This window comes from Aedes albopictus, chromosome 3 (genome assembly GCF_035046485.1).
Source record: "Aedes albopictus strain Foshan chromosome 3, AalbF5, whole genome shotgun sequence".
Taxonomy (NCBI): Eukaryota; Metazoa; Arthropoda; class Insecta; order Diptera; family Culicidae; genus Aedes; species Aedes albopictus.
In genome coordinates this window covers 106,887,994-106,960,082 of record NC_085138.1, presented here as the reverse complement: position 1 = coordinate 106,960,082, position 72,089 = coordinate 106,887,994, and the positions used below count along the sequence as shown (strand labels likewise).

The 72,089-nt window shown below is 42.8% G+C and overlaps 3 protein-coding genes across 3 annotated transcripts in view; 1 reads left to right on the top strand and 2 right to left on the bottom strand.

The window, feature by feature from the left end:
* LOC134290105 (CLIP domain-containing serine protease B4-like) overlaps positions 1-6 on the bottom strand; it is a 1,170-nt gene extending 1,164 nt beyond the window's left edge. The window contains exon 1 of the mRNA XM_062857141.1: positions 1-6. This exon is cut by the window's left edge and continues 477 nt beyond it. The gene's annotated coding sequence lies outside the window, so the exon portion shown is untranslated.
* Positions 7-17,153: 17,147 nt separating this feature from the next.
* LOC109416030 (serine protease easter) lies at positions 17,154-54,472 on the bottom strand. Its single transcript, XM_029875400.2, has 5 exons — positions 53,700-54,472; positions 38,886-39,293; positions 38,724-38,820; positions 38,353-38,651; positions 17,154-17,482 (listed from the first exon to the last, which is right to left on the bottom strand). The coding sequence occupies exons 1-5, from the start codon at positions 53,785-53,787 to the stop codon at positions 17,169-17,171; spliced, it is 1,206 nt and encodes a 401-aa protein (XP_029731260.2). The 5' UTR covers positions 53,788-54,472; the 3' UTR covers positions 17,154-17,168.
* Positions 54,473-67,662: 13,190 nt separating this feature from the next.
* LOC109415107 (gustatory receptor for sugar taste 64f-like) lies at positions 67,663-70,075 on the top strand. Its single transcript, XM_062860878.1, is given in 3 exon segments — positions 67,663-68,573; positions 68,630-69,416; positions 69,470-70,075. Coding segments are annotated over 3 exon segments (1,458 nt in total). The 5' UTR covers positions 67,663-68,466; the 3' UTR covers positions 70,034-70,075.
* Positions 70,076-72,089: the final 2,014 nt, after the last annotated feature.

Sequence of the window (72,089 nt, the reverse complement as noted above, 5' to 3'; positions counted from 1 at the left end):
GTGCTTCCACTGTTTACCTATAGGTATACCGACTTGCACTTTGCTTACGGTTTCTCATTAAAATTTGCGGTAAATGTGGGGAATATCTGGTAAAGAAATGGGGAAATTTCTACCGATAAATTGATGTGGTTTTGCACATTCATTGGTTAATTTGTAGAAGGGACAAATCATTATTTATTGTTTTAGTCTCATACAGACGTTACTGCAGTGATCGATTTACCATAATCGTTTTTTTGTTAGTGGGTTATTTCGAGGCAAATAAAACGATTTCGTATGAATACTCTATTTATGCAATCCGGTGGATGGCGATTAGATCTAACATCTAAATTTCCAAAACCCAAGCGTCGAACATTTTTTTTGCAAGCATCATGCTGATTTACTTACATACTTGGGTACTTACTTACATTCAGTCCGGAGCACCCACGGTGGTGCAAAGGGTCGAATTGGAATACTTCCATCCTGGGCGATTGCTAGCCATCGCCTTGACCTGTAACCAGGTCAAATTTTTGACGACTTGCTTGATTTCGTTGTTTAGACTGCTCCGCCATTAGCCTCTGTGTCTGCCTCTGCTGCGATGTCCTGATGGGTTCCAACCTAACGCTTCAATGTGGCCGAAGCTTTTCTCAGGGACATCCATCCACTTGAGGGCTCCCCACATGTTTTCGGGATTGAGACGGTCGAAAGCTTTTTCGTAATCAATCCCGGGTAGAGGCTAATGGCAAACAAAGGACAAAATAATAACTGGTTTTGCCATCACATCTCGTTTTGCCATTCTTCTGTTATTATGAAAAACTTAAAATGGCAAATCAATAGCAAAATATACAATCATAGCAAATTTTGTCATTGATATGTTATTCATGAATAATGCTAAATAACACATCAATAACAAAAATTACTATCATGGTAAAACTTGCAATTTAGCACCTTTTATAATGAATTGTATAAAATATCAAAACAATAACATAATTTACATTCCTAGCTAAATTTGCCATTATTTTGATATTGTTAGAAATTATTTATTAGCATTAGGCCCCATAACATATTTTACTCTTAATATACCATTAACTATTATATTGTTTATTTCAAGCATAACTTTTCAATTCGACGTATCTCGCAAAAGTAAACAAATCCGGATTCTCAGCTGTGTGTTTAATTCGAAATGGATTCTATTTGATGCACATCAATTTATGTTAATTTAGAACTCAAACAATTAAAGAGTATAATTTGTAAAACGACGTATCTATCTACTCTAACAACCCTACGCTGTGCAAACGTTCCTAAATAGGAGAAGCCAGAGTAGATCGCGGGGCAACGGTGACTATGTTCATCAAAGTGAATTTGATTTTTAAGTTCGTTTCGTTTTGAGTTTTTAATTTCCACAAAATAAAACTGTTTTTACATTGATAGATGAACTTAAATTTTATTGAAGAAAAAAAAAGAAATAGCTCATTTTACCTTCCTTCTGCTACTTTGAAATAATAACTCAATCTACCATTATTTTAAAATTGAATTTGAACAACTAAACCTACCATTATTTTGATCGCCACATAAACAGCTAAATTTGTTCTTATTCTGTTATCAATAACTCAAGAATGTCATATTTTGTTATTTACCGATAACAGTTAATTTGGGTCTTATTTTGTTATCAATATCTCAATAATAACTTATTTTGTTCTTCAATTTTATCCGCATGCTTTACCATTACTTTGTTATTACAATGGCAAAATAAGTTATTTTTAAGTTTTTCTGCTACCAAAATTTTGTTATTATTTTTGTTATTTTAACTCTTATTTCAAACAAACAAATAACAGATTTTGCCATTCAAACATTCTGTTTTAATGGTAAAATTTGCCATTCTGTTGCCATTAAGCTCTACCCGGGATGAGCACCAGACTCTTGAAATTCACTGATTTGCTCCAAGACAATACGGAGCGTGTCAATTTGGTCTACACAGGATCGTTTAGCATGGAATCCTGCTTACAGCCACCGGAGAGTTGCGTCAATATTCTCCTGTATCCGATTAAGGATCACTTTGCAGAAGTCTCTGAGAACGATGTACAGCAACATGATACAATTAGGTCGCCCGTTTTGGGTACCTTCACTAAGACGCCTGGCACCCAGTCGGAAATGTCGCGGTTTCCAAAACCTATGTTACACAATTGATGCAGCAGTTGTGCAGATACTACATGGTCAGTTTTGAGCATTTCGGCAGATATGCGATCGACCCCGGGGACCCTATTCGAGTTCATGCTACGGATGGCTGTTCTGCAATGATGGAACTTCGGTGTTGGCACGCGTAATGCGTCGAACCCTTGGCGAATCATGCTGAGGTGTTGGAGGCGTGGCCGATACTTGAAAAAGATTTCCAAAGTGCTTTAACCAGTGTTTCAGCTGGTCAGGCGGGTTGATCAATAGCTGTCCAGATCTGTCTTTCACGGGCATCGTAGCATTCATCTTAGTCCCACTAAAGCGACGTGAGACATCGTAAAGGAGACAAATATCGCTGGAATTTGCGCTGGAGACAAATATCGCTGCCTTCGTCGGCTAGAGAGTCCTCCCACGCTCTTTTGCCTCGCCTAAATGAACGCTTCACGTCCATCTCGAGAGCCGAAAAGTGTTGACGGTACGGCTTTGGCTCCTCGTGTTTTCACTCCCTCTATCGCGACTTTGGCGTTCCTTCGCTCCTCTATCTTCTTTCTGGTGTCATCTGTAATTCACTGCTTTCTCTGGGTGCGTAGCTCACCCAAATTATTCTGGCCGGTGGCAATGAAGGCGTTCTCCAGCTCCTCAACGAAGGACCCTTCCACCGCAGTGTCTTTCAGTCGTCGTGTGTTGAACCGGCGTCCGATTTTCTTCTCTTGTCGATGGATCCTCGCTATGCGCAGCCGGATCTCGCCGATTAGGATGCAATGTTGGCGCTACGTTTGTTCCCCACTTCAAGAAGGCTCCGTCTCCTTTTCCGGCTGATGCAGATGTGGTCGATTTTATTTTCCGTGACCATTACCAAGAACTCATGTCACTTTATGTACTAGTCGATGGTGAAAGAGCGATCCCCTAATCACCATGTCATTGTTGCCACAAAACTCTCACACAGCACACCGTTCTTGCTCATTTCTCCGATACCATGGCGTGCCATAACCTGCTCATAGTCCGAGTTGTCGGAACCAACCTTCGCGTTGATGTCGCCCATTGCCGATTGGATCATGGTAAGGTGTTGAACCCGTGCTCTAAATCTGGCCTCAATTACCCTCTCATTGATAGGATCCCACTTCATTAGCGCAGCATGGGCGTGAGCGCTGAACAGAAAACCAACTCCATGCTGGCGAGGAGCGTGTTCATCTCGTAGGCCAGAGTATAGCAGAATTTGACCCGACGCCAACCTGTGTTCTGCAAAGTTCGGCCAACGGGACTTCGTTCAGTCCTAGGATCTCATGCTTCATACGATATGCCTTATTGGCTAGTTGTACCAGTTTACCATGCTGGGCTAGGGTTAATACATTCCAAGTTCCTATTCATATCCGTTGTTTCGCGCTAAAAGTCTTTGTCGTTGAATCAGTTCGAAATCTTTCATTTTCGGTTTCTGTAACGTTTTTTGGGTTTCGGGAACAGTAGGCAGCAATTTTATAACTCGAGTCGATTAAATCGGGTCGCCTGCTGCTATCACTGTCGAGTCGCGTAGAAAAGCTATCACAGAAATCGACTCGATTCGCGATTCTTGTAACATGCCCTGCCCACCGTAGCCGTCCAACTTCGACCACTTTCAGGATGCTTAATTCACCGTAAGGTACACCGGGGCAAGTTGAAACGGGTGGGGCAAGATGAAACGCAGAGTTTTGAAATAGATTTCAATACAATTTGGAAATTTATCCTTCGCTAGAAGATTGTTTGAATCAAAAACTATGTGTTATAGCAATCAAATTGTTTATCATAATTAGAAAACTTCACGTTAACCCGCTGTTTCATCTTGCCCCACCCGTTTCAACTTGCCCCGGTGTACCTTATAGTGCAGCGACCTCGTGATACATCCTTCACCATCACATACCAATCTTTTGCACACCGCGCCACCAAAGATCGTCCTTACAATGCGTCGCTTGAAATCTCTGAGTGCCTGCAGGTTCTTCTCGAGCATGGTACATGTCTTGTTTCCGTAGAGGACCACTGGTCCTCTTAGCGTATTGTAAATGGTACATTTGGTGCGTGCCACCAAAACTAGGCATGGGACAGCTCACTTCATGATCTTTTGTATCCATCATCTTGGTCACCGTAAAAACGTTCAATGGACTGCATGGCCAATTACTGATCAACCCGTAGCCACCGGAATGTGTCCTGGAGTCTTCTTCGAGGACGTTTTGACTATGGTGCCAAAACTAGGTATGCGAAGGCTCCTTCTTCATGATTTTTTCATATCCATCTCCTTGGAGTTTCTCCAGAAGTTACTCCAGACATTTCTTCGATAGTTCCTCCCCAAGTAACATGTTGATGACCAATTAGTCTTGTAGAGGTTTTGAAAACCGCCATAAAACCTTATACCTTTTATTTTTGTTTTATGATGGTTCTAAAACCTCATTTAGTCAATTAGACTGAACAATGTTACTTGGGCCCGGGAGTGCTTCCAGGGGTTTCTCAGAGAGATCCTCCATGTATTCCTCCGGAAATTCCTCCGAAAGTTCCTCCGGAAGTTCCTCCGGAAGTTGTTTTAGGAGTTGCTCTGGAAGTTCCTCTGGAAGTTTCTCCAGGAGTTCCTTCCGTAAGTTCCCCCAGGAATTTCTCCATGAGTTCCTCCGGAAGTTCCTCCAGGAGTACCTCCCAGAAACTATCGGAAGAACATCCTGGAAGAATCAGCGGTTTAACTCCCGGAGGTACTCCTACAGGAACTCCTTGAAGAAAGAATTCTCGGAGGAATTCCTATGGGAAATTTTGGAGAAATGCCCGAAGATTTCCTGAAGGAATTCCCGGAGAAATTTCCGTAGGAGCTCCTGGAGGAAGCTTTGGAGGAATTTACGGAGGAGCTTCTGCAGAAACATTCGGAGGAGTTCCCGGAGAAACTTCCTGGGAATATTTCTGTAGGAACTTCTAAAAGGATTCCTGGAAGAAATCCTGGAGGAACTCCCTGAGAAATTCTCGGTTGAACTCCAGCCTAGAGGAACTTACTGAGAGAATTCCTGAAGACATTTCTGAAGGAACTTCCAGCGGAATATTCGAAGGAACTCCTGGAGGAAGTTTTGCAGGATTTTCCTGGAAAAATTCCTATAGGAAGGAAGTCTCGGAAGAATTCCCGGAGAAACTCCTGCAGGAACTGTTGGAGGAACTTCAGGGGGAACTTCCTGGTAATATTCCTGGAGAAATTATTGGAGGAACTCTCGGAGGAATTCTCGGAGGATTTCACGGAGGAATTTCCGGATGAATCCATGGAGAATCTCCTGAAGGAATATCTGACGGAATTTCTGGAGAAATTCTTTTGGGGATATCTTTTTATTTTTTTTTTCGGAAAACGAATCTAGAGGAACCTCCTCTCCTTTTGGAAGTAACTTGTGTAAGAGCGCTCGGAAACATTTTACGCGGAATCACCCGAAACGAATTTCTGAGAAATTCTCTGTAATTATTTTCTGATGGTACCCCACAACATCCACGAAGCATGTTTAAAGGGAATTCTTGGAGGAATCCCCGGAAGCAAATCCCAGTAAGAAACTCCTGGAGGAATCCCTAAAAGGAATTCCTGTGAGACTTTTTGGTGTAATCTCCTAGAAGAATCCTCGGAATGAGTTTTTGGTGAACTCGCTGGATTGAATTACTGGAAGAACATCCTACAGCAGCAATCTCCTGGAAAATTTCGGAGGTGATACTTTGGAGAAGTTGCGGAATTTCTTGAGGAATCTCCGGAAGGCATTCCTGTATGCATTCTCAGAATGAATTCCCAACAGTGGCAGTTTCTGGTTCAAAGTATAAATATACGGCTGTTGATTTGAAATTCTAGTATAAATTTCCTTGTCGTTTTTCTGGAGGCATGATCCTGTCGGAATGTAATCGATTCGTTTCGACGTTATTCCTTCACAGATCGAAAAAAGAGTGTAAAATTCTGTGACAGGATGTTCATGATTGGAGCGTGGGCTATCACAGAAGTTTACATGACATATCATGCAAAAATCATGAAATATCATGTAAACATACATTATATGTCATGTAATACAGCATGACTCTGTGTGTTTACATGGCATACACTGTGGTGCATAATTGATCGGACAAACGCCGATTTTCATACAAAATGGCCAAGTTTGAGATGCTGTAACTATGGTTTGCTTTGATGGATTGAGCTCAATTTTTGACACGGAACTACAAATATGCTGAATTTTGTGTATACAAAGTATAACATGTTTTCGTTCACAGGTCTGGGCGTGGCAAGGCGTTGAAAAAATTGCAAAAGTGATCGGACAGCGGCACGCGTGTAAATCAAAGGGGTACCGCTACGGAAGCTAACGATCCCTCCGCATCTGGTGGCAGGAATGAGAACCCTATGAAAAACGTGACTCCGCCAAAATTCCCCATGGCGCAGCATAGGCAAAGTGCATTTTTTTTTTTTTCATTTTTTCGTATCGAATTTCGCATCGTAGAGAAACAAACGAGCACTTTTTGGAAAGAAAATGTAATTCTTTTTCAGATGCCCTTAGATCCGGTAGATACTTACGAATAGAGGTTCCATTTCCCGACCATTTTGGTTGTCCCGGGATTCGGGATAAAATTTGTTGCTTGTCCCGGGAAATCCCGGGATCCCGGGAAATTTTTCAATGTGCTTAAAAACGCATTTTTGCGATCAGGAATATGTTTTATTTGTCAATTTAAAAAATCAATGGTTCAAATCAAGTAACTGGTCTTATCAATTTGAATTCGTTCTTTGAAAATACGACTGCAAGAAGCAAATGTTAAATGATATCATCGGGCAGCCAGGGTTGCTTTTTAGTTAGAACAGATATTTCCGGAGTTCGATTTTCAGATTCGGACTCAACTTACCATGTAGCTCAAAAAGTAACAGCTACTTCGCAATTATTTTGAAAAAATCAATCATTGCCGAATCAGTTTAAGACGGGTTGGCATATTACTTTATAGCCGATTCCAGTTCTTCACGCATGCTCGATGGTGTTATGCGCAAAGACAAACAGACGTCTCACTCTACTCACTTCTAATCGTTACCCTTTTTAACGATTAGTTAAAATATTTTGTAGTTCGCAAATCCCTCGGTCGTGGCGCCCGCATCGTTTTCGCTCCTGCTTGACGTTTGCTCACTACCGCCACCTACTGAGTGGTTTGCGTAACACAGCCTGGTTAGCATTGGGGGTTAAGTTTTCATGACGATGATTTTTATCGCAATCTGTTAAAAGTGATACGTCTGTTTGTCTGTGTTATGCATACAGGACAGTCCAGCAATCAATTCGGCAGCATCATCATCGGTCTGTCTCTGGCAGTCTCGCAACAATCGTACTCCCAGTTCCTCGATGAACTTAATCATATGCGTTTTCGATGAACTTTCCAGTTCTGCTGGCACTTGCGTTGACGACGGAAGACCTTGAAGGAACTTTAGCGCTGTTATTATTTCATATGGCGCCGTTTGATGATTCTTTTCATGATTGCATGGAAGAGGTCGTTTCCAACTTTGAAGTTACTTTTCGAAAACTTCGAATACAAGAAACTCACGCTGCATTCCGCAGACAGTAATATAGTATCTCGTCTTGTCAATGCTTCCGAAGCGAATCTGATAGTCTGAAGAGCTTCCTAAAGGTTTTTTTTTACAACCTCAAAATCATTGTCCAACATAAGTCTAGAAAGCACTATTTCGAAAAAATTTTTTTGATGCAATCATAATCGTGAATGAAGTGCTCCAGCATCGTTTCAGCCGTGTTCCAACGAGTTTTGATGTCCACACACAGTTGAAGTTGTTTATGTAACTTTTTCGTATTTTTTTGTTGAAGGCGATTTTCGAAAAAAAAAATCACGACTCTTCGAGTACGTTTCAGAGACTCTCCAAATTCAAATCAAAGCGAAAAAAATGTGCAAGAAATGTGTGTCCCGGGAATCCCGGGATTTTCGGGACGGAGAAAAAAATTATCCTGGGATTCGGGAAATCCCGAATTTTTCAAGATCCCGGGATTTTTTGTCCCGGGATATCCCGGGTTGGAACCTCTAGTACGCAGCACAATCCGTTCGAAAACTCCAAGGGCGCTTTGGTCCTCTGCACTTAGGGTCCACGTTTCGTGCCCATAGAGGACGACCGGTCTAATCAGCGTTTTGTAGGTGGTAAACTTCGTGTTACGGCGAACTTTATTCGATCGTAGAGTTCTGCGGAGTCCAAAGTAAGAATGATTTCCTGCCACAATGCGCCTCTGAATTTCACTGCTGGTGTCGTTGTCGGCGTTCACCAGTGAGCCCAAGTACACGAATTCTTCAACCGCCTCAATTTCATCACCGTCGATATAAATTCGGGGTGGCGGGCGCGCTGATTCCTCCCTGGAGCCCTTTGCCATCATGTACTTTGTCTTCGGCACATCAATAACTAGTCTGATTCGCCTGGCTTCACTTTTAAGTCAGATGTACGTTTCCGCCATCGTCTCAAATTTACGAGCAATAATATCAATATCATCCGCGAAACCAAGCAGCTGAACGGACTTCGTGAAAATCGTTCCACTCATGTTTGTCCCCGCTCTCCTAATTACACCCTCTAAAGCAATGTTGAACAGCAAGCACGAAAGACCATCACCTTGCCGTAACCCTCTGCGAGATTCGAAGGACCTCGAGAGTGTCCCTCATACTCGAACTACGCACATCACTCGATCCATCGTCGCCCTAATCAATCGTGTCAGTTTATTCAGGAATTCCTTATTTGTGCATAATCTGCAATAGCTGTTCTCGATCGATTGTATCATACGCCGATTTAAAATCGATGAACAATTGATGTGTGAGCGGGCACGTTGTATTCGTGGCCTTTCTGTAACACCTGGTGGATGGCGAACATCTGGTCCGTTGTAGCGCGTTCACCCATGAATCCAGCCTGATATTGCCCCACGAACTGTCTTGCAATCGGTGATAGACGGTGGCATAAAATTTGAGAGAGTATCTTGTAGGCAGCGATCAGTAGTGTGATCGCGCGATAGTTTCCGCAAACCAACCTGTCGCCCATTTTGAAGATGGGACACACGATAACTTCCTTCCATTTTGGTAAACTTCCTCCTCCCAAACCTTGGTAATGACCCAGTGTAGTGCTCTCACCAGTGCTTCTTTGTTGTTTTTTAATCTCCTTCTCAATCTCTTAGAGGCTAGGGGCTGGAAATCTTTCGTACTGCGCACGTACTTCTAGATGTGTTACCACCAGTGCTGAAAAATTCATTTCGTCATATCTAAATTCAATCACCTACAGCTCATTTTGGAGGCTGAACCTGAGAATATGGTATATGAAAGACTTGTGCAGCTAGACCGGTTCTGCTAGAAAGTCACGAAAAAACGCTATTTTTCGAATATTTAACGTAAATGTCACGGGCTTCCTTTGACAAATGCCAAATGATATTCACGGTGAATATCATTTATCATTTTTCAAAGGTGGTCTGTGACATTTACCTTAAATATTCGAAAAATATCGGTTTTTCCGTGACTTTCTAGCAGAACTGGTCTAGTCGCACAAGTTTTTCATATACCATATTCTCAGGTTCAGCTTCTAAAATTAGCAGTAGGCGATTGAATTTAGATATGACGAAATGAAATTTTCAACACTGGTTACCACACCACCTTCGGTGCTTGCAACGTCGCCATTGAGGTGCTCATCGTAATGCTGCTGCCACCTCTCGGCCACCTCTCGCTCACTCGTGAGAATGTTCCCGTGATTATCTCGGCACATGTCGGCGTGGGGCACAAAGCCTCTGCGCGAGTGGTTCAGCATCTCGTAGAACTTCCGTGTGCCCTTAGCGCGGTACAGCTCTTCCATTCGCTCTCGTACGGTGTTGCAGCATTCTCGCCCATGCTGCATTCTACTCGTTTTTCAACTGTTCACATTCGCCGTCGTACCAGTCGTTTCTGTGATTCGGAGTCGCGAAGCCTAGTGCTGTAGCCGAGGTACTACCTATGGCGGATCGGATGTTCCTCTTTTTTTTTTTTTTTTTTTCCTTCTAAACCATAGGGGGATAAATCTGCTCATCAGACACCCTAACAGGAAGGTTAGGGTAGTGTGGGGATGAGGCCGTCTTCTACAATGCCGGTAGAAGCCAGGACTACTCTCTCCTCGACCCACTAAAACACATTCCTATGGTCGCCAAACCCTACGTCTCTCCGGAACCACCAAAAAGGTATTGCTTCAGAGAGGGGCTAGTGCATATCGCACCCTCAAGGTTAGCTGCCGTAGACTGACGCCACGACAGCACCGCTACCGGGACTTCCTCTCCGCGGCCACTTAATCGCTGTAAGGGTCGATCTCGACCGCAGGGCACCGGTATGACCTACGAAGCCGACTCCGAACCCCTGGACCACCTCTTGTACTGCATCTGGACTAGCCATTCTCCGAGTCCACGCGCCACCTCCTCTGTAGCTCCCAGACGATGTGGGTAATAGCCGTTGAAACGGCGTTCCAGCCAAACTCATCCCTACACATCCTCTGGACCAAGTTGTCCGGAGTTGTGTCCTCCCCGCATGTGGCAAGCATGCGGTCACGCATTGTGCGAAAACGCGGGCACACGAACAAAACGTGTTCCGCCGTTTCCTCTAAACCATTGCACACTGGGCATTCGGGAGAATCCGCATGCCCGAAACGGTGTAGATACTGTCGGAAGCAACCATGACCTGTAAGGACCTGTGTCAGGTGGAATGAAACTTCCCCATGGCGCCTATTAATCCAACTATCTACCCTCGGTATCAACCTATGGGTCCACCTTCCTTTGGTGGAACTGTCCCACGCGCGCTGCCATTTGACCATAGAGGCCATCCTGACAGTCTTGCGTATGCCTCTTGTGCCGCGCATTTCGAAGCACTCCATATCCTCACTGATAAGAATGCTGATGGGCACCATACCAGTAATGACACAGAGAGCGTCGTGTGACACGGTACGGTACGCGCTTGCAACCCTCAGACACATAAGCCTGTAAGTACTTTCCAGCTTCCGTCGGTAGCATTCAGTACTTAGCGCGGTACCCCACGCCGGGCCGCCATACCTAAGTATGGACGTAGCAACACTAGCCAGAAGCTTGCGCTTACTGGCGTACACCGCTGAGCTATTGGACATCATCCGGGACAGTGCCGCAATAGCTGTGGAGGCTCTTTTACAGGCATAATCGACGTGGCTACCGAAGGTAAGCTTATCGTCGATCATCACGCCCAAGTGCTTGACAGAGCGCTTCGACAGGATAGTGCATTCTCCTACACTGATCTCCGTCTGCTGCGCCGACTGCATGTTGTTAACAACCGTCACCTCTGTCTTGTGGTGAGCCAGTTCCAGTTTTCTGGACCGCATCCACGCCTCCACAACCTTGATCGAGTGGTCGGTAGTCAACTTCACCTCCTCGATCGTTTCACCGTAGACTTCGAGCGAAATATCGTCGGCAAATCCGACAATCACCACTCCCACTGGGTACTCTAACCTCAACACCTCGTCGTACATGACATTCCATAACACCGGACCCAGGATGGAACCTTGCGGGACTCCTGAGGTTATGTGAAAGCACTTCCGACCCACCTCTGTGTCGTATACTAGTACGCGATTCTGGAAGTAGCTTCCGAGAATCTTGTACAAGTACTCCGGTATCCCCAGACGCAAGAGCGCATCAGCAATAGCAGCCCAACTGGCGCTATTAAATGCATTCCTTACATCCAGAGTCACTACCCCGCAAAAGCGAATTCCCCTCCTCTTAGGCTCGAGTGCTTTCTCGGCGGTTTTTGTAACCGACAAGATAGCGTCTACGGTGGACCTCCCCTTCCGGAAGCCATACTGGTTGCTCGAAAGACCATTTACGCCCTCAGTGAACTTCAACATTCTATTGAGGATGATCTTTTCGAGCACCTTCCCCGCCGTGTCAATCAAGCATATTGGTCTATATGCCGACGGGTCTCCGGGTGGTTTCCCCGCCTTTGGCAATAGTACCAGGCTCTGCCTCTTCCAAGCTTCTGGGAAAATTCCCTCGTCCAGGCATTTCTGCATAGCAGACCTGAACATCTCGGGAGCTTCTGCAATAGCTACTTTTAAGGCCAGGTTCGGAACTCCGTCCGGACCTGGGGCCTTACCTACGCTAAGGGACTTAGCTATCCCCGCAAGTTCCACATCGGTGACCCTCTCCTCATCGCCAGCCCCAGTCCCCGGCTGTCCTACGAAAGGAGGCCAAGGACTAGGATCATGACGCGGAAAAAGTCCTCCAATGATCCCCTCCAACATCTCTGGAGATTGCTCTGTAGGAGCCATCACACCTCTCGTCTTGGCCATAACGATCCTGTAGGCATCACCCCACGGGTTCGTATTGGCACTCTGACAGAGACCCTCAAAGCAGGCCTTTTTGCTTGCTCTTATCTCGATCTTGAGCGCGGCTTTTGCAGCGGCGAACACCACCCGCCGTTCGTTTCGCTCTTCCTCTGATCGTGCTCGCTGCATCCGCCGCCTAGCCCGTAGGCAGGCGCGGCGCAGGTCCGCAATCGCGTCGGTCCACCAGTAAGCCGGTGGCCTCCCATTTCTAGGGTGGACTCTCCTAGGCATGGTCGCATCACACGCACGTGAGAGCACCGCTACCAGCTCGTCGCCGTCTAAACCGAGTAAGTTTCGCTCACGGCGGAGCGCTTCCCTAAATACCTCTTCGTCGAAGTATGATGTCTTCCACCTACGAGGGCTTGGCCTTGGCCTAGCCGCCTCTTCTTCTATCCGCTGTCTGCTGTTGTTGTAGTCGATACTGTAGCGAACCGCCAGGTGGTCGCTGTGAGTGTAGCCATCATCTACTCTCCAGTTCGAACTACTTGTTAGGCCAGGACTACAAAAGGTCACGTCAATAATTGACTCCGCTCCGTTTCGACTATAGGTACTCTTGGTACCGACGTTAGCCAAGTCGACATCTAAGATGGCCAGTGTTTCTAGCAGGATCTGACCCCGCTGGTTCGTGAAACGGCTTCCCCATTCCACAGCCCAGGCATTAAAGTCACCCGCTATTACCACCGGCCTTCGCCCTGTTAGCACGGTCGTTAAGCGGTCCAGCATTTGCGTGAACCGCTCGATCGGCCACCGCGGAGGCGCATAACAGCTACAGAAGAAGACCCCGTTTACTTTGGCGACCACGAAGCCCTCATAGGTAGTAGACACCAACTCCTGCGCGGGGTATTTACCCGTCGTCCATATCGCCGCCATTTTCCTGGTCCCATCCGAGGCCCAGTTGCCGTTGCCGGCGGGTACTCGGTATGGGTCCGAAATGATGGCGATATCCGTCTCCCACTCAGAAACCGCCTGACAAAGCAGTTGCTGAGCCGCATCACAGTGGTTCAGGTTCAGCTGCGTTACCTGCACTGTGATTTGTTGTTCACTGCGGCTTTCTTAAAGGCCGGGCACCCTGAAGCACCCATCGCATGTCTGTTTTTCGAGGTTTTCCCGGTACAGATCATGCAGATGGGCGGACTCGTGCAGCTTTGGGCCTTATGACCTTCAGCGCCGCATCGCCTACACAGTTTGCGCCTGTCGGGGCCTTTGCAGTCCCACGACTTGTGTCCTGGTTCCAGACACCTGAAGCAAACCTCAGGTGGCTCGTGGAATGTCAGGTGACAAACACACCAGCCCACCTTAATACTCCCTACTTTAACGGACTTTTTAACATCCGCCACAGGTAGCTGAACCAGAGCTATCTGTGTCCCTGCTGGCCCCTTCCGCAGCCTGACGGCTGTGGCGGCCACCTGAACATCGCACTGTTGCCGCAGTGCCGTGACGAGCTCTTCCGCTTCGGTGATCTCGTCTAGGTCTTTGACCTTCAGAGTCGCCTCATGCGTAAGAGCCCTCACCTCCACTCCATCTCCAAGGACCTCTTCTGCCAGCCTCTTGTAGGCGGCGCCCTTGTGATCCTTCTGGCGCTTAAGCTCCAGGATCATTTCGCCCGTACGAGTACGTCTGATACTGCGTACGTCGGCTCCAAGACCCTCGAGCTTGGCGTCGCACCTCATCGCCTTCAAGACGTCCGAGTATTTCGACTGCTCGGTCTTGATGACGATAGCGTCGCCTTTCTCACGCCTGGCACCTGCCTTCTTACGCCTTGGCTTGGCGTCCTTCACTTCTACCTGCGGATTCACCTTCTTCTTCCTCTTCCGCTCTACCTTTGTCCAAGGAGGGTCTTCTCCTTGGATCGCCCTGCTCTGTGGCTGCTGAGGGCCCACCATTGGTCGCAACCCCTTGTTCCCATCAGTCCGGGACGGGCCGGCCTTTTCAGGCCCACCCTTCCCAGCTTTCCGGGAACCCTGGCTGGGGTCCGACTTTCCAGCGTTAACACCGGCTTTCGGGGTTATTATACGCCTGGCCTTGCGGGCGCCGCCAGACAGCTCCTCACCTGACGGCTGCCTCGCCCGCTTCTGCGAATGCTTGTCGCTTTTGTCGCGAGCATTCGCTTCCACTCTCTTCGGACTACCCGCGAAGGAGAAGGCCTCCGTTTGCGTAAACTTAGACGCTTTCTCCTTTGCGGGTTCCGCCGCTGCTGCAGCCAGCAACGCAACCGCGTGCTCCTGCTTGGCATTATCGACAGACGCCCTAAGCCGAAGCAAGGCCGTTTTCAGGTCCTTGCTTATATTCGACTTGGTTGTCGCAAAGTCGATAATTTTGCCGAGCTGCTGCTCAGCCACCTCAAATGCGGGCCGTCCTTTTTCTGCAGCTTGGCTGATGGCCCTCAGCAACCATGCTCCGTCCATGACCTCCGCCGGCTGGCTTGCCGTGGAGTGGACAGAAGCTCCCACGCTTGAGCTGCGTAAGCAGCTTCCAGCACCTGACTCCTCGCTTCTCCTTGTAGGAGACCTCATCAACCCGCTTCTTGCGAAGGGGTTGATCGCACCGCTACTTCCACCTGTATTTGGATTTTTAAGATTTTTACTCATATTTGATTCCCACGAGTTGCACGAGAAATAATGTCCGCCACGCCAGAGCTCTGCATTAACGCGGTAAGGGACAGCATACTGTGGGGGGTGCCCAGGTACCCCACAGGCTCCGTTAAAGATCGAGCATCTTTTTCACCCCCTCGATCACTCATTCCTCGGCACGGGTCGCTTGACACCTTGAATTGGGGTTAGTAGTCCTATTCTTAGCCGGCAACTACGCGGCTGACTCGCAAGCGGGGGGGTGCGTCAGGCCCCAGGACATCCGTCCCTGCTGCCCCTCGGATGTTCCTCTAGCCATCTTCAAGTGTAGATGCGCCAAGCTGCTCTTTCGTTGGTAGGGCCATTGCTAACTGCTGCGCGTAGTCTTGAGCCACTTCTACGTTACGCAGATGCTCGATGTTGAGCCGCGTTAGACTTCGACGCGTGGTAATAACTGTCGAAAGTTTTGAGCGCATGCATACAGCGATTAGGTAGTGATCCAAATCTATATTCGCACTTCGATAAATGAGGACATTGGTTATATTCGAGAAGAATTTACCGTGGATTAGAACGTGATCAATTTGGTTTTATGTTTCATGGTCGGGTGATCTCCAGGTGGCTTTGTGGATATCTTTGAGGGGAAAGAAAGTGTTAAACAAAGCGGGCAGGTACGCAGCGGATAGTGCGTGGAAACGCGAAAACCCCACCGGGAAACTCGGAAAATACCGCGGGAGGAAGAACGCAAGTGTTCCGTCGTCAAGCGATAAACTTTTTTTTATTGTAAACATACATTCAATATCTTTGGTATACAACTAGGGTATGTGTGCCATCAGTAATCTTACGCTCCCATATTCATCCTATTCGGAAACAAGCGATTACGGCACCGATTGATTCCGTTCTTTGTGTTTTCATAGGTGCTCACTTCTAACAAAAAATACAAAAATAAGAAACAAAACAAACAGCGCTTCAATCCTTTGTTTTTCGTAGGATGAAAATGGGAGCCACATGCTTAATAAGGGAATCAGTACCCTATTGTCGTTGTCTTGGTAACGTGCACAAAACGAACTGTCAAAAACATACACAACAGGGGTGTCGGCAATTAGGTCGAATACCGGACTACCGTTGCATTTTCTCCAACAGAAAGTGCTTCGGACTACCATGCCAAAGTTTACGCATCGCTGGTTGTTCGATTAGGCAAGCAGGCTGTTTCGTCCGATTACGGGTCAGTACATATCTTGCCTTCCTACTGGCGCGTTCAAGTCGCCTATGTTGTTGGCTTATTGGGCCTACGCCAACACTCCTGTTTTGCGGGAGGGCCATCGTGCCAGTTCTGCTTAACGTCCCAACAAACACTGGGACGACCACGCTGATGGGGCTAGCACCTTGGATCTAGCTGGGCGTGGTGCAGCGTTTCTTACTCAGCCGCTGGATGCCAGAACAGACGCTGTTTGAGCCGCACCTCCTTGGTGAACAGATGCACGGGCCGTACCTTCTCAATCTAGCTTAAGTCAGAAGGACAACAGTGTCCGCCCAGGCTGCACTACCAGCTAAGCATACAACTCTTAGTTGGTGGTCTTTTTAATCACCTGTGGAAGCATGAAGAAGGAACTTGTGAGGACCAGAGCAATGTTGGACACTCTCCTTATCGACTCACCGTTTTGCAGGTCAAAATACCGTTGGTCCAAATGCCGCCCATAATTTATTTTGGAAATGTTACTCAACTGACGGTACCATTCCTAAATGTCCCTACACTTATGTCCACATTGCCAAAATTTTCACTAAAATTTTCATTTTCAACTTGGCGACCATCATTTTTTGTCTGTCTAGGTTGTTTTTATTAAATTTCTCTTCCTCATTAATCAATGCCCTGCCCTGCGTCGATACGCTTGAAAATGATAAAAAAGAAAAAAAATCCTGAATAATTTATCAATGATTAACGACTGACAGCTCGTGAAACGGCCAACGAAGGCGCATTCATCTTTTTATTTCCTGCTGACTCATTACTCGGCCCATTCTCTCCGCACACTACCCCCTCATTCGTTTGATGACTGTGTGTTCATTTTCTGTTGCTTGGCCCGAGAAAAAAAAAGAAGGAAAACGCCCCTTCATCTGTTCAGAAATTTTTATTCCTCCAATTTCCCCACAATCCACTCCAAGTACTGCCCAACGCTGGCAAACACCCCAACCGGTCGGCTCTCGTGGCACTCCACCATGTGGTTCAGCAATCCGGCCACCTCGTGCACGATGCCCACCCCGTCGACCTGTCGCGTCCTCGTCACGGCGCCACCCGAATCGGCATGACACTTTTCGCCGGCGTTGACCGGGGCCGTGCACAGGTACTCGTTGACACGCCGGAAGCCCGGCGGGAGGTAACCCCGGCACTGGTCCTGCTTGAGGGCGTTCAGCCGGGAACGGATTTTGTAGCGACTGTTGTAACCTGATTGGGAGGAGGAATTTATAGAATATGGATGGATATCTTTACTGGTTTTCATTTTTTTGTTTGTTCTTGATTTTGATTAATATGTTTTGAAATGTGTATGGTAATGAAATATGCCAAACTTTGGTTTAAAAAAAAAATAATGTCACGTTCAAAGCTAGAGTTTTTTTGTGTGGTCATTGCCTACATATTTATTAGAAATTAAACTAGTTATTTAGCATTCTGAAGTGGTCAGACGTCCTAGATACTGTGCATGTGTCTAAACTCACGGACAGCTCGTTCTATTCAGGGCAATCTTCCAAAATTTAAGATGGCTGCGTCCAATGACACTCATCTCAATACTGATTCTTTTTTAAAAAGCCAAATAAAATTGAATAGGGGTTCTAAATTCCAGAAATTTGACAGCGAAGAGGATTTAAAAAAAATGAAATCCAAAGAGATTTCAGGGGGCTTCAAGGTGCTTCAGCAGAAAACTTTATTTGGGGCTTTAGAAAAAAAAATGAATCAATTCTAAGGTTTTTGAAAAAAAAACAAGGAGACTCAGGAGGCCTTCAGAGAAGTTTCAGGGATGTAAAGGTACTTGGAGGAAATCTCAAGATGATACAATGAGACATACAGGAGTTCAGGAACAGTAGAGCTTATAGTTTATAGGAATTTCAGGAGGCCTCGAAATGGGTCAAGCGTAATCCGTCTAAAACGCGTTGAAGCCCATGAAACGCCTCGTATACGCATTTAAACGCCTTTGTAACTACATTGAAACCCTTCTGAAAGCCCGTACCACCTAAAACTCTGAAAGCCCATCTACGCCAAGAACATCTTAAAGCGCCTTTGAAATCCTACCTGCAGCTCACCTGAAAGCCTGCGAAGCACCCTAAAACTCCCAGGAACCCCTCTGAAACCCTCTAAAAAGCCCTCAATCATCTTGAAATGTTGAGAAACGCCTCTGTGACCCTTGTTCCCACCTGAAATGCATCAAGACGCCTCTAAAGCCTCCCTGAAACACCCTTGAAGGATACCGGAGAGCCTGTGAAGCAACAAAATTCTATCTGAAACCACCTAAAATGCCTAGGAATGCTCTGAAAGGCCCTGAGATGCCTTGAATACTCTCCTGAATATAGAAGCCACCGAAGGTGGCGTGGTAACGGATCTAGGAGTACGTGCGTAGGACGAAAGACTTCCTGTATGTCTCATTGTAACATCTTGAGATTCCCTCTAAGTACCTGTACAATGTACAATGTACAGTGTACATCACCGAAACTTCCCTGAAAGTCTCTGAAGACCTCCTGAGGATCCTTGCTACTTTTTTCAAAACACCTTAGAAATGATTCAATTATTTTCTAAAGCACCCTTAAATCCCCAAATGAAGTTCTCTGCTGTAGCGCCTTGAAACCCCCTGAAATCTCTTTGGATTTCATTTTTCCAAATCCTTTTCACTGTCAAATTTCTGGAATTGAGAGCCCCTTTTTAACTTTATTTGGTTTTTCAAGAAATTCGGTATAGAGATAAGTGTCATTGGACGCAGCTCCTGAATAGAGAGTGAGGTGGAGATTGGCAGGTTGAAAAACAACGAAACCGCTGGAACATAATGAGCAACCAAGCGAGCTTCTAAAATACAGTTGAGAATCACTGGTGAGAGCACTACATTGGGTCATTACCAAGATTTGGGAGGAGAAAGTATTACCGGACGAGTGCATGGAAGGTATCGTGTGTCCCATCTACAAAAAGGGCGACCAGCTGGATTGCGGGAAATACATATCGCGCGATCACAGTACTGAGCGTAGCCTACAAGATACTCTCTCAAATCCGAATTATTCCTTCTAGAATTTCTGCAGGGATTCCATCAGAAATTCTTCCAGGGTTCACTCGGGACTTCCATATGGGATGCTTTCAGGAACAGCTACAGGGGTTATATAACAAATGCCTCGAAGAATTCTTCCAAGCACTCTTTTTGGTATTCCTTCAGAAACTCCTCCAGATTTCATCCAGGAATTATTCAGAGATTCCCTTAGGAATTCCTCTTGGGATTACTTCTGGGATTCCTCCTGGCAATTTTCTGGAATTCCTTCGGGGATTCCTTCAGGAATTGCCACAGGTATTCCTCCAGAAGTTAACCCACGAACTCTGCTTAGAATTTCTTAAAGATTTTTCAGAAATTTCTTCGGGAACTCCTCTTGGGATTTCTTTATGATTTCCTCCGATTTTCTGTCAAGGTAAGCACTTTTTTGCGCACTGTGCCGCACATTTCAATCGAAATTACAAGAAATCGATAAGAGATAGAAGTTTGATGTCAAAAAAGGAATTGTAGAGTGGAACCGGAGCCACAACTTTGCCTAAGAAAGAATTTAAATTTATTACGCATTTTCCAAAGATAATTGGCAAAAACAAATTAAAACACACTACTTTTGAGCTATTTGCTCTAGAAAACTTAGTTATTTGACTAAACCAATCGATTCAAAGATGCCATTTGATATAAAGTTCAATAATCTTTCCAATAAGGTTAAAAAACTGCGAAAAGTTTGACCATTTTAAAGTTATTGCCAGTTAAGGCAATAATAATCAAAAACATGGCAAGTTCAATAACTACGTAACGGTTGAGATTAGACCACATGCGTAGAACAATTTTTTTCACCATTTATGGCCCTCTATCACCCTTTAAAAGGTTTGCACTCAGGAACCTAACATCCTGTATTTACATACCATTTATAAAAAAAAAAAACACTTTAAACGCTTGTTATTTTTTTAAATATTTTCAAAATATATTTCATGATTTATAAGGAAATTAGAAACAATATATACTGTTGGTTGATGAAATAAGGAAATGAAACTAAAATAGTAATAAAAAAATCCTTCAGATATTCCGCCAGGGTATAGGGATCCACCAGGAATTCTTTCAAGAAATCGTCCTGGAATTCTTCAAGAAATTCCTCCAGGATTTTTTCAGGGATACCTTCTGGAATTGCTCCAGTATTTCTTCAAGGTATTATCACAGTAATTCCTACAGGGAGTCCTTCAGGGATTCCTCCTAGAATTCCTCTAGGACGTCCTCCTGGTATTCTTCCATGCTTTCCTTCAGAGATTTCTCTTGGAATTTCTCTAGGGATTCCGTCTGGGGTTCCTCTAGGGGTTCCTACTGGAATTTCTCCAGGCATTTAATTAGGTATTCCACCAATAATTCTTCCAGGAGTTTCTCAAGGGATTTCTCCAGGGATGTCTACAGAGATTCTTCCAGGAATTTCTCGAGGCTTTCCTCCAAGAATACATCCGGGAATTCCTCTTAGATTACATCCAGGAATTCATCCAATGACTCCTTCAGGAACTCCGCCAAAAATTTCTTCAGGATTTTTTCACGGAATTTCTCCAAGGATTTCTTCTAGAATTCCACCATGGATTTTTCACGAATTCCTCCAAGAATTTCTCTATGGATTGCTGCGGAAATTCCTCTAGGAAATTCCCCAAGGATGCCTTCAGAATTTCTTTCAGGAGTACTTCCATTAATTACTCCGAGAATTCGTCCTGCAGAATTCCTGCAGACATTCCCTCAAGAATTTCTTCAGGCATTCTTCCGGTAACTTCCCCTGAAATTCTTCCAGGAATTCTTTCATCAGTTCCTGCAGGGATTCTACAGCGATTTCTTCAGATATTTCTCCAGGGATTCTCCTTGGAATTCCAACCCGGATTTATTCAGAAGTTTCTCCAGGGATTCACTCAAAAAATTTTTTTTAGAATTCTTCAAAGAATTTTATCCAGGAATTCCTCCAATCATTTCTCTAGAGTCTAGAAATTCCCCTAGACATTCCTCCAGGCATTACTCTAGGAACTTCTCCCAACATTCATCCAGGAATTCTTCCAAGAGTTCTTCTAGCAATTCCTGTGGAAATATTTTCCATAGGTTCCTTCAGGCATTTCTCAACGGTTATCTCCAGGAGTTCCTCCTAGGTTTCCTCCAAAAAAAATTCTAGAAATTCACTCCTAATACTCAAATGATTTCTTAAGAAAATTCCCCAGAGATTTTTTACCAAAATTCCTTTAGGGATTTTTTTTACGAATTCATGCAGGCATTCTTCCAGGATTTTTTCCAGGGATGCTTCCAGGATTTCCACCACGGATTGCTTCATGAATCCCTAAAGGGATTCATCCAAGAATTTCTTTTGGGATTCTTCAACAAATTCCTCTAGGGATTTATCCAGGATTTCCTCCAGGAATTCTTCCAGGGATTCCTCCAGGGATGCCCTCAGAAGTTCCTCCAGGCATTTCTCCAGGATTTTTTGCAGGAGTTTCTCCAGGGATTCCAACACGGATTTCTTCAGAAATTTCTCCAAGTGTTTGACTGTTTATTTTAGAATTCCACTAGGGATTTCTGCAGGAATACATTTCTCTAGGAATTCTTCTGGAGGTGCCTCCAAGAATTTCTCCAGGATTCAGGAATGCTTCCTGGAGTTCCTCCAGGAATTTTTCCAGGAGTTCCTCCTAGAATTCTTCCAGATTTTTTTTTCAGAGATTCATCCAGGTATTTCTCCATATATTTCTCCAGGAAATGCTCCAGAGATTCATCCAGGGAATTCCTCCACAGAATCCTCCATGATCTCCCCCCAAGGTTTTCAGCAGAAATTTCTCCAGGCATTCTTCCAAGTATTCATCCAGCAATTCCTGCAGGTATAAATCCAGGAATTCTCCAAGACATTTTTTCGGTTTTTTTTTTCAGTAATCCCTCCAGGAATTCCTTCAGGAATTCAAGGATTCCTTTATAAATACCTCCAGGTATTCCCCCAGGAATTCATCCAGACATTGCTCCAGGTATTACTCGGGAAATTTAAAAAAGAAACTACACCGTTTTCAACCAAAGGTTGTACAGACTGAACGAGCACTTACATTAGACAACGGACAACACACATAACATCCAGTGGCCCAGAGGAGAATTTTTCGTTCGACGAAAAGTTTTCCTCAACTGGAGCGGGAATTGAACCCACACTCCGAAGCTTACGAAACGCCTAGATGACTGACGCCTCTAGTCGCATGGCCACGAAGCCAAGGATTCCTCCAGGATATCCTCTAGGAATTCTTCCAGGAGTTCCTCCAGGGATTCATCCCAGAATACCTCTGAGGATTTCTACAAGAATTCTTCCAGAGATTCCTTCAAGAATTTATCCTGGAACTCCCTCCAGAAATTCCTCTTGAGATTCTACCACGGATTTCTTCAGAAATTACTTCAGGCATTCTTCCTGGAATTCAGGGATTCGTCAAGAAAATCCTCCAGGCATTCCTCCAGGAATTCGTCCAGGAATGCTTACTAGAGCTCATTCGAGAAAGGAATTCTTCAAAGAAAGCCTCCAGAAATTTTTCCAGGAATTCTTCCAGAGATTTCTCAAATAATTCTTCCAGGAACTCTTCCCAGGATTCCTTCAGGAATTTTGCCAGGCATTCTTGCAAGTATTCCTCAAAAAATTCTTGCGCGTATCCCAGGTTTTCTTCCAGGAATTCCTTAAGGCATTCCTAGCCGGTTGAAAAACAACAAAGCCACTGAAGCAGATCAACTACCAAGCGAGCTTCTAAAATACGGCGGAGAAGCACTGGTGAGAGCACTACACCGGGTTATTACCAAGATCTGGGAGGAGGAAGTATTACCGGAGGAGTGGATGGAAGGTATCGTGTGTCTCATCTACAAAAAGGGCGATAAGTTGGATTGCGGGAACTACCGCGCGATCACACTACTGAGCGCTGCCTACAAGGTGCTCTCTCAAATTTTATGCCGCCGTCTATCATCGATTGCAAGAGAGTTCGTGGGGCAATATCAGGCTGGATTCATGGGTGAACGCGCTACAACGGACCAGATGTTCGCCATCCGCCAGGTGTTGCAGAAATGCCGCGAATACAACGTGCCCACACATCACTTGTTCATCGATTTCAAATCGGCGTATGATAAAATCGATCGAGAACAGCTATGGCAGATTATGCACGAATACGGATTCCCGTATAAATTGATACTATTGATCAAGGCGACGATGGATCGAGTGATGTGCGTAGTTCGAGTATCAGGGACACTCTCGAGTCCCTTCGAATCTCGCAGAGGGTTACGGCAAGGTGATGGTCTTTCGTGCTTGCTGTTCAAAATTGCTTTAGAGAGTGTAATTAGGAGAGCGAGATAAATACGAGTGGAACTACGAATGAGTGTAATCAGTTTCGTACCTTTTAATTCCGCCCTAATTGCTTATCCTTTGACAGATACGCGTATTTCGACTACCACTTGTAATCTTCCTCAGTGTCAGTTATCCACTGAAGAAGCCATCGCATGGACGATCTGGGGACCCTACGCAGAGTGCGGAACTGGAGACAAACAGCCATGGACCGAGTGGAATGGAGACGGCTACTATGTACAGCAGAGGCCGCCCCGGCCTTAGCCTGATCGGTAAGGTAAGTCAGGCCACCCTGTAAATTCCTAAATTCACTGGGATTGTGTAACTTTCAACTGAAAAATGAGAAAAAGTTCAATGGCATCCTTAATCAAAATAAACAATTTCTTTGATATTTTTTCATAAACTTTTAGGGGCCGGCAGGCTAGTGTACAGAAGAAGTGGCAAAGGAGGTTTTGACGTAGGACTACGTCTCTGTTTTCTATACCCGGTGTCATTTCAAAATTTATGAACCCAAGAGCGTTACGTTTGAGTGAAAGATTTTAAACGCTCACTGTATCTTTCCCACTGAACGAAATGATAAACAAATCCCGTTATCCGAGAGATGAAACTCCCGCGTTCAATTTGTAATATTCGGTGAACCTAAAAACTAGGGGTGGGTAATGTCTGAGACATAACCGCATTGTTGACGTAGGACAAAGGCTGGAATGAGGTTCCGACTTTTATATATTGAAATGGGCCCTTTAATTTGAAGTCTTAAATCAGCTGATTTTTCGTGTCATTGTTGTCCGACCTTCGTAAATAAATGCATAACGAATTTATCACATAACGTCGGTTTCCTGCAATAGGGGCACAACTCAAAATATGTCATTTTTGAGATTTCGATGGCAAATGATGAAAAACTATGTAAAATTTCATCTCACAAAGACCCGTTCCAAAATTCGATGAGAAACGCGAGATTTGGGCATTTTCACCAATTTTCCGCAGTAAGAGCACAACTCAAAATCAGTCAATTTTTTCAATAGTCGTTGAAAAATAGTTGTCAAAAATTCATGAAACAGATAGTGCTTCAGCCCCTTTCAATGATACAACAATCAAAATTTGTTTACTTTTGTCAAATCATGAGAGAAATAAGTGAATTTGCAGGAGGTGCTTCATGATTGCCAATTTTTAAACGCTTATTCTGAAAATTCACATTTTTTGAGTTGTGCCCCTATTGCAGGAAACCGACGATAAAAGGCCTACACAATGTATGCTGGCAAAATTCAAATCGGCGGAGTGATGTGTTGATTAAAGTTGTTACCTATGTGATCCATTTCACTGAACGCATTCATAAGATGTTAATTAGTCAAACCTTCCGTAACTCGCGCGGTTGGCCATCACTTGAGGGTTGAGTATTATTTTATTTTGAAGATAAATGTTCAACCGTAGTTTGAAAGAATTTTCGTCGAAAGGAAAGAATGATTATAATATTGAAAGGCGTTAAGCCATAGCTTCCCAAACATCATATTGCGATCGCAACAATAATTAAAATAACTAAAATTGCCGCTATGAAATTAACAGATGGAGCCACCGTAGCCATGTGTATTTGACACAACTCAATTGCTAGATTCAACAATACGTTGTATAGTTACGCGAACAACAATTAGAGGCCGGCTATGCTGTTGCTAAGTTTTCAGTCTGTCGCTTTTAATTATCCGATTCATAACTCTGGAGGAATAATTTTCACTGGTCCTGAAAAGAACCTTTTAAATAACAGGAGATTTCGGCAAGACAATTGAAAATTATCCGCACTGAATGCTGGAAGCCATCGAAAACTGCCATCGCTTACTGCCGTGGATGAGATTCCTGGTTCTTCTTCTTCTTCTTCTTCTTGGCGTAACGTCCTCACTGGGACAAAGCCTGCTTCTCAGCTTAGTGTTCTATGAGCACTTCCAAAGTAATTAACTGAGAGCTTCCTCTGCCAATGACCATTTTGCATGTGCATATCGTGTGGCAGGCACGAAGATACTCTATGCCCAAGGAAGTCAAGGAAATTTCCTTTACGAAAAGATCCTGGACCGACCGGGAATCGAACCCGTTACCCTCAGCATGGTCATGCTGAATACCCGTGCGTTTACCGCCTCGGCTATATGGGCCCTGTTCCATATAGCCTGAGATTCCTGGTTCCAGATTCTAGAGATTCCTGGTTCTATCAGCTAAATAGCCGAGAGTCATCGCAGGATTGGTGCGCAGCTGCGGAGGTGACATCCATTCCCTTTGACTGATTCAACGAAAATGACGGAAGAAAACAGAGGTCACTGCTTTTATTCCCCTTGATTAGTAGATTAGGCTCCTCCCATTTGGCTGGCTTTCCAGTTTATTTCGTTTGCATGACCCGCCCCGAAGGCTCCAGACGCATCAAGCAACTAACCAGCCGAGAAATGAGCAAACCACCAGCGGGTAACCAAACGATCAACTTTTAAGCGCAAACCGACATTCGGTTCTTCAGATTTGTGCTCTAGAAAATTCTAGGTGTGGCTTCGTCATATATTCACCTTCGAACATTTTTGAAAAATGTTTAAACTTAATTATTATTAAACAATGTTTCACGCAAAATAGTTCGGATAGAATAATGCGTTGTTAAATTCCGGGTGGAACCATTAGGCCATTAGTGACCGGTTTCATCATTATTGCTGGGCCACCAAGTATTCAATCTTTCACTTCTCAATTGCACCACACTTTTCTCGTTCGATGGAATGAAATTAGCTGATTCACAAACTCTTAAGGAATAATTAACGGAGGTCCTGAACAAGACCGTTTGATTAATTGACGATTTTAGGAACGAAATGGCATGAATTCACCATGTCACGCAATGCGTGTTGGTTTTCTCCGTGCTGAATGATAAACGCCACCGAAAACTGGACCGCCGTGGATTACAATAATGACCAGTTTCACTATTGCTGGCAACGATGCTCTGTCTTTTGCTTTTTGGTTGCACTACATCTCGATCGATGTTGGAAATTATCCAATTAACTCTTGAGGAATCATTTTCGATGGTCCTGAAAAGGACCGGTTTGAATAATGGACGATTTTGATGCATTCAAAATGCCATGCAATGCGTGTTGGTTTTCGCTGCGGAGTGCGGAGAATGCTGGACGCCGTCGAAAATTGGCCCACCGCCGCTGCCATGGATGCGATTCCAAGTGCTATCATCAGCACGATATCCGAGAGTAGTCGCTGGGTTGTTGTGCTGCTGCCTTGCTGGAGGTGACATCCACCTCCAACCTCCTTGACTGATCCAACGAAAATGACGAAAGAAAACAGAGAACACTGCTTTTATACCCCTAGATTGGCAGATGAAGCTCCTCCCATTCGGCTGGCTTTTCAGTTAATTTCGTTTGCATGACCCGCCCCTTATGCTCCAGACGCATCAAACGATTAATCAACCGAGAAATGAGAAAATTTCCATTGAACGGATAATGTAGCCAAAATATTAGATGATTTAGATCATTTTAATTTGGAAAATGTTAGAATTGAAACATTTTTCACGCAAAATGGTCCGGATATGATAATGCGTTGCCAAAGTCCGGGTGGAACAATTAGACGTCATAATTGTTGCTGGCTGAGTTACCAAGCATTCAAAATCATTCACTTTTCGGTTGTACTACACTTTTCCCGTTCGTTGGAATGGAATTATCCGATTCACAGCTCTTGAAAAATCATTTTCGATGGTCCTTAAATTAGGAGGAAAATTAAATGAATTCACTATGCCACTATGCGTGTTTGTTTTCTCCGCACTAAATGCTGAACGCCACCGAAAACTGGCCCGCCGCTTGCTGCCGTGCATGCGATTAATGACCGGCTTTGCTTTTGCTGAGAAACGCCGCTCTGTCCTTGCTTTGCACTAGGTTCACCTTTCTCGATCGAGGGTGGAAATTCATCCAATTAACTCTTGAGAAATCTTTTTCGATGGTCCTGAAAAGAACCGTTTGAATAATGGACGATTTTGATGAATTTACAATGCCACGCAATTCGTGTTGGTTTTCTCCGCGCTCAACGCTAGACGCAATCGAAAACTGGCCCGCCGCTTGCTGTTGTGAATGAGATTCCTGGTGCTATCAGTACGATAGCCAAGTGTCGTCGCTGAGTCGATGTGCCGCTGCCCAGCTCGAGGTGTCACCTCGACGGTGGTCGAAATGGAACTGACGATCAGCTCTCGCATGATCGCATTCCTTCCTGCATCGTAGTTGCCCCCACGATGCGCACCAATCAGAGAGCGTTGGTATACTGAACGAGAAAATATGTCCGCTACCCATATTTATAGATTTCAGCGATTTCAATGTCTAACTTTAAAACAACTTTTCAACTATTTATCAATGATTTTTAGGTTCACCGAATATTACAAATTGAACGCGGGAGTTTCATCTCTCGGATAACGGGATTTGTTTATCATTTCGTTCAGTGGAAAGGTACTGTGAGCGTTTAAAATCTTTCACTCAAACGTAACGCTCTTGGTTTCATAAATTTTGAAATGACACCGGGTATAGAAAACAGAGACGTAGTCCTACGTCAAAATCATTGATAAATAGTTGAAAAGTTGTTTTAAAGTCAGACATTGGAATCGCTGAAATCTATAAATATGGGTAGCGGACAAATTTTCTCGTTCAGTCTACCAACGCTCTCTGATTGGTGCACGTCGTGCGGTGGAGCTACGACGCAGGAAGGAATGTGATCATGCGAGAGCTGATTGTCAGTTCCATTTCGACCACCGTCGAGGAGAGAGCAGTTCGCAGTTCGTTGATTTCGTTGGAACAACCAACAAAGGTGAATGTCACCTCCAGCTGAGCAGCGGCACATCAACCCAGCGACGACGCTCGACTATCGATAGCACCAGGAATCGCATCCAGGGCAACAAGCGGCGGGCCAGTTTTCGACGGCATCCAGCATTCAGCGCGGAGAATACCGTGCGTGGCATGGTGAATTCATTTCATTTCCTTCCTAAAATCGTCCATTATTCAAACGGTTCTTTTCAGGACCATCGAAAATGATTCCTAGAGAGTTAATTAGATACATTTCCTCCAGTGAAAGTGAAAGCAAATAGTGATAAATTGAATGCTTGGTGGTTGTTCAGCTACGGTGAAGCCGGTCATAAATCTCAGCTACGGCAGCAAGCGGCGGGCCTATTCGCGACGGCGTCTAGCATTCAGCGCAGATAAATCCCACAAGCATTGCGTGGCGGAGTGAAATAATGCAAATTATTTGCCCATCATACGTCCCGGTCCTTTTCAGGATTTTCGAAACTATTTCCATAAGAGTTATGATTCGGATAATTTTCCTCCATCGATCGAGAAAAGTGTGGTGCAACCAAAAAGTGAAAGATTGAATGCTTCATGGCTCAGCAACAGTTACGAAGCCGGTCACTAATGATTCCACCTGGAATTTAGCAACGCATTTTCCTATTAAGACCATTTTGAGTGAAACATTGTTTAATTCTAACATTTTTCGAATTAATATTTTGGTAACTTCATCCGTTCAAAGAAAATTTACTCATTTCTGGGTTGATTAATCGTTTGGTGCGTCTGAGTGCGTGCAGGCGGGGCATGCAAACGAAATAAACTGGAGAGCCAGCCAAATGGGAGGAGCTTCATCTGCTAATCTAGGGGTATAAAAGCTTTGCCCTCTGTTTTCTTTCGTCAGTTTCGTTGGATCAATCAAGGAGGATGGAGGTGGATGTCACTTCCACAGCTGGCAGCTGCACATCAACTGCGTCAAATCTCGGCTGTTAGTACCAGAAATCTCATCCACTGAGCACAGCAGCAAGCGGCAGACTAGTTTTCGGAGGCACCTAGCATTGAGCGCGAAGAAAACCAACACGCATTGCGTGGCATGGTGAATTCATCAAAATTGTTCATTATTCCAACGGTCCTTTTCAGGACCACAGAAAGTCTTTCCAAAAGAGTTAAGAATAATTATACCTCCATCGATCAAGAACAGTGTTGTAACCGAAAAGTGGAAGACAGCTCCGTTTGTCAGCAAGAGTGAAGTCGACTACTAATTTTATCCACGGCAGTAAGCAGTAGGTCAGTTTTCGGTGGCCCAGCATTAAGCGCGGAGAAAACCAACACGCATTGCTTGGCATGGTGAATTCATAACCAAACGATCCTTATCAGGACCACCAAAAATGATAACTCATGAGCGGATAATTTTCATCAATCGATCGAGAAACCAAATAGTAAAGATGTAGTGGAACCAAATAGTACAGATTGAATACTCGTGCCTAAGCAACAGTGAAGCCGGTTACTAAATCTTATCCACGGTAGCAAGCGATGGGGCAATTTTTGACGGTATCCGGCATTCAGAGCGGAGAAATCCAACACACATTGCGTGAAATGGTGAATTAATGTAGTTTTCTTTCTTAAATCGTCCAGATTCCTTAAACAGGTTTCATTCCATCGGTCAGGAAAACCGTGATGCAACCAAAAAGTGAAAGAATGAATGCTTGGTGCTCTTTTCGATGAAAATTTACTCGTTTCTGGGTTGATTAATCGTTTGAAGCGTCTGGGTGCATGTAGGCGGGGCATGCAAACGAAATAAACTGGAAGCCAGCCAAATGGGAGGAGCTTCATCTGCTAATCTACAGGTATAAAAGCTGTGCCCTCTGTTTTCTTACGTCATTAAGTTTAAAATGTAAATTTGCTGAAATGCTAAAAACGAAGAAGAAAAGCCAAAATGTAACAAAGATGAAAAACTGTTAAGGTTGAACCACTTGCAATGTTTATACTATGTTTGTACTAACAAGAAGATGAATAAAGAATATTTGAATGAATGAATTTCTTACGTCATTTTCGTTGGATCAATTAAGGAGGGTGGAGGTGGATGAAAATTTTCTCATTTCTTGGTTGATTAATCGTTTGAAGCGTCTGGAGCATGCGGGGCGGGTCATGCAAACGGAATAAACTGCAAAGCCAGCCAAATGGGAGGAGCTTCATCTGCTAATCTAGGGGTATAAAAGCAGTGTTCTCTGTTTTCTTTCGTCATTTTCGTTGGATCAGTCAAGGAGGTTGGAGGTGGATGTCACCTCCAGCAAGGCAGCAGCACAACAATCCAGCGACTACTCTCGGTTATCGTGCTGATGAAGGCGCCTGGAATCGCATCCGTGGCAGCGGAGCAGTGGGCAAATTTTCGACGGCGTCCAGCATTCTCCGCACGCCGCAGAGAAAACACGCATTGCATGGCATGGTGAATGCATCAAAATCGTCCATTATTCAAACCGGTCCATTTCAGGACCATCGAAAATGATTCCTCAAGAGTTAATTGGATAATTTCCAACATCGATCGAGATGTAGTGCAACCAAAAAGCAAAAGACAGAGCATCGTTGCCAGCAATAGTGAAACTGGACTTTATTCTAATCCACGGCAGCAAGCGGCGGTCCAGTTTTCGGTGGCGTTTATCATTCAGCACGGAGAAAATCAACACGCATTGCGTGACATGGTGAATTCATGCCATTTCGTTTCTAAAATCGTCAATTAATCAAACGGGCTTGTTCAGGACCACTGTAATTTATTTCTTAAGAGTTTGTAAATCAGCTAATTTAATTCCATTGAACGAGAAAAGTGTGCACTATGGGGCGGCTCCATACAAAGTGGTGGCCAAAAATATTTTTTTGGTTTTTCCGTATTTTTTTAAAGTATTCTAGTAAGATTAGCATAAAATTAGTCGACAATATGTATTTTCACCACATCTGGAAGGTGTTACTAGTATTTAACCCAGTTAGGAACTACTTATTCCTGAACATAAACTTAAACGTTTGTTTTTAATTTTTAAGGCAGTTCAAAGGCAAATCAAAACTAGAATAAGATTGCCATGCATAAGATAAAATAAGGAGGTGGAAGCACTCCCCCCCCCTCTTCGAGGTAAATCTGCCCCCCCCCCCCCCATTTTTTTAATGTTAATCAGGTATAATGGTAAAGAATTGTTTATCAACCAGAAGCCCCCCCCCCCTCTCCAATTTGCCTGCCACCCTCCCCCCCCCCCTTTTTTTTCCTCCCCTGTTGGGGAAATTAAGCCCCTGCGTCCAATAGGCAGTAATATAAGTTCAAACTCGTCGAATGGATATTTTTTAAATATGCTTCTATTATTTTACTGAACACATATCAACATCATTCACAAAGTTGATGATATGTCTCCATTTTTTATACTGCAGAAATGAATATACTGCTAAGTATTAAATAGAACATAATTTTCACTGTCTCTAGAAACTTAATCAAATTCACAAGCAATATCAATTTCACGATTTTTGAGAACATGGTCAATCAAATTCACCATATTCGAATCGTTATGTCTACATGCTATTTTTGTAAAGTGCCCACATTACCACCAAACATAACATCGTTTCCAAACTCCGAATAAGCGTCGCGCCAATCGTTATTGTATTTTTCAAAGCTTTTTTTTTGCGTGAGCCTTTTTCTATGCATTGTTAAAATATTGTGCTACGTACTTCAACTTTTGAAGTACAGTAGACGTTCGATAATTGCAACATGTTTACGTTTCACTTAACGAATAAATTCAATAACTGCAAAAACTAGTAGATGTCATAGAACTGCCAGTTGCTGCAGAATGCAGCCAATGTGCATGTTGACATTTCATTATGACGGATAGCGGTGCAATAACTGCAAAATTGTTGCACTTAGCGGACTTAAAAAGCATTGCAGTTAGAGCGTTTGCACCGAGCGATCGTCTACTGTAGTCGTTCTTCTTTAGGAAGATCAAAATTATATTTTGCCTTGATATATTCAAATGCTTTTATTGCATTGACTATTTGAGATTTTTTTTAGATCTAAAGTAACACCGCAGACAAACAGACGTCCCACTGTACTCTGATCGTTTCCCTTTTTAACGTAATAAGCATTGGGCGATTATGTTTTCGTGGCGATGATTTTTATCGCATTTTGTTCCAAGTGATACGTCTGTTTGTCTGTGGTAACACGATGTTCCTATGTTCAATATTACCACAAACAATTATTTTCAGATTTGTTTACGTTTAATTAACTACTGTGCGATGTTCAGGTTGCTAGCGTTTAAGTTCAATACAAACTTATGATTTGAAAATATTGCCCTCGTCTTTTAAATACAAGTAGGTATTTTTAGTAAAACAAATATATAAGATGTGGTTTTTCTTCCCCCGTTGGTAAATATGTATTCAAAATATAAACAAGATTTTCGTGAACAAAAGAAGCATTTCAGTCCAGATGAGTTAATACAGTTTGTGTATGGAAAGATAATTTTCGGTCAGTTTTTACCCATTTTTAACATAAAAATAATTAAGTGTATAACATTTTAAAGACTTAATTTGACAATTAACAGTTCCACCTTTGAAGCACTGTTTAATTTGTACGACTTTTTTGTATGTGCTCGCATAATCAATGATCGTAATTAACAAAAAAAAAAAAAAAAATAGAAAAAATCCATTTTTCGGGCTTGTGTCAAAATGATGCTCATCCGCAGCTGGATTCGCGTTCTGCAGATAGTATGGACCCCAAACTAAACTGTGGAAGCGGTCTCTTGAGACTGCTCGACCCTGCTTGTTAGATATTGACCAACTTAGGCAAAAAATGTTGTTTTTGTCAATAATTACCCATTTTTACTCATTTAAATTAACCGTGTAACCCCAACAACACACCCATTTTAAAGTTCAGACAATAACATTTCCAACGGTGGATTAAATTCCAAAATTAAACCGTTTTTTCTCTGAGAAAATTGTATTTGTTTAAAATGCATTTTTTCTATAATATTCACTATTTTTCTAAGTCTGATATCTGTGGCGCAATGAGTTTCCATCACAGAGGGCTAAAATTTTGGGAATCTAGGTTTGAACTATCTGGCTATCAAATGGTATATAAGACACGTCATTCAAAGCAAGTAAATTTTTCGATTTTTGGCCACCACTTTCCCCATAGTGGTGTGGTGCAACTAAAAAGTGAAAGATTGAATACTTGGTGGCCCAGCAATAATGATGTAGCCGGTCACTAATGGCCTAATGGTTCCACCCAGAATTTAACAACGCATTATTCTATCCGGACTACAAACATTTTTGGAATTAAACTGATCGAAATTATCCAATATTTTGGTTACTCTATCCGTTCAATGGCAATTTTATCATTTCTCGGTTGATTAGTTGATGGATGCATCTGTAGCATTCGGGGAGGGTCATGCAAATGAAATAACCTGGAAAGCCAGCCAAATGGGAGGAGCCTAATCTGCTAATCTTGGGGAATAAAAGCAGTGACCACTGTTTTCTTCCGTCATTTTCATTGGTTCAGTCAAACAAATGGAGTGGATGTCACCTCCACAGCTGCGCACCTATCCTGCGACGACTCTCGGCTATTTAGCTGATAGAACCAGGAATCTCATTCACGGCAGTAAGCGGTGACCGTTTTCAATGGCTTCCAGCATTCAGTGTGGATAATTTTCAATTATCTTGCCGAAATCTTCTGTTATTTAAAAGTTTCTTTCAGGATCAGTGAAAATTATTCAAATTATTGCCAAATCTAGAATATTTCACGAAATTCCAATCAAAATTATCTAAAATTTCGTTAACAGCAATTGAGTTGTGTCAAATAGACATGGCTACGGTGGCGCTATCTGTTCATTTCATAGCGGCAATTTTAGTTATTTTAATGATTGTTGCGATCGCAATATGATGTTTGGGAAGCTATGGCTTAACGCCTTTCTATATTATAATCATTTTATCCTTTCGACGAAAATTCTTTCAAACAACGGTTGAACATTTATCTTCAAAATGAAATAATGCTCAAAATGAAATAATGCTCAAGTGATGGCCGCGCGAGTCACGGAAGGTTAAACTAATTAACATCTTATGAATGCGTTCAGTGAAATGGATCACATAACAACTTTAATCAACACATCACTCCGCCGATTTGAATTTTGCCAGCATACATTGTATAGGCCTTTTATGTGATAGGTCCGTTATGCATTTATTTACGAAGGTCGGACAACAATGAACCGAAAAATCAGCTGATTTAAGACTTCAAATCGTCCCCTTAATGCTAGAACTAGGTAACTGGTTTTGCGAAATCGCAAGAAATTTGTTTATATCTGAACGTATACCACAATAAACACAAGTTTGTCAATTGAAAATCCGAAAACACATATTAATTCAACATTTTAGACCAACAGAGAGTTTGTTTTATACCAGGATGAGTTTTACCAGCCATTTTTATCCGCACTTTCCAAAACGAGTTACCTAGCTCTAGCATTAAGGGCGCGAAATGAAAAGGCACATTTAAATATATAAAAGTCGGAACCTCATTCCCGCCTTTGTCCTACGTCAACATTGCGGTTATGTCTCAGACATTACCCACCCCTAGTTTTTTTGACGTAGGACTACGTCTCTCTTTTCTATACCGGGTGTCATTCTAAATTTTCAGAAATCAGCCGCGTTACGTTTAAAGTGGAGATTTTGAGCGTTAATAGCTCAGCCATTTCTTGTTGAATTTTCAAAATTTTGGCACCAATCGATTGCAAATCTTTACACCAATTATGTCCAATAATAATATTTGCTGTTTTTCAATAACAAATTATTGAAAAATTGGGAAAAGTGAACCCATGTTTATTCCAGCCAATCACGATCGAGCACATTTTGGAGCACATTTTGGATGCTCCCGTCGAATATAAAAGCTACTGCTTCTTCGCATTTTCCCTCATTTGCCTTTGTCGTCTCGAGGTGAACGCATCGAACGAGAGCTGCCCACTTTCTTCGTTTGCGTTTTCGCTCATTATTCTTTGACGGCCGTGTTGGCTCGGCGTCGGTGGTTGTCGGCAAGGGTGCTGTTGCACATTCGCCTTCTAACCGTCTAACGCGGCAGACGAAGGAAAGAATACGTTTCATCGATTGCTCGGCGGTGGTGGCAGAGGCAGCAAAATCCACAGAAAGATCAGCGACATACGAATTTGCGAGTTGCGTCGCTGTCCTCGGGGCTCGGTCCTTTCGCCGATTGATTGGCGGTGGCGCATTGATGATAGCATCAGGAACATCCAGGGCAACAAGCGGCGGGCCAATTTTCGACGGCGTTCAGCATTCAGCACGGAGGAATCCAACACGCATTGCGTGGCATGATAAATTCATGTCATTTTTTGTCTAAAATCTTTCAATATTCAATCGGTTCTTTTCAGGACCATAGAAAATTATTCATCAAGAGTTGTGAATCAGATAATTATTTCATTCCATCATGGATCGGTAAAAGTGTGGTGCAACCGAAAAGTGAAAGATTGAATGCTTGGTGGCCCCGCAAGAATGATTATGCCGGCCACTAATGGTTCCATCCGGAATTTATCAACCCTATCCGAACAATTTTTCGTGAAACATCGATAAATTATAACGTTGTTCGAGTTAAAATGATCTTAACCTTACAATATTTTGATTACTTTATTCGTTAAATGGAAATTTTCTCATTTCTCGGTTGATTAACCGTTTCAAGCGTCTGGTGCATGCGGGGCGGGTCATGCAAATAAAATATACTGAAAAGCCAGCCGAATGGGAGGAGCTTCATCTGCTAATCTTGGGCATAAAAGCTGCTCCCTCTGATTTCTTTCGTCATTTTCGTTGGATCAGTCAAGCAGGGTGGATGTCACCTCCACACCTGAGCACTACCTATCGGCGACTCTCGGCTATCGTGCTGATAGCGTCATGAATCTTATCCACGGCAGAAAGCGGCCTACCAATTTTCGGTGGCATCCTGCAGGATTAGCACGGAGAAAACCAACACGCATTGCGTGGCAAGGCGGTTTCATGCCATTTTCTTCCTGAAATCGTTACTTTATCAAACGGTCCTTATCAGGATCATCAAAAAATGATTCTTCAAGAGTTGTAAATCAGATAATTTTACTCCATCAATCGAGAAAAGTGTGGTTCACCCGAAAAATGAATGATTGAATTCCGGCCACTAATGGTTCCACCCAGAATTCAGCAACGCATTACCCTATCAGAACTATTTTCCGTAAAACATTGTTTAACTCTACCAATTTTCGAATTAAAATGATCTAAATCATCCAATATTTTGTTTACTTTAATGCTTAATGAATTTTTTTTTCCATTTCTGGGTTGATTAATCGTTTGAAGCGTCAGAAGCAGGCGGGGCGGGCCATGCAAATGAAATATTCTGGAAAGCCAGCCGAATGGGAGGAGCTGCATCTGCTAATCTAGGGGTATAAAAGCTGTTCCCTCTAATTTCTTTCTGGATTCCGCCAGACTGAAAAAATGTCGAATGTCGGGTTAAAGTCGGGTCAATTTTTATCGAATGTTGGGCCACTGTTGGACCAACATCGATCAACTATTGGGTCTATGTTAGGTTTGGTGGCTAAAATCAAAATAGGTGAATGATAGGTTGATGTCGGGTTTGACGTCATCAACTATGGTAAAAGCTTTAAACCTACAACACCACAAATTTATGCTTCCTAGCTGGGGCTCAATTGAATGATGTGCCTTGACTGAGGCTGGAGCTGAAAATTAGTAAAAGCTCGAGATCAGTCTTACCCAACCAATCCCAATCAAGCATAGTTCTGTGAGGCGACACGACGAAACTTATATAAGTGGTGCACACACTCATTTCGATCATTTCATCGGCACACACAGCAGCGGACGGACAGCACCGAGCGGCAGCAAGATCCCAAAAAAGATCCGCTTCAACGGATGAGCAAGCGGGTGGCACCGCCCTCTGTCCAATGAAGCCTCGATTCTTTTCGGATCAATCGGTGGTGGCGGCATGGGTGGCAATGAATTATACCAAAATGGTTCTTTTAAGGGCCCCAAAGCTTCCGAAAGAGTTATTTGGAGCATTATTCAATTATTTCTAAAAATTCAACTAATTCTAATTTTTATAGTTTAGTTTATCGATAAAGTTTAATTTTTATACTAAATATACACCGCTGTATATTTGGTATTTGAAATTCCAAATTTACTGTCAATGTCATTCCAATCGAGTAGGATACCTGTCAAATGCGCTTTAAGGTTGAAGGATTCGTCATTGACATAATCGTCATCATTGAAAGTTCGAAAGCAGTTTTCTCATTCTAAACTGAAATTTCTGCAGTGAAAATAAGTTCACTGTTCTCCAATCTTCAGCCGCAATACAGTGAATACATTTTCACTGCGGAAATTTCAGCTTTGTACGAGAAAACTGCTTTCGAATTTTCAATGATGACGATTATTTCAATGACGAATCCTTCAACTTTAAAGGCATTGCTCGGCAGCATCATCGTCATGATACAGGAATCATCATTACCAGCAACAATCGCCAGATTTCGAGTCTTTAGCATATAGTGATTTTACTCTGGCCGTTATTTTTGCTGAATAGATACACGTTTACTTCATCTGTGAGCCCCAAATTCTTTATTATGCGTTAAAAATTAGTCCTACGTCAACATTGCGGTTATGTCTCAGACATTACACACTCCTAGTTTTTCCTAGTTTTGGCAATTCACCCTTAAAATGGTAGCATTGAATTTTATTTGAGTTAACAAGGTCAATAAGCCATAAAAAAGGGCAACAGAATCCGACTAAAAGGTTTAATTATTGCACTCCATACTAATCAGAATGGCTCAATGCGTTTGGCAGAATTCCAGGTTATCGCTGGTGTAAATGTGGTACAATTCCAGACAAATCCTTAGACCAATCTCATTCCTTATTCACTAAGCTTCAGAATGCATTAAGAAGTTTTATTTAAAAGAAAAGTCATACGTACCGCATCCGTTGTTTCCCCATCCGGCCAAAATGAGAACTTCATCCGACCCGGGCAGTACTGGTCTCTCCGGGAGGCACACCGGTCGAACCCAGGACGTGGTCTCCACTGGTTGGGCCAACCGCAGCAAAGCAATATCATTGATTTGCGGCCGCTGGTGTCGAGCGTACTGCTCATGGATGAACACTTTTTCCACCGGGACATCTATGGCCGGATCGGCGCAGTAGAATTCATTAAAGTCCTGAACAGCAATGCAGTCCACCGTTGCTTCAGTGTCCCATTCGCCAAGGCGTATCGTTAGGCTGTTGCGATTAAGAATTTGAAATCAAATTAGAACACTAAATGAAACGCTGATCAACCAACGACCGAATTACTTGCTCCATTTCGCCCTATCGGCTACGCAGTGAGCTGCCGTCAGTACGTAGCGCGAGCTGATAAGCGCTCCTCCACATTCGAATGTCGTCTCATAAGCTGTAACGATTCAATCAGCTGTATTACTCAGCTCACGAATTCATCATCCACTCTCATGCACTTACGCTGATTCCCAAAGTGCACCAGAGCCGTCCACGGTTGCTCGTCCAGTTTGGTGACGTTCTCGCCAAACTGCTGATAGCTCGGTTGTACGCCGCAATCCCCCGGTGTGGGCAGCAGTTTCCACTTCTCCAAACTGGCCACGCCGCCATCCACACGATTGGTGGTGTCAAAGGATGAACTTGTCTCCTCATCCGGAGACGGTGCCGCAGTGCCACCGTCAATGGAATGGTTCGGACAGCAAACTAAACTTTTACGGTTCAACTTTCCGCATTCGCTTTGGTAGAGAAAATTGATGTCACTGTTGGCGAGGGTTTCCTTCCGGATGGTGGCGAGCACGAGGGGGCACTCTTGTACCAGGATGCACCGGCCGGCGTCCCGTTTGGGATTGATGCAGGTGGCATTGTAGGACACTGGAACGAGGGAGGAAATGGTTGTAGGAGGAAAGTTTTCGGGTAAAAGTATCACCCGCTCTGAAATTGTTGAGCAAACGCAAGGACGTTCAAATTGAAGTTTGTGAAACTTCAATTGAATAGAAGACAAATAGGGGAACTGTTCCATCGTACCTGCAATGTTCACCATTTTTTAGGAACAAACGCAATTAAATTTCATAAAATGCACGAAAGGCTAGAACTGGTTGTCGTAGACCCTTCTTTGGCATTAGGGTCATTTTCGACCCAAACCGTACACTACGTCAGCGAGCTGCTGCCAACGTGATGCAAGAGAAAAGTTAAATCAATAGTTTTAAGCTTTCAATCTCTACTTGACAATTTTATGAGCATATCCAAAGGTTTGACTAAAAAGCATATATGTATCGTCGGTTTCCTGCAATAGGGGCACAGCTCAAAATATGTGAATTTTCAGAATAAGCGTTTGAAAATTGGCAATCTTGAAGCACCTCCTGCAAGTTCACTTATTTCTCTCATCATTTGACAAAAGTAAACGAATTTTGATTGTTGTATCATGGAGAGGGACTGAAGAACTATCTGTTTCATGAATTTTCGGTTACTATTTTTCAACGACTATTGAAAAATTTGACTGATTTTGAGTTGTGCCTTTGTTGCGGAAAATTGATAAAAATGCATAATTCTCGCGTTTCTTATCGAATTTCGGAACGGGTCTTTGTGAAATGAAAGTTTACATAGTTTTTCATCATTTGCCATCAAAATCTCAAAAATGACAAATTTTGAGTTGTGCCCCCATTGCAGGAAACCGAAGATATGTACATACATACTAAGACTATTTTTTATGCGGAATATGAGGTGCATCAACCATCCCTAAATTGTGTACAGCTGTTGTGGATGCTAAAAAAAACAAAAAAGCACTGTTCCGAAAATCCACCTGGTTGATTCAGTCTGAGCACTTCCACAGCTATTAACTGAGAGCTACCCTACTAACAAAAGTAGCTGCATAATACTTCATAAGCTGAGCAAACGCTTTTGGAAGAAAGCTTGCTTGAACGTTTATACAACATAAATGTTAGTTGGGATAGCCAATAACCATTTCGCATTTGTAGATAGTGGGCAGGACATTTCCATTCCTAACTGTTTCTGGGGCGGCCTGGCAAGGTATTACAAAATACCCGCGTGTTGATCGCTTTGCCTGTTCCATAATATTCTATATTTTCAAACAATACAAGAGAGCGTCCATAAATGACCATGCTTTTTTTGCGGATTTTGGATACTCCTTCTCCTCTCGTAGCATATTTCATCATACCTAATACATGGTTCGTAGCAATATCAGAGACTCTCCCTTCCTCCTAAAATGTTACATAATTTATGAACGCTTCGCAATCGAGACCCTAATCAGTTCACTGGTTGGAGACGCAATAGGAATCCGCTTAATAGAGAACTAAGGGTCAATTTCTTCATCTTGGGTTAACTGGTAAGCCAGGCTAACCCATATAGTTAAACCTGATTCAATGTTTAAGCCAGGGTAAAGAAATCACCCCTAAGAGTTTATGGGATTTCGATTATTTGGAGGTGTTACCAATTATCTCGGGTGTGCTGAGAGATAGCGCAATACTTACTTCCGCAAAGTTTTAGAGATTGGAAAGATCTACCATTTAGAGCTTTGGTTTAGACGTGTGCGGGCTGCAAAACAGTGAGTCGATAAGGAGAGCGTCTAACATAGCTCTGGTCCTCACAAGTTCCTACCTCATGCTTCCACGGGTCAAACGATGACAAAGACCGCCAGCTAACAGTTGTGTGCTTAGCTGGTAGTGCAGCCTGGGCACTGTTGTTCTTCTGACTTCAGCTAGATTGAGGAGGTATGACCCGAGCGTCTGTTCACCAAGGAGGTGCGGCTCAAACAGCGTCTGTTCTGGCGTCCAGCGGCTGAGTAAAAAACGCTGCACCACGCCCAGCTAGATCCAAGGTGGTAGCTCCATCAGCGTGGTCGTCCTACTACACTGTTGGTTGGGACGTTAAACAGAACTGGCACGATGGCCCGCCGGCGAGACAGGAGTGTTGGCGTAGGCCCAATAAGCCACCCGTAAAAATCCCCATTGCGAATAACATAGGAGAAAATACGACTCGATACAATCGGCAAAGACCCACGCGACGAAATAAGGACTACGATTGGAAACTTGGAACATGGAATTGCAAGTCACTAGGTTTCACAGGATGTGACAGGATAATTTAAGACGAACTACATCCCCGCAACTTAGACATCGTGGCGTTGCAGGAACTTTGTTGTACTGGACAGAAAGTGTGGAAAAGCGGGCATCGAGCGGCTACCTTCTACCAAAGCTGTGACACCACCAATGAACTGGGAACAGGATTTATAGTGTTGGGCAAGATGCGACAACGTGTGATCGGATGGCAGCCGATCAACGCAAGGATGTGCATGTTGAGAGTTAAGGGCCGTTTCTTCAACTACAGCATCATCAACGTCCACTGCTCACACGAAGGGAGACCTGATGACGAGAAAGAACGTTCTATGCGCAGCTAGAGCAAACATACGATGGTTGCTCGCCGCGTGACGTGCAAATCGTTGTCGGCGACATGAACGCGCAGGTGGGAAGGGAGGAAATGTACCGACCGGTAATCGGGCAAAACAGCCTGCACGCCGTATCGAATGATAACGGCCAGCGATGCGTAAACTTTGCAGCCTCCCGTGGTATGGTAGTCCGAAGCACCTTCTTCCCCCGCAAAGATATCCACAAAGCCACCTGGAGATCACCCGACCATCAAACAAAAAACCAAATCGACCACGTTCTAATCGACGGTAAATTCGTCTCGGATATAACCAATGTCCGCACATACCGCAGTGCGAATATAGATTCGGATCACTACTTAAGCTGTATGCATGCGCTCAAAACTTTCGACAGCTATCACCACGCTATCCCCCAACAAAAACCATTTTTGGTTCAAGTATTACTCAAAAACAAAGAGAAACTGTATTGCTCATCGCATTTGTACCTCCGAGGGGCCTTCACAACCGCCCGGGCCCCGGGCCCCCACAATCCTTAATCCGGGCCTGGGCAGAACTCAGTCTTCCGGATGAAGAAGCGCCAGCAGGAAGAACGAGATCGCGAAGCGATGGAAGAGCTGTATCGCGCTAAGGACACACGAAAGTTCTACGAGAAGCTGAACCGCTCGCGCAAAGGCTTGGTGTTGGCTTGGTGCCACAAGCCGACATGTGTCGAGATAATCACGGGAATATTCTCACGAGCGAGCGTGAGGTGGTCGAGAGGTGGCGGCAGCATTACGATGAGCACCTTAATGGCGACATTGCAAGTACCGAAGGTGGCGTGGTAACAGATCTTGGAGTATGTGCACAGGACGAAAGACTTCCGGCCCTGACCTTCACGAGATTAAGGAGGAGGTTGGCCGGTTGAAAACAACAAAGCCGCTGGAGCAGATCAACTACAAAGCGAGCTTCTAAAATACGGTGGAGAAGCACTGGAGAGAGCACTACATTGGGTCATTACCAAGATTTGGCAGGAGGAAGTATTACCGGAGGAATGGATGGAAGGTATCGTGTGTCCCATCTACAAAAAGGGCGACAAGTTGGATTGCGGGAACTACCGCGCGATCACACTACTGAGCGCTGCATACAAGATAATCTCTCAAATTTTATGCCACCGTCTATCACTGATTGCAAGAGACTTCGTGGGGCAATATCAGGCTGGACTCATGGGTGAACGTGCTACAGCGGACCAGATATTCGCCATCCGCCAGGTGTTGCAGAAATGCTGCGAATACAAGGTGCCCACACATCACTTGTTCATCGATTTCAAATCGGCGTATGATACAATCGATCGAGAACAGCTATGGCAGCTATGCACGAATACGGATTCCCGGATAAACTGACACGGTTGATCAAGGCGACGATGGATCGAGTGATGTGCGTAGTTCGAGTATCAGGGACACTCTCCAGTCCCTTCGAATCTCGCAGAGGGTTACGGCAAGGTGATGGTCTTTCGTGCTTGCTGTTCAACATTGCGTTGGAGGGTGTAATAAGGAGAGCGGGGATTTACACGAGTGGTACAATTTTCATGAAGTTCGTTCAGCTGCTCGTAAATTTGAGACGATGGCGGGAACGTACATCCGACTAAAGAGTGAATCCAGGCGAATTGGATTAGTCATTAATGTGTCGAAGACAAAGTACATGATGGCAAAGGGCTCCAGGGAGGAATCACCGCGCCCGAAACCCCGAATTCATATCGACGGGGATGAAATTGAGGCGGTTGAAGAATTCATGTACTTGGGCTCACCGGTGACCGCCGACAACGACACCAGCAGAGAAATTCAGAGGCGCATTGTGGCAGGAAATCGTTCTTACTTTGGACTCCGCAGAACTCTACGATCGAAAAAAGTTCGCCGTAACACGAAGTTAACTATCTACAAAACGCTGATTAGACCGGTGGTCCTCTATGGGCACGAAACTTTCCTACGTGCAGAGGACCAACGCGACCTTGGAGTTTTCGAATGGAAGGTGCTGCGTACCATCTATGCACGGCGGAGAGCAGATGGAAGACGGGACTTGGAGAAGGCGAATGAACCACGAGCTGCATCAGCTGCTAAGAGAACCAACCATCGTCCATACCGCGAAAATCGGGAGGCTACGGTGGGCGGGTCACGTCATCAGGATGTCGGATAGCAACCCGACTAAAATGGTTCTCGAGAGTCATCCAACCGGTACAAAAAGACGTGGAACGCAGCGAGCTAGGGGGTCGACCAAGTGGAGGACGATCGGCAGACCCTATGCAGAGCGCGGAACTGGAGACAAACAGTCATGGACCGAGTGGAATGGAGGCGGCTGCTATGTACAGCAGAGGCCACCTCGGCCTTAACCTGATCGGTAAGGTAAGTAAACGTGATTTAATCGGCAAGGTGTCTACGGATGATAGTTTCCGAAAAATAGGGCTTGTCCGATGACGTTTGACTTTAGTTTACAAATCTGCCACAGGCTGCGCTACCAAATCAAACTTTTTTGTTTGACGTTTTTTTCAATATGGTGTCTTCGGCAAAGTTGTAGATATGCTTAATACAAATATCTTTGCCGAAGATACTAATCCTCTATCTATTCGATGTTTCAAAATACAGACGTATGTTATGAATGGATCCAAGAAAATCGTTTTATTCGTATATATCGAAAACGTGCAGTTTTAGAAAAATTCAATGTTCGACAAAGTTGTGTCAAATGTCAAAAAAAAACAACTTTGTAGAAGTGAGTAGGGTTCTAAAATGTCAATAGGGTTGGTTATGGCTGTTTTTGAGCTAAAAATAGCCGTTTTTCAAGGCTCAATAACTATTTTGGATGCAAATGTAACCCCACTAGGTTCAATATGTATTGTTATCAGTTGACTATCCTGAGGTTTTCGTCTGTATCCTCGAGTATCCTTAGCAGGGGTTCTTAACCTAACTAACTACTCTTTATTTTGGGCGCTAAAACAATTATATCAGTTTTTGTATGTCATTAAGAACCCCATTATCTTCTGAAAAGTGATAAATATTCACTATTCGCAGAATCTTAAGAATCATTGCGCCTACCAAAACCAATCATTATCGAATTATTATCATATTATTTTGAAAGCACTGCATAGAAGTGAGCTAAACCAGTCAGTGTTGTTCAAGTGATCTCAACAGCAAGCAAATTTTATTCGTGTGTTCGAAACGTCCCATTCATAAAATACGTCTGTATCTTGAAACAATGGATAGATAGAGGGTTAGTGTCTTCGGCAAAGATATTTGTATTGAGCATATCTACAACTTACATATTGAAAAAACGTCAAACAAAAAAAAAATGGATTTTGCAGCGCCGCCTGTGGCAGAGTTGCGAACTGAAGTCAAACGTCATCGGACGCGCCCTATTTTTAGAAAATGTTCATCCGAAGACACCAAGCCGATTAAATCACGTTTTAAGACGCTACTGAAAAAAGTTCACGTTTTGGCCATTCGTCCCACCGTGGCGATGGGGGCGGATCAGATGGAGCGTGGCCAGGTGACCTGGCGAGCATTGGCCACGACCGAGGACAGAGAGCGGCAGCCACAAACCTAGTATTGTTGCGTACTATTGTTGGTTATGTCTTGTCCTAAATGTGAAGTTGAACAAATAAATGTACGTATGTAACTTCTCAGAAGACAGTATTTTAAAATTTTGCCTAATTCTAGAGATATTCACGTCAAAAGGACTGTACTATAAATAGAACGTAGAGCGGATGTAGGCTAAAGGTCAATGAGTTATTAAAGTGTGCACCAGACACGAAAGTTCGTGATACCTACTGTTAAAAAAACTCGTAGATTTTTACGTTTATGTAACTCATTTATCATGAATTTCATGTCATTTCGAAGATATACCAAAACAGGTCACGACATCCTACCATTCGTGAGCAGAAATCTATTCAAAAAATAATGTGTGTTTACATTACATCACGTGGATTAATCCGATCAGTGTTATTTTCTTCACCGATCAATGATACCTTTTTGACGTAGGACTACGTCTCTCTTTTCTATACCGGGTGTCATTCTAAATTTTCAGAAATCGGCCGCGTTACGTTTGAAGTGGAGATTTTGAGCGTTAACAACTCAGCCATCTCTCGTTAAATTTTCAAAATTTTGGCTCCAATCGATTGGAAATCTTTACACCAATTATGTCCAATATTAACATTTGCTGATTTTCAATAACAAACTATTGAAAAATTGGGAAAAGTGAACCCATGTTTATTCCAGCCAATCACGATCGAGCACATTTTGGATGCTCCCGTCGAATATAAAAGCTACTGCTTCTTCGTATCTTCCCTCATTTGTCTTTGTCGTCTCGAGGTGAACGCATCGAACGAGAGCTGCCCACTTTCTTCGTTTGCGTTTTCCCTCATTCTTCTTTGACGGCCGTATCGGTTCGGTGTCGGTTCGGTGGTTGTCGGCATGGGTGCTGTTGCACATTCACCTGCTAACCGTCTAACGCGGCAGACGCAGACCAAGGAAGGAATAATTTTCATCGATTGCTCGGCGGTGGTGGCAGTCAGCAGCAAAATCCGGAATCGCACCCACGGCAGCAAGCGGTGGGCCAATTTTCGACGGCTTCCAGCAAACAGCACGGAGAAATCCAACACGCATTGCGTGGCATGATGAATTCATGTAAATTTTCTGTCTGAAATCGTCCAATATTCAAACGGTTCTTTGCAGGACCGTAGAAAATTATTCCTCAAGAGTTGTGAATCAGATAATTATTTCATTCCATCGCTCGGTAAAAGTGTGGTGCAACCGAAAAGTGAAAAATTGTATGCTAGGGGGCCCCGCAACAATAATGATGCCGGCCACTAATGATTCCACCAGGAATTTAGCAACGCTTTATCCTGTCTTGACCATTTTTCATGAAACATTGTTTAATTTAACCATTTTTCGAATTGAAATAATCGGAATCTTCCAATGTTTCGGTTACTTTATTCGTTCAATGAAAATTTTCTCAATTCTCGGTTGATTGATCGTTTGAAGTGTCCGGAGCATACGGGGCGGGTCATGCAAATGAAATAAACTGGAAAGCCAGCCGAATGGGAGGAGCTTTATCTGCCAATCTAGGGACATAAAAGCTGTTCCCTCTGATTTCTTTCGTCATTTTCGTTGGATCAGTCAGGAAGGGTGGATGTCACCTCCACAGCTGAGCAGTGGCACTTCAACCCAGCCGCAACTCTCGGCTATCGTGCGGATAGCTCCAGGAATCTCATCCATGGCAGAAAGCGGCGTACCAGTTTTCGGTGGCATCCTGTATTTAGCAAAGAGAAAACCAACACGCGTTGCGTGACATGATGTTTTCATGCCATTTCGTTCCTAAAATCGTCAAATAATCAAACGGTCCTTTTCAGGACCACCGAAAATAATTCCTCAAGAGTTGTAAATCAGATAATTTCATTCCATCAATCGAGAAAAGTGTGGTTCAATCGAGAAATGAAAGATTGAATTCCGGCCACTAATCGTTCCACCCAGAATTTTGCAACGCATTGTCCTATCAGAAACATTTTTCGTGAAACATTGGGGAGCGTCCAGAAATTACGTCACATTTATAGGTTAGCAAAGTGTGACGACCCATACAAAAATTTCAGAGGTTTCATACAAAAAGTGTGACATAAGAGGGGTTGAAAATTACTCATTTTTGTGTGCTGTAATTTAAGGACGATCCCTTGTTTAATTCTAGCATTTTTCGAATGAAAATGATCTAAATCTTTTTATATTTTGGTTACTTTATTTGTTAAATGAAAATGTCTCTCATTTCTTGGTTGAAAATCGTTTGAAGCGTCCGAAGCATGCGGGGCGGGTCATGCAATCGAAATAAACTGGAAAGCCAGCCGAATGGGAGGAGCTTCATCTGCTAATCTAGGGACATAAAAGCTGTTCCCTCTGATTTCTTCACGCAAAAAACGCCTTCGCTCAAAAATGTGTTCGGCCTGCACATTTTTAGTAAACATCCATGCCGCACATGACTGTGTTGGAGACACACATTTTTTTAAAATTGCTCGTACGCTCACATGAGCATGTATTTTGCAATAATTTCGACATGGCAACCTCACTGGGTTTATAAACCACCTTCAAATACCGAAAAAATATTGATATTTTGCAAAAATGTGAGCGTATGAGCAATTTTAAAAAATGTGTGTTTCCAACACAGTCCCTGTGCGGCATGGGCGTTACTCAAAAATGAGAGCTTTTGTTTTAGAGAGTTTCATCATTTTCGTTAGATCAGTCAAGGAGGGTGGAGGTGGATATCACGTCCACGGCTGCGAAGCAGCACGTCAACTGCGACGAGTGATAACACCAGGAATGTAATCCACTGATCACGGCTGTTGTGGGCCTAGCAATGGAAGTTACCTCCGGAGCTGGGTAGCTGCGCACCAACCCAGCGACGACTCTCGACTATCTATCTGATAGAACCAGGAATCTCATTCACGGCAGCAGGCGGCGGCAGTTTTCGATGGCTTCCCGCATTCAGTGCGGATAATTTTCAATTGTCTTTCTAAACTCAACCGTTATTTGAACGGACCTTTTCAGGACCAGAGAAAATTATTCCTTAAGAGTTATAAATCGGATAATTTTCGGATATATTCCATCGATCGTTAAAAGTGTAGTGCATTCGAAAAGTGAATGGTTGAATGCTTTGTGGCTCAGCAACAGCAAAATCGATCACTAATCTTTCTACACGAAATTTAGCAATGCATTCGAACAATTGTGCCTGGAACATTGTTTCATTCTAATATTTATCGAATTAAAATTATCTTAACTATTCAATACTTCTATTAGTTTATCCGTTCGATTAGAAATTGTCTCAAAGAACGGTTGATTAGTCGTTTGAAGCGTCTGACACAATGTGGGCGGGTCATGCAAACGGAATAAACTGGAAAGCCCGCCGAATGGGAGGAGCTTCATCTGCTAATCTAGGGGCACAACAGCTGTTTCCTCTGTTATCTTCCGTCATTTTCCTTGGATCAGTCAAGGAGAAGGGAGATGCCACCTCCCAGCTAGGCAGCAGCACACAAACTCAGCGATGACTCTCGGCTTTCGTAGTGGCAGCACCAGGAATCTCATCCACGACAGCAAACGGTCGCATTCAGTATGGGTAAAATCGCAATGCGTGATGAATTCATGCAATTGTCTTGCCAAAATCTTCCGTTTTATAAACGGTCTTTTCCAGGATCAGCGAAAATAATTCCTCAAGAGTTATGATTCGGATAATCAAAAGCGACAGACTGAAAGCTTGGTAGTTCAGCAATAGTGAAGTCGGCCACTAATATGTTCTTCCTGGATGAAAACATCATTATTGTGGATAAAGAGTTTCACGTTAAACTTTAGTTGAAAAGATCTATCTAACGCCGTTCAACTATCTAATAATTTTATCCGCTCGATGAAAATTCTCTCGTAGAACAGTAATTTGACCATTTCTCTTCAAAGCGAAATAACTCTTGAACTAGTCAACATGTTTCCAAGTAACCGAATCAGCTGAATAACAGCTTCTTGAGCTAAAGTTAGCTTAAGAGTGATTTGTTTTACTCTTATACAGCAAAAATGTTTGTTGGGTTATGAATGCGTTCAGCGAAAGCGATCACACAACAACTTTGCTCAACACATCAGTCCACCATTTGTATTATCATAACAACAAACATTGTATAATGGAAATATAAAAGTCGGAATCTCGTTCCAGCCTTTGTCCTACGTCAACATTGCGGTTATGTCTCAGACATTACCCACTCCTAGTTTTTACAGTAAAGTGCCATTAACAAATTACGTAACGCTCTAGGTAGATAAGGGAGTGTGTGGTCTCGTACACCAAGTGTACTGGAAAGGCTATATGTTCACTCCAAAAATGACTTTTTGATAGGAGGCTCGGAGGGTCGAGTCACATATATCAATCAACTCAGCTCGACGAATTGAGGTTATGTCTGTATGTGTATGTATGTGTGTGTGTATGTGTGTGTGTGTACAAAAAAACTCACATAACTTTTTGGCAGTAAACTTCAACCGATTCAATGACCAACGGTTCATTCGACGCGGTCCAGCCGTTCCGGAGTTATGGCCATTTAGGTGTTCCGGACCGGTACCCCAGGAAGGGGCCAGATATGAAAACGCTACAAACCCATCCATGCTACACATCAAACTACGACATTTTCAATAACTTGATGAACGGTAAGCAGAAAAATGGTCTCAGACCATATCTGAACCGGTAGTGTCCCGGAACCGGTTCCGAGTGTCCCGCCGGAAGCGGATAAACATAAAAGTGAACTAAACTCATGCATGCGACATATCAGACCGTGGCCTTTTCGATAACCTGATGAACAGTAAGAAGGAAAACATTCTCAGACCAAATCGGAATCGGTAGTATTCCGGAACCGGTTCCCGATGTTCCGCTGGAGGTGGCCAAGTATAAAAGTTAACCAAACCCATGCATGTGACATATCAAATAGTGGCTTTTTTGATATCCTGTTGAACGGTAAGCAGGAAAGTATGCTCCATATTTTGACCGGTTGTGTTCCGGAACCGGTTCCGGGTGTCCCGCCGGAAGTGGCCAAATATAAAATTGAACTAAAACCATGCATGCGACATATCATACCGCAGATTTTTCGATAAGCTGATGAACAGTAAGCAGGAAAGCATTCTCAGACCATATCGGAACCAGTAGGGTTCCGGAACCGGTTCGAGATGTCCCGTCGGAGGTGGGCAGGTATAAAAGTTAACCAAACCCATACATGCGACATATCAAATAGTGGCTTTTTTGATATCCTGATGAACAGTTAGCAGGAAAATATTCTCAGAACATATCTGAGGCAGTAGTGATCCGGAAGCGGTTCCGGGTGTCCCGCCGGAAATGGCCAAATAAAAAAGTGAACCAAACCCATGCATGCGACACATGAAATCGCGGATTTTTAGGCATCTTGATTTGGCAAAAAAAAAGGAGGAAGATCGCAGTGTGCCGCGCGCGAAGACGGATGGAAAATTTTTACGTGCTGCGTTTTTGTCGTGCTGATTGTCAAAACTTTTATTCAATTCGACGGATAGTGAAAATTTTTGTTTGGAGAATTTCTTTTTTTTTTTTGAGTTCTATAACTAATTGTGTTACCCAAGCCAACAAGGTAGCGTGTTTATTTCGCAAAGGTCGTCGTGTAATCGGATGATAACGTTAAAGGAAATCGAATCGGTCGGGAGTGATGGTGTGTGTGAGGAGGGAAACTTTCAAAAAAGATAGATTGTGGGTGTTGGTGCGACTAGGAGTGCCTTGATGGTTCTGGAAAGTTGAAGTGCTGATGTGTTCTATGTTCCATCCATGACAGTGGTGCCAATTCCAGCAAATGGGTGAGATCTGACCATTTTTTAATACATCATTATCGACCATTTACATTTTGCGTCCGCTTCGGGTTCGTGCAATGGATGTACTGGGCTGATAACTAATTCGAATCAGTCTAATAATGGTGTATTTGAACATTGGAGGATTGCGTCAGTCTTGTCGAGAAGTCAGAGATAAGTCTCCAATCTTTTTGTTTTGGTATCCGACAATCCTCATAACTGTGGTCTAGGGCTGTACTACCTACGAAATCTGTGTGACTTGCTTAATGCTTATATTTTCTTTTTCAGTGGTAACCAGGTAAATGATTAAACCATGACAATTTCTCATACGCTTTTTCGCCAAGGAAAGCATCCCAATAAACCCTATCCAATTTCCAATTCCAGATATCTATGAAGTGGGCCAAGTTCTTGGACATATTCTGAGTAGATATCTAATCAACATTTCCTCCCCATCGCCGCTGATCGTAAGGACCTGGCCAGGTGTCGAGTGTTTGTTAAATGAAAGGTTTGTCAACTCCCAGGCAGCTTTTCTGGCGCATTAAACGTCTCTATCGACAGCCACCCCAGGATGTGTACGATCGGCTATGCTATGCTATGCTATGCTATGCTATGCTATGCTATCTTGATTTGGCAAAAAAAAGGAGTCGAGTCAAGTACAAGACACTGAAGACGACCTCACAGTTGAGGTCGAAATACGTATCTATCAAAGGATGCAAATTCTTAGTGGAATTCAAAGGAACAGTACTTAACGCGATTTTCTTCTTATTTTCAAATAAAGTTTCCGGCCATATTTGGGACAGCCGGTAGTGTTCCACATCCGATTACGGGTGCCCCATCGGAAGTGGTCAAATGTAAAGGAAAACCAAACCCATAAATGCGACATATTAAATGACTTTTTGGGTAACCTGATGAACGGTTAACAAGAAAAACAATCATAGACCACACTTTGGAAAACCAATAGTGTGCCGAAACTGGTTCCAGGTGCCCCGCCGGAAGTGGTCAAATGTAGAACGGAACCAAACGCATGCACGCAGCACAATTAACCCTCTAATACCCAAATTTTTGATTTTGATCTAAATATCATTTTTCGTCATCTAAAATCGATTTAAACATGTTTTTGAAGATGATTCTTTTTAATTCTCGATTTTGTGAATTTCGGTTTTTGATTTTTCTAATTTTTATTTTTGAACATCCCCACACTTTAATATTTTTCCTGGAAGCCTATTTGGGGTACGGATTTTTTGAGATGGAAATATTTTGAGATTTGATGATTATTGTTGAAATATTTTTATTTTAAATTTTTTTCATGGGAAATTTTGTTATCCGTGTAATTTTAAGGAAAATAATTTTAGAGTGTATTCGACTCCCTTAAACTATTAAACTAGGATAGAATGATTTGAGAAAAATTTAAAATATGTTAATTGTAGCGAATCAATACAGAATAAACAATGATTTCTGAAAGGTGACTAAAACATCTATTTTTCAATGATTTTTAAAAAATGTAAATACGTTTTAAAATACACCAAAAACAATTTTAAGATATACAGAACAGTCCTTAATATCAGCCAAAAATATAAAAATTTTGATTTTTCAAAAAACAAAAATTACAAAAATGCTCATACTATACCCCGTCTAAAGGCGGGGTTGGGTATTAGAGGGTTAATAACGGTTTCTTCGATAACGCGAAGAACCGTCAGCAAGAAAATAGTCTCAGGCCACATTTAAGACTACCGGTAGTGTTCCGGAACCAGTTTCGAGTGTCTTGCCGGAACTGGAAAAATGCACAAACGAACCACACCCATGCATACGGTACATCGATTCGCGACTTTCTAGGAAAACTTATTAATAATTTGCATGAAACTAGACTAAGACCACATCAGGGACAATCGGTAAGTGGTAAAATGTGAACCAAAAGCAGTGTTCAAGCAGTCAACTCAGAAGTCTGATATTATTCAGCCCTGCTTATACGTTGGACATAACGTCGGACTATGTGCCATCAATAAGTTTTAAGTCAATTCAAAGATGGCTTTGATAAAATGCTTTATTTACTTCAAAAATATCCCGATGCAGGAACACTTTGACTTCAACATATTCGACGAGAAAGGCACTATCACCACTAGGTGGATTAATTTGGGTTTTTTTTTATCTGATGTTGTTTCATGTATAGGTATCTTTCAATTAGTGCTTTCTGTGTCAACATGTATATAAAGAAGGTGAAGAATCCTTTGTAAGTTTGAGCCCAGGTAATCATTTATTTAATCTCAAAGCAACATTACTGAGATTGAATAGAATATACCTTGCACCGACCACAAGAACTCCAACAAAATTTGAAAATAATAATGTAACTAACATCTCCATTCACCAACGTCAATCATCGCATATTTGTGAACTAATTAAAAACTACACAATTATCCGCACTAAACAGCTCGCATCTCTCCACTCGCAACCACGCGACAACAATTCAACTGTCGAGTAATTAAAAAGTTTAAATTATATTCCATCGCCCAGCAAATTTCCGCGTGTTGGGCATTAGCTGCAACTCACTTCCAGAATTCCTCGAAGCTTTCCGGAATCCACCAGCCACAACGGACGACACACAAATCGCGACAACTGCCACTATTAAACTTTTCATACTGAACCACTTTGACCACTCGTTTTAATTCACAACCCGCGCACAATTACAAGACTAACTAAACTAAACCGCCGTACTTCATGAACTATTCCTAAACAACTAATGCCGAAGCTGACCGCCACCGGTCAGTCCACAACCGTGAATGGCGCTTCTGGCGGCTCGAACCCAAAAACGTCACAACCTGCACCGCGGAAAGACAGACACAGAAAAAAAACTTCACTCCGAACGATAACACACAACCGTGACGGCGAGATAATTTCCGACGCAGACACAGGTCCAACTTGCCAGCTTTTTATTAATTGGCCACTGACTTGCAACTGCCCCCGCTCTCCCGAGTTCAACTACAATAATTCTGGTTAACTGACCCAGCATCTCAGAGCGACCGCAACCGAAACCCGAAAGTGCCCCTGCACGTGCCTCGCTAATAAGATGTAATTATTTCTTTTGTTAGATTCTTGGTAGAAGGGTACGAAGGCAAAAACATCTTGGGAACTAAGCGAGGGGAAAGTGTGGGAAATGCGTCCTTCTAAGGAAATGTCCTGTTTTGCCTTGAATGTTGATGAAAATTAGTCGTTAGAGTTCCAACTATGGGTAATAGCCAATCAATCCCAAGGGCGCATTCAACCCCACTTCCCCATGTACAATCATCGCCAAGTCAATACGAGAGAGTTCTTCCATTTCATGGGCAATGTGCCGGGTTTTATTATTGAACGTATGTGTGACCAACTGATTCGTCTCGATTACGTATGTGATGAAAGTTAACTTGAATTAACCATTGACTGAGGTGATGGAGGCTGAGTCGACCGGTATGGTTCCCATTATGTAAACATAAACAAACTTTCCGAAGCTGAACGAAGCTGAAAAACAAGTATTCCATGGGATTCCCCTTTAAAACATTCGAGGAGAAAGTATTGGTTGCTCACACTGCTTGATTCGCGATGGCAAATAAACATAATGCGGTAATAATACCTGCTCAACTGATCAATTGGGCCTATAAAGCATCGAATTCTTCGCTCCTGGCTTTGATTATCACATTTCTTATGAACTATGATCAATGAATTCCAATACTGATCAGAAGAAAGTTAGATTTACCTACCAAAGATATAAACGAACAAGAAAGTACAAATTAAGTTTCCCATTATCAAATAGGTCTTTTTGCAAAGTGGAGGTAAATCTATTCTGTTACGTCAGGGTAATATTGATTTGGAAAGTTTTGTTACTCCGTCAGAGACACATAAGTTTGCTTTTGAAGCAGATCAATATCTCATTTTTCTTTCCTTGTACTATTTACCAGTAGGGGAACAAAACCCAAAATGCTAAGATGGGGTATTTAATGCAAACATATCTTGACACCATTCACCTATAGTAATGATCAAGTCCCATTCAGGAATGATTTTAGGAGTTGGGCCACTCCTAAAATCATTCCTGAATGGGACTTGATCATTACTATAGGTGAATGGTGTCAAGATATGTTTGCATTAAATACTCTTCTAGAAGCCAGGCCACCAAACCACGGAAAATCTTCTTATTTAGCAATAAAAATTGACATCTTCCAGTTTTTTGTGCTTGCAATTAAGCTTTTCTGTTGATTTTTTTTCCAGCCAAGGAGAGTTTCCAAGGAGATTGAGGCACACATGGAGGCGCATGGTTATTGATGATGTACGCTATCCATCTCTCTCTCTTCTTGGCGTAACGTCCTCACTGGGACAAAGCCTGCTTCTCAGCTTAGTGTTCAATGAGCACTTCCACAGTTATTAACTGAGAGCTTCCTCTGCCAATGACCATTTTGCATGCGTATATCGTGTGGCAGGCACGAAGATACTCTATGCCCAAGGAAGTCAAGGAAATTTCCTTTACGAAAAGATCCTGGACCGACCGGGTATTGAACCCGTCACCCTCAGCATGGTCATGCTGAATACCCGTGCGTTTACCGCCTCGGCTATATGGGCCCTATCCATGTTAGGGGTCATTCAAATATAACAACCATCGTTTAGCGGTGAGGGGGTGACACTCCATTTATTCAGTATACATGGGGCTGTTCGGGCTCTAAAGAAGTTGATCATCAATATTAATTTCTATTCCCGATCAGCCTAGATAGCCGTGTAGTGGCGGTAGCAGTTCCCTCAACTGGCTAAGAATATCACTACGGATTGCCTGATCCGGTGGTAAAAGTCCACCAAACAAGCGACCCCTAATTGATGGTGTCAAGCGTACCGTGCCTAGGAATGAATGGTTAGGGGGGTCTAATAAAAACTTAACCGTGAACGGAGCCTGTGGAGTACCAGGGTACCCTCCACAGTATTTTGCCCTTACTGTGTTAAACTGTGTGGTCGGCTGTTCGGGTTCGTTCGGAAGTTAACCATCAATGTTAACTTCTTTTCCCAATCAGCCTAGATAGCTGTGTAGTGTCGGTAGCGGTTGTCTCAAATGGCTAAGAACAACACTACGGACCGCCTGATCCAGTGGTAAGAGTCCACTAAACAGGTGACCCCTAATTCATGGTGTTATGCGGCTTTATGCTTACCGTGCCAAGGAATGAATGGTTAGGGGGGTCTAATAAAAACTTAACCACAAACGGAGCCTGTGGAGAATCAGGGCGTCCTCCACATTATTACGCCCTTACTGCGCTAACCGGAGCAATAGTGCAGCGGACCTTGCGTTTCTCCGAGATAATCAGTTGCCCTTCTTGAGCCTCAAATTTGAGGCTAAATAAGGGCGGGATTATTCAAATGTTGTAAATTAGCTTACATTACTACTTATATGGGTTCGCTTAATGCGTTTTCGCTATTGGCGTTTTTCAATTGACACCGGATTGATTTGTCGTTGATGTTTCCTTTTTGTGCTGTGATTGTGAAGTGTGTAATCCTGTCTAGTTTGGGTAGTGGCTACGGCTAGGGAACCTCAGATCAATTTTCAGCGTAAAAAGCGTGCGTGGCCTAAGTGGCTCTACCTAAAAAAGCTCATATTCGTAGGGTAACTTCTGTATAGGTTACCTTGTGAACCCAGTTTTGCTTCTTTCATTATAAATGAAGTGTCGTGCCTCGAGCATGCTATATCTTAGAATAACGTTAACAGTATGTTTCTATCTTTCCTTATGGATGCCTTCAAGCAAGCTCTTGCATTCAGCATATTTTCGCTGGTATTTGGCAGTATTGCTACGATGATTACATCATCTGAAGTAGCTCAAACATTAATTTGAGGTGCTTCAGTTTGATGGATTACTTAGGTAGTCCAGTTCATGGATAACTTAACATAGAATTGCACCTAACCAATCTCTGCATGAGCAGAATTTGTCATGAGTTGACTGATTGGCATGTGTCAAATAAGGAGTCGCCATTTGACCTTCTTTGCACTTTTGAGTGTTCCTTCGCAAAATTTGCGTATTCAGGCGTCCCTGCTCAACGAACTAGGGAACCTGTACTAATTGGTTGCTACCACATTTTGCTGATAACTCGCTTCCAATGCTACTCCAAAAGAGTTTCAATGTGGTTTCGTACCTACAACGCCCTCCATTGTGGTATACCATAACTATTGCTTTGGAAGAAGCTGGTCCTTTGCGGTCTGTGCGGACTGCAAGAGGTATTCCTGAATGGAACTCTGATCTGTTTAAGTTCAAAATATTGCTGACTGCACCCCAAATTGGACTGACACAATAGTGTGCACACACCTTCAAAGTGTGATTGCAGCGCAGGGTCACGTCGGATCGAGTTGATGTCTTCGGTGCGCTTATTCCTCGTGAATGGAGGAATAAGTGCACCGAAGACGTCGAGACGATCCGAGGCAAATGTGCACTTTTATCACACGTTTTAGGCGTACCAAAAAAAGTGTGATAGTCCAATTTGGGATGTAGTCTGCAATATCTTCGGATAAACCATTCTTTTGCATATTTACAAATCTCTAGCTTCCGCTTGTGAATTATAGCTATATAATCAACTTAGTGGGCCCTAAAAAGCTCTGCTTAATTCAAATCTTCAGGAGGAAATGGGGTTTTGTCCTATTTTTCTCCAGAGGGATTTGAGTATTTGTGTTGAACTCTTGTATTTTTATGGGGTATTTACATGGCGTGAAATTACTCCACAGTTTTATCCCGAAAGGGTGCGTGCGTTGTATAAAGATGGAATGAGTTTCAGATTCATCTGGTTACCTCGTTCTTTCTGAAATGCTTGAGACGCATTGTCGATTATCACATCTGTGATGTTCGTCTGGCTGACATGCCTATTCATGTGAACTCACATGCCTCCCAATTTGGGATGTCCACAGTGACTTTTTTAAACAAAGTTGTGTATGTTTTCAAGAAAGTACTCGCTCAAACGTAGGTTTGCTTGGGTGACGTCTTGAATATTGAGGATGCTTTTGATGCCGTGCCTTTCAAAGTCATATTGAAAGTCGCATGATGTCACAAGCTACCTCCAATGAGCTATAGGCTCTCTTTACGCTTATGCGTTTTACAGTGTTCTTTTCAGGGCACTGATTAAACCCGGTGTGGTATGGGCTATAAGCTCTCGTTGCGCTTATGCGTTCATTCCCTTTTCTAGGGTACCCCTTCCTATTTCATCACCTTTCCCTTTCCTAATCCCATTCCATCCCTTGCCCCATTCTCCCTCAGGTAAATGATGAAATAGGCTTATATGTATGGCGATGGCACAAATGTCCCAAATGGAGGATAACGTGCCTCTGGAGCCGGTCTTCTGATACCTGATAGGGGGGTCTAATAAAAACTTAATCGTTAACGGAGCCTGTGGAGTACCAGGGCACCCTCCACAGTATTTTGCCCTTACTGTGTTAAACGGAGCATTGACGCAGTGGACCTTATTTGTCTCCGGGATAATCGGCCACTTTTCTTACGTCTCAATTTCGAGGGGTAAAGGAAATTTGTTATGGCAGGAATTAAGTTCGTACAGGTAAACCTTCATCACGCAAAAGGTGCTTCTGCTGTGTTGAGTCGAAGGTTTAAAAACCCAGATTAATCCACCTTGTGGTGATTATGCCTTTCTCGTTATAAGTGCAATACTTATGATATATCCATCTAAATAAGCCGAAGTGTTCCTAAATCCTGATCATGCTTGATTTAGCCATTCTTCTTCTTCTTCTTCTTTATGGCACTACGTCCCCACTGGGACTTGGCTTGCTTCGCTTCAACTTAGTGTTCTTTGAGCACTTTCACTCCACAGTTATTAATTAAAGGGCTTTCTTTGCCTGCCATTGCATGAATTTGTACATTGTGAGGCAAGCACAATGACACACTATGTCCAGGGAGTCGAGAATATTTTCCCAACTGGAACGGGAATCGAACCCGCCGTCTCCGGATTGGCGATCCATAGCCTAACTGGAGACCGATTTAGCCATTAGGCAGCATCCATTTATTACGTAACGCTGAAATCGACCATTTTTTACCCCCGCCCCCCTCCCCCCTCCGTAACGCTTTTTTGTATGAAAACTCTAAAATTTTTGTATGGGCCGTAACACTCGGCTGTACTCCCCCCTCCCCCTAGAGCGTTACGTAATTTGTGGACGGCGCCTTATCGAATTGGAAAACTTGATGATGGCACATATTCTGACGTTATGTTCAACATATAGACAGAGCCAAACAATATGAGTCCTATTTGTATACTTTTTTATTTTTTACTAGATGCCCCGGCAAACTTTGTCTTGCCAAGCTGTGGTGGTTTAACAACTGTTAAGGTCATAACATCACCGCACTCTAGATTGGTTTCATTTCCTTCCCAGCTTACAAAAATCAGTACTTTATCAATTTTCTTACTTTTCTAGTTGACTTTCGTAACTTTTTGTACATATAAACACAGCCAACACGAATACGAACCGAACCGTGCAAGAGCCAAGCTGATCGGTTCATCCGTTCTTGAGTTTTGTTGCCTCAAAGGGACTTCAAACTCATTTTTATATATATAGTTTCTAACCACTTAATCTATTTTACAGCTCGTTTGTCCACTAGGGCACTACGTGAGCGATTCCAAATGGCGGCTGCACTTACACTTTGTACAGCGCCTAAATGTATTTCACTATTAAATTTACGTGATTTGTGCTAACGTAAGAACCGTAACGACATTCACAATACGCGCAACTTGAGACGAGACATTACACTTATAGTTCTTACTATGTATCGTCAAGATATTAAAATTTACCTTTCGTCGACCGGTTTCGGGCTCGATGTCGCCCATCAACAGGACAATGTCCGACTGATTGCGTTCAGTTTTCGTACGACCTTCATACACGTCCGAAGAGATGAGATGCTACTGAGATTCCGTGTCCACCATATTGAAAAGACACGACACGATGGGAGGGTCGTTTTCATTCATCAACGGTCTTCGCGTGTTGCTGATAAACATTGACTCCCAAGCGTTTAAGTGCAATGTTTTCCTCACGCCTTTGATGAGTTTTGCGTTTCTCCAGTCGATTTCGTGTTGGGAGTCTGCTGAGTGCGCTGCCACACTGGCATCGGTTGATTTGTTAGCTTGGACAGCATTTTTGGGTTCTTTTAAGCGAACCTTCACTTTCCGGCGAGTTTGACCAATATAAACTGCCGGACAGTCTTTACATGGTATCTCGTATATTCCGGATTTTTCATCCGGTGGTACCTTGTCCTTAAGGTTGCATAATAGATCACGTAGGGTCTTGTCGCTTTTGTGCACAACATGAAGATCTTGTCGACGAAGTGCTGTTTTTATTTGGTTTGTTATCCTGGGGTAAAATGGCAAGCTGATCCTTCCGACAGTTTCTGGATTCTGTTGGAGTGTAGTTATGTTCCTGCGATAGTTTTTCCGTTTATGCTTCCTCAAAATTTTGTTTACAAACGATCTGTCATATCCATTCACCTCGGCTGCAGTGTAAACGCGACTTTTTTCTTCGTCAAACTCGTCGCGCTCCATCGGTACATCATAGAGCCGGTGTGCCATGGAGTGAAAAGCGGCTTGCTTCTGAGCGCCAAAATGATAAGAATCAGAAGTAATATAGGGTACGAGTGCCATCAGTAATCTCACGCTCCCATATTCATCCTATTCGAAAACAAGCGATTACGGCACCGATTAATTCCGTTCTTTTTGTTTTCATGCGTGCTCACTTCCCACAAAAAATACAAAAATGATAAACAAAACAAACAGTGCTTCAATCCTTTGTTTTTCGTAGGATGAAAATGGGAGCCACATGCTTAATAAGGGAACCAATACCCTACCTATCCGTTGATGTGGGTTTGCGATATATACCGAATTTCAGCGTGCCATCTTCCTTCCTGGTGATCATCAAATCGAGAAAAGGTAGGCTGCCCACTACTTCTTTCTCTACAGTAAAATTGATTGTACTGTGTTGTTCATTTAATAAAGCCAGAGTCTGGTCTAGGTAGCGCTCCTTCACCGGGGCGAACACATCATCTACGTATCGCCACCAGACTCTTGGAAACAGTTTTTTCTTCTGAGCTTCATTCTCAAAGTCACTCATGAAGAGGTCTGCTAGCAGAGGAGACAACTTGCTGCCCATACTAAGCCCAAACGTCTGTCTATAAAACTTTTCCCTGAAGCTGAAAAAGTTTTGATTCATGCATACCTGGGCTACGGATAGATATGCCTCTATGTGGTTGTGTGGGGCACGGCTGCGTTCTAGATGTCGGCATAGGCTGTGCAGGGCATCGATTACAGGTACACTGGGAAACAATGCTGCGACGTCGAACGAAACTAAGATTTCTCCCCTCCGCAGTTTGAAATTCTCCAATCTCTTCACCAAATCGAATGAATTTTTCACACTTTTCCCATTCCCAACAGGATACTTCTTAATCTCGTTCACAAGCCAAGCTGCCATTTTTTCCGTGGGAGTACGGATGTTGGAAGAGATGGATCGCATTCCAATGGGGTCTTTATGAATCTTCGGTAGACAGTATAAAGATGCCACCGTTGGATTCGGAACATGAAACTTTCTTTCAAGCTTCTCGGCACCCATCAGATGAGCCACATTCTGTCGTGTATGATTTACCTCTTCAATCATTTTGTTGAGGAGATCTTTGGGTTTACCGTTCTTGAATTTATATTCTTCATACGGACCAGCACTGATCATAGCATGGACGCGTGAATCATAGTCTTCTTGATCCATTACCACCACAGCATTTCCCTTATCGGCTCGGGAATATATATAATTATGAAAAAAAAAATGTTTATCTCTTTATCTGAGGCAACAAAACTCAAGAACGGATGAACCGATCAGCATGACTCTTGCATGGTTCGATTCGTATTCGTGGTGGTAGTGTTAATATGTACAAAAATTTACGAAAATCAACTAGAAAAGTAAGAAAATTGATAAATTGCTGATTTTTCATGAGCAGGGAAGGAAATCAATACGATCGATAAGAAACCAATCCAGAGTGCGGTGATGTTATGAGCTCAAAAGTTGTCAAACCACCACAGCTTGGCAAGACATAGTTTGCCTTGACAGCTGGTCTTTTATAAAAAGCTTAGGCTGCTTCATTCCCGAGAAACACAATCATGTTACTGGGGAACAAAACAATGATCCACTGCACGAATTTGTACTGCCCTGCTTTCTCTCTCACGAAATTTGACGTTTGAGAGGTGTCGGCACCGCTCAAACGTCAATTTTTCTGTGAGATTAAGTAGGCCAGCATAAACTCGTGAAGTGGACCATAGTACGTTGCCTTTCGCATGCTGTGATATACGCGTTCCAGTTAGCCTTGTGGATAAGGCTTCGGATCGCCAATCCGGAGACGTTGGGTTCGATTCCCGTTTGAGTCAGGATCTTTTCTCGACTACCCTGGGCATAGTGTAGCATTGTCCTTGCCTCACAACATACAAATACATGCAATGGTAGACAAAGAAAGCCATTCAATTAATAACTTTGAAAGTGTTCAAAGAACACTAAGTTTGAACAAGGGCGTAGCCAGCTTTTCGGCCAGGGGGGGGCGAGCACCCTTACACTGAAAACCGCTTTGCAGTAACAAGGAGTTCAAATACTTCACCATTAAAAAAAAAATATAAGTGAAGTATGAAAAATGGGTGATTAACAGGAATGGTTCAATGGAAGAATCATATTTGATATTGCTTCAGGAATTTCTTAACAAATGCCATCATGAATTTGAATTTATCCAGCAGTTTCTCCAGAAATTTCTTTAATATTTTTCCAGGTTATTTTAATGTAGATATTCCAGCAGAAATTACCTTCGGAAAACTTGCGGTAATTCCGTTGAGAAAACCTTCAGAAATTTCTTCAAAAATTCCTCCAGAAGTTTTATTACGAATTTTACCATGCATTCTTTTGAGAATTTCCCCAGTAATTCTTTACAAATAGCATTCTTAATTCAACCAGAAATCCGTTTGAGAAGCTCCAGAAAAACTTTAAGAATTTATCTGGGAATTCTTTCAAAAATTCCAATCAAACTAAGAATAGAGGAATACCCTAAGAAATTTTTGGAGAAATTTCTTCGAAAAATCCTTTAATGAATTCCTTCGGAATTACCGGAAAAAAAATCTTTGAAAATTTCTAAAGGAATTCCTTCGGAAATTCCTGGAGGAATATCTTTGGAAGTTGCTAGAGGAATGCATTCAGAAATTTTTAAAGGAATCAATTAAAAAATAATTTCAGGTATTTATTTAGAAAATCCTTGAGGTATTCCACCGGAAATTCCTTGACAAATTCTTCAGAAATTTCTTGAGGAATTCCTTCATTTCTAAAGCTCCTTGAGAAATTCCATAAGACGTCGAGAGTTCTTCTACGATTTCCTTCAGAAGATTCTTCGGGAATTCCTTGAGGAATTTCTTTGAAATAGATTTAGAATATTCCTTGAGGAACTCCTTCGGAGTTTTCGTGAGGAATTCTTCCGAAAATTCCTTGAAGAATACCTTCAAAAATTCTTAGAGGAATTCATCCGGAAATTTCTGTGAGAATTCCTTCCCAAATTCCTGAAGCAATTCTTTCGAAAATATTGAAAAAAATCCACTAAAAGTCTCATGAGATATCCCTTCTGAAATTTCATAAGGAATTTCTTTAAAAATCTTTCAAAACTCCCTTGAAAAAATATTTCGGAAATTCCAGAAGAAATGCTTTTTGTGATTTTTTATTTCCTAGAGGAACTCATTCGGAAATTCTTTGAAGAATTCCTTTAAAAAAGCCTTGATAAGGAAAATTCGGAAATTGTTAAAGGAGTTCGTTTGGATTTTTTGTGTTCGGAAATTTCGTGAGAAATTGTTTGATAAGTTCGTTGAGGAATTTTTTCGGTTTTTTTTTTATAAATCTTTTTGAAATTCCTCAAGGAATTCCAGCGAAAGATCCTTGAGAAGTTTCTTCGGAAATTCCTCAAGAAATTCCTTCAAAAATGTATTGCGGAACTCCTACGAAAACTTGAGAAACTTCTTCAAACATACCTTCAGAAACACGTTTGGGGATTATGTGAGAAAATCCTAAGGAAATTTTTTGAGGACAACCGTCAAAAATTTTTGGAGGAATTCATTCGGAAATTTTTGGAGGTATTTCAAGGCAAATCCATAAGAAATTTCTTTGGAAATTCCGGGAGGGATTGCTTTGGAAATTCGTAGAGGAATTCCTTCGGAAATGCAGGAGAAAATCCTTTGAAAATTCCTGGAGAAATTTCTTTTAAAATTCCTGGAGGAATTCTCACGGAAATAAATGGAGGAATTTATTTGGAAAATCCTGAAGGAATTCCTTCGCAAAATTCCTGGTGGAATTATATCGGAAATTCATTCCTTTGGAAATTTCCAATGGAATTTCTCCAGGAATTTCCGACAGAATTTCTCCTGGAATTTCTGAAGGAATTCTTCCTGGAATTAAAAAAAATCCTTCAGAAATTTCCAAAAGAGTTTTTCCAGGAATTTCCGAAGGAATTTCCAAAGGAATTCCTCCAGGAATTTCCAATGGAATTCCTCCGGGAATTTTTAAAGAAATTCCTCCAAGAATATCCGAAGGAATTCCTCCAGGAATTTCCGAAATAATTGTTCCACGAATTTCAGAAGGAATGCATCCAAGAGATTCCGGAAGGATTTCTCCAGGAATTTCCGAAGAAATTCCCCTAAGGATTTCCGAAAGAATTCCTGCAGGAATTTCCAAAAGAATTCCTCCATGAATCATCAAACGAATTCGTCCAGCAATTTCCGAAGGAATTCCTCCCGGAATTTCCGAAAAAATTCCTCCAGGAATTTTTGAAGGAATTCCTAACGGAATTTGTGAAGGCATTCCTCCATGAATTTTCGAGGGAATTCCTCTTGGAATTTCCAAAAATAAAATCCAAAAAGACTTTCCGAAAAAAATTCTCCAGGAATTTCCGAAGGAATACCTCCAGGAATTTCTGAAGGAATTCCTCCAGGAATTTCCGAAAGAATACCTCTAGGAATTTCCGAAGGAATTCTTCCAGTAATTTCCGAAGAAATTATTCCATCAATTTCCGAAGGAATTCCTCCTGGAATTCCCAAAGGAATTCGTCCAGTAATTTCCGAAGGAATTCCTCCAGGAGTCATGAAAAGCATTCCTTTAAGAAGTTTAGAATGATTTTTTTTTTCCAGGAATGTCCTAAGGAATTCATCCAAGGATTTTCTCAGGAATTTCTCTATAGATTTCTGAAAGAATTCCTCCAGAAATTTCCGGAGGTATTCATCCAAAATTTTTCGAGGGAACTCCCCTAGGAATTTCCGAAGGAATTCCTCCAGAAATTTCCAAAAATTTCTGAACGAATTCCTTCAGGAATTTCCGAAGGAACTCCTTCAGGAAATTCCGACGGAATTCTTCCAGGAATTTGTGAAGGGATTCCTCCAAGAATTTTGGAAGGAATTCCTTCTGGAATTTTTTTAGGAATTCCTCCAGGATTTTTTGAAAGAATTGCTTCAGGAATTTCCGAAGCATTTCCTCCCGGAATTTCCGAAAGAATTCCTCCAGGAATTCCTAAAGAAATTCCTTCTGGAATTTCCGAATGAATTTTTCCAAGAACCTCCAAAGGAATTCGTCCAGCAATTTCCGAAGGACTTCCTCCCGGAATTTCTGAAAGAATTCCTCCAGAAATTTCCGAAAGTATTCATCCAAGATTTTTCGAAGTGCCTCGCCAAAGAATTTTCGATGGAATTCCTCCTGTAATTTCCGAACGAAGTCCTGCAGGAATTTCCGATGGAATTTCTCCAGAAATTTCCGAAGGAATTCTTCCAGGATTTTGCGAAGGGATTCCTCCAAGAATTTTGGAAGGAATTCCTCCAGGAATTTTCAATGGAATTCATCCAGCATTTTCCGATGGAATTCCTTCAGGAATTTGCGAAAGAATTTCTCCAGGAATTCCTAAAGGAATTTCTCCTGGAATTTCCGAATGAATTCCTCCGGGAATCTCCAAAGGAATTCGTCCAGCAATTTCCGAAGGAATTCCTCCCGGAATTTCCGAAAGAATTTCTTCAGGATTTTTCGAAGGAATTTGGCTAGTAATTTCCGACGGAATTCCTCCAGGAATTTCAAAAAAAAAATCTAAAAAGAATTTCCGAAAAAATCCTCCAGGAATTTCTGAAGGAATTCCTCCAGGAATTTCCGGAGGAATTCCTCCAGGAATTTCCAAAAGAATTCGTTTAGCAATTTCCGAAGGAATTTCTCCAGTAATTGCCGAAGAAATTATTGCAGGAATTTCCGAAGAAATTTCTCCAGCAATTTCCGAAGGAATTCTTCCCGGAATTTCCGAAAGAATTCCTCCAGAAAATCCTAAAGGAATTCCTCCTGGAATTCCAAAGGAATTCGTCCAGCAATTTCCGAAGGAATTCCTCCCTAAATTTCTGAAAGAATTCCTCCAGGAATTTCCGAAAGAATTCCTCCTGGATTTTCCGAAGGATTCCTGCAAGAATTTCCAAAAAAAATCCAAAAAGTGTTTCCGAAAAAAACCCTCTACGACTTTCCGAAGGAATTCCTCCAGGACTTTCCGAAGGAATTCCTCCAGAAATTTTCAAAAGCATTCCTCCAGGAAGTTTGCGATTATTTTGTCCAGGAATTTCGTAAGGAATTTACCTAAGGATTTCCTCACGAATTTCTCTATGGATTTCTGAAAGAATTCCTCCAGGAATCTCCAAAGTTATTCATCCAAGATTTTACCAAGGAACTCCCCAAGGAATTTCCGAAGGAATTCCTCCAGGAATTTCCGAAGGAATTGCTCCAGAAATTTCCGAAGGAATCCTTCAGGAATTTCCGAAGGAATTTCTTCAGGAATTTCCGAAGGAATTCCCTCAGGAATTTTCGAAGATATTCCTTCAAGAATTTCCGAAGGAATTCCTGCACTCATTAAAAAAATACGAGGATGCAGGAGAATTTTATTTTTACTAGTCAAAAACAGCTCTGATCATCTATGTTTCTCGGTTAAGTTAGAATATAGTTGCTCGGTCAAGGGGGGGGACACGGCCCCCCCCCTGCCCCCCCCCCCTGCCCCCCCCCCCTGGCTACGCCCTTGAGTTTGAAGATAAGGCAGGCAAAGTTTCAGTGGGAACGTAGAGCCACTAGCATATACTGGCGTAGTGCACTGTAGTGCACGTGTCTATTTGGGTTATATGGGCACTGCATTGTTTTGATTTTGTATGGGGTTTTGACGTTTCTTGGCCTTGTTGTTTACGAAATTTCTGTAAGAGTGAAAGAGACGGAGAGAATTTCATGCAGTGCCCTATTAGGGTTGACATTATTCATCAAGGTCCGTTGATGTAAACAAAATAAAAATTTAAACTGGACACACGTTTAACTTCAATCACAGCAACTGATATCCTCATTAATAACCCTAATAAACCTATACATTCAGAGCACCCACTCGCAAATCCATTATTAAACCAACTGAAGCCTTCCACATCCCGCAACAAAATGATAATCCAACCCACGATCCATTCATCGACGGCTTTTCGTCAGGAAGCCAAGTGTTGATCCATATCTCTATCCGCAGTTCCGCAGTCAGTCATATCCTTTTGTAAACGATTTGCCAACACGAAACGGCACTGAATATGCTTGCTTGGGGAACCGAGCCCAAAATGCCAAGATGGGGTAAAATGGCCCAACTCATAAAATCATTCCTGAATGGGACTATAGGTATACTATAGGTGAATGATGGCATGTTTGCATTAAACATTCTTCCAGAAGCTAGACCGCCAAACCCACGGAAAATCTTTCGATTTCCCAACTTCCGGTTTTTCGTGTTTGCAATTAAGGTTTTTGGGTGACTTGGCTGGTAATAGCCAAGTGTTTCCAAGGAGATTAAGGCACACATGGAGGCGCATGGTTGTTGATGTCTACGCAATCAATGCTAGGTGTCATTCAAATATGACGACCATCGTTTAGCGGGGAGAGGTGTGACACTCCACGAGTATACAAAAAAAGCGGGACAGAGGGGGTAAGTGAGTTGGAAATGCCCCAAAACTGATGGACGTAATTTTTGAATGTTTTCATGAAGTGGCATCTTACTCCATGGCTATTTGTCATTAAAAACGATGAAAGTTTGAAAAACGGCATCCTACCGCACTTTCCCCTAATTGGTATTGCTGCATGGTAGGCGAGCAGCTAAAAACAACTTTCGTGCCAAATGGTCAGGTTGTTTTTCCAACAAAGCCCTCGACTGCAGCTGTTTATTTTCTCATTCTTGTGCATAGTCGGGACTGCCCTAACAATGTAAAAGAGATGCCACGGATTGTAGCGTTTCAGTGTACCTTCGTTCGTTAAATGATTATGATGACCGAAAAAATGAACCAAGTCGGCAGATTTTCTACAATGGCGAAGAAATTTCTTCACCAAGGGTTGGAGCCTCGACAAACAGGGAAGATAGTGCGGTAGGTAATCTTACAGCTGATGTTGAGATATCTATTACGGCTGTTCATGATTCAAGGTTCAACGGTGAGCTGGTCCCCGTGCAAGGAAAATCTCTATCATTTCTAAAGTACTTCAAGCATCCCAAACGAGCTACTAGAGATAACTGGATTCACGATGGGTCGTTCCATGACGCCGTTTCTGGTCTACTTATAACGGCTCAGCTCTTCTCGATAATGCCTGTTTGTGGAATCGGACACAAAGATACTGGAAAGCTTCACTTCTCTTGGAAAAGTAAACGAATCTTCTATTCATATGCGGCATTTCTGGGGACCGCTTTCTTGGCCGTGACTAGTACGCTGAGGTTTGTCCAGAAGAACTTCAACTTTTCTCGCCTGACGGGGGTGTTCTTCTATTCGTACAACCTCTACGGAATGTATTGCTTTATACGGGTGGCACAAAAGTGGCCATTTTTAATGCGGAAATGGTTCAGCGTTGAACAGCTTCTACCGCAGAGCAGCAACATCTTGGAGCGAGGGAAACTGGCCAATAAGATCAAGCTTATTTCGATCCTTGTAATCACCCTTTCGCTGATGGAGCATATGCTGTCGATTGTGGCTGCCGTCTACTACACCCCCAACTGCCCAAACATCAAAGACCCGCTGAAAATGTTCTTCAAATCCAACTTTCTGTACGTTTTCTACTACTTTGAGTATTCGGAGATTCGGGGATTTGTAGTCAAATTCATCAACGTGATCAGCACCTTCGTTTGGAGTTACATCGATCTCTTTGTCATAATTGTTAGCATCGGGCTGTCTCACACGTTCCGCAGAATCAACAACCATCTGATGACCCACAAGCGAGAAGTATTATAGATAAGTCGCACGATTCACTCTTACTTAACTGTCTGTATTTGCAGAAAATGACGGAACAGTTTTGGGGGGAGCAACGCCAGAACTATCGCAACATCTGTGACCTAGTGCAGTTCGTAGATGATGCAATTTCTATCATCACCATGCTGTCGATTTCAAACAATCTATTTTTCATTTGCGCCTCAATCCTGAACAGTTTAAAGTAATTCCCAGCGATACCCTCGCCAACTCATATCGATTAACTCAACTTCCCACGTTTCAGTACCAATCCGACCTTGGTTCACACGGTGTACTTCTGGTTTGGGCTAGCCTTCCTGATCGGACGCACTTTGGCCGTGTCGATGTGTACGGCCGCCGTCAATGACGAATCGCAACGTCCGTTCGAAGTCCTGCGGGCCATTCCCCGTGACGGTTGGTGCGTGGAAGCGAAACGCTTTGCGGAAGAGGTCATCAACGATACGGTGGCACTAACGGGGATGAAGTTTTTCAACATGACTCGGAAGCTGGTGCTGAAAGTGACGGGCTCGATTATTACCTACGAGTTGGTGCTGATACAGTTCCACCAGGACGAGAGTGCTGATTATGATCTGTGCACGTTTAGGCGAACTTAGGAAAAGCGTGAAAATAAAATTGGAAAAAAGCTGCGAGACAAAATAAAGGGTCGGTTTAAATAAAAAGTTTGTAGGTTTTGCACTGACTTTGTAGTTTTACCAATTAGTAATCAACCACAAGGTTTAAAATTTCTAAAATAAAAAATAATAATCGCTCACATTGCACAGTGGAAAAAATAGGTATAAAACGCGAATAAATTCAATATCTCTGCTCGGAGTGGATGGATTCGAATGAATTTTTGACACAAGCTGCAAAAATCTCACTAGTTTCAGATAAGGAGGGTGTCATTCGCCGCACGATGCTGGAAGTAATTGTATTGAGCTCATTTTATTCCGCTCTCTCTCACTCACACTTCGGACATTTGTCCCGTAAAAGGGTTGCATTGAGCCCAAAACCGGTCGGCATCAAGTTATTTTTTTAATTATTTTGGCGATTGTAAAAACCATAAGTGTCGTGTCTTGTATCGCGTCGCGTTTCGTGAATGTCATGATTGTTCTTACGTGAGCACTAAATACACCAATTGATAGTTTTAAACACTATACGTAATGATATCACAGTTTCTTTGTGGTTAAATTTTTGGATATATAACCTATGGCGCTCCGAAGTCGTCCGCGCTGATGTATAACAAGCGTGTACGACATTGAAGTTGAGGGATGCGGTTCTCGAGATTCGAGAACCATTTCTATCGGGTTGTTCTCTGGATATCTTGATGTAGGGACCCGCCCACCGTAGCCTCCCCATTTTCGCGATTTCGCGGTTCACAGTAGCTGATGCAGCTCATGGTTCATCCGGCTTCTAGTCTCATCTTCCATCTGCACTCCGCCGTTGCACTTCCGTTCGAAAACTCCATCCAAGGGTGCGTTAGTCCTCTGCACGTAGAGTCAATATTTCGTGGTGACCACTGGTTTTTTTTTTTTTTTTGAGTGCGCTCGATTGTGGGCTTTTGCGCCGCTGTTGGTTTCTCTAGTGAGCTACCACAGTATATACCCAGTCGAGTATTCAATTTGGATATTACTTACATCTAAAATTTTCCCTCTTTTGGATTTTGTGGTATTTCAATAACCAAAACAACGTAACATATTCTATACATTTTACTATTATTGCATCACCAATATGACATTTTCTATAGAAAAGTACACGAGCAATGCGTCACAGATAATAGACATACAATTGACACATATACTGCCCATAATCGCATAATTGACGTAAGCGCCATTGTAGTTTTCAACACACTTTTGAAATTTTAACAATGATTAATGAAAAGTTTATGATTTTTTTTTCACTTTGGTATTTAGCTAGATCTTGTGCTCTATTGAATAAAACTGGTCACAATTATGCACATTTGTTAGATATTAGCTTGTGAATGCTGACATTGTCAATGGTGGTTACGTTAACTATGCGATTATGGGCAGTATAATACAAATCTCATTACCACATCTCCCTTTTTATATTTTTTAAAGTATATTATCATATTATCGACAAGTAAATCCTGCATAAAATATGTTTCGTTGGTCCATCTGGTCAGCTGAACGTTCTTTGATGCAGTGAGTTGTTACAATGGGTATTGCAACCGATACTCCTGGACGACTATGCCAAATAGAGAACGCCCTTCATTGTGCCATCAGCTCACATGTAGATTGCATTGCAGCGCATCAGACAACGAATCTTATGAAATGGTTGGACTTATTGTCGACTGCGTGCGTTGATGATATGATGAAAATCCCACATCTGTATTGAATCAAATACGAAAATTAATTAAAGAAACATGACTTACCTCTATGTAAACTTCTTTTCCATTTCAAACGAGGTGTACACTTCTATTCGTTCAAGCATAGTTGAAGTACTGATTTGCTTGCCTTTAAGTATTAACTATTCTCTTCTTTCATTTCTTCTTCTACTTATCTTCTTCATCTACTTTTCATTGTTCTACTTTTCCTTCTTTTCCTACTATTCCTATCTCTCCTTCTTTTTTTGATTATTATTCTGCTCGACCTTCTTCTTCTTCTTCTTCTCAGCATAACGTCCCAACTGAGACAAAGTTCACTTCTAAGCCCA

Coding starts and splice junctions, on each gene's coding strand:
- LOC109416030 (XM_029875400.2), bottom strand. CDS start 53,787: ATGAAAAGTTTAATAGTGGCAGTTGTCGCGATTTGTGTGTCGTCCGTT. Junction 38,821..38,885: donor GGTGCACTTTGGGAATCAGC/GTAAGTGCATGA, acceptor GAATCGTTACAG/CTTATGAGACGACATTCGAA. Junction 17,483..38,352: donor ATGGGGAAACAACGGATGCG/GTACGTATGACT, acceptor CCTCCCAATCAG/GTTACAACAGTCGCTACAAA.